At 34.9% G+C, this 72,089-nt stretch overlaps 2 protein-coding genes and 1 non-coding gene across 3 annotated transcripts; 1 reads left to right on the top strand and 2 right to left on the bottom strand.

The window, feature by feature from the left end:
* Positions 1-32,425: 32,425 nt before the first annotated feature.
* TRNAL-UAA (transfer RNA leucine (anticodon UAA)) lies at positions 32,426-32,508 on the bottom strand. Its single transcript has one exon. It is a non-coding gene; the product is annotated as a tRNA-Leu (tRNA).
* A 347-nt stretch (positions 32,509-32,855) lies between these two features.
* Positions 32,856-38,443, bottom strand: LOC115711539 (flavin-containing monooxygenase FMO GS-OX-like 9). Its single transcript, XM_030639891.2, has 7 exons — positions 37,624-38,443; positions 37,311-37,381; positions 37,009-37,167; positions 36,827-36,909; positions 34,434-34,569; positions 34,010-34,183; positions 32,856-33,402 (listed from the first exon to the last, which is right to left on the bottom strand). Exons 1-7 carry the CDS (start codon positions 38,225-38,227, stop codon positions 33,193-33,195), a joined length of 1,437 nt encoding a protein of 478 aa, XP_030495751.2. The 5' UTR covers positions 38,228-38,443; the 3' UTR covers positions 32,856-33,192.
* Positions 38,444-41,977: 3,534 nt separating this feature from the next.
* On the top strand, positions 41,978-45,245 carry LOC133036222 (uncharacterized). The gene is made up of 4 exons (XM_061112737.1): positions 41,978-42,303; positions 42,371-44,270; positions 44,673-44,937; positions 45,028-45,245. Exons 1-4 carry the CDS (start codon positions 41,978-41,980, stop codon positions 45,243-45,245), a joined length of 2,709 nt encoding a protein of 902 aa, XP_060968720.1.
* Positions 45,246-72,089: the final 26,844 nt, after the last annotated feature.

Below are 72,089 nucleotides of genomic sequence, written 5' to 3'. Positions count from 1 at the left end.
TTACTATTTATTTTTCTATTATTTTAATGCCAAATAATTCTAACCTAAACCTAGGTGGTTACCTATAAATAGATAGTGATGGCTCTCATTCACACTTAACTTTGTCAGATGAAAACTGAGCCTCTTTCTATTTACCCTAGCTGCCACTTCTTCTTCTCTTTTCCTCTTCAATTTTTCGAACCTTGAGTGAATGAGTAGTGCCCACACACATCAAGTGGTATCTTAATCATAGTGTGTAAGACTGTAGGAGATTCCAAACAACAAGAAGGAGAATCAACATCAAAGGAAGGAGAGAAAGAGATCCAGGTTCAGATCTTGGTGATGCTCTGCTATAGAAAGGAATCAAGGGCTAGAGATCTGAACAGAAGGAGTCATTATATTCCGCTTCACCCAATGTAAGGTTTACTAAACTTTATATGTGTTTATTCCATTGTTTTAGAATTCATATTAGGATGTTAATGAAACATACTTGTTAGTAAATCTAGATCCTGGTAAAATATTTCCAATAACTGGCCTCAGAGCCATGGTAATGATTTACTTTCATGAAATATGAATTAAAACGATGTTATGTGTTGATTTGGATGGTTTCATGTGGTTTATGTGCTTATTTGATGATAGTTTAGATATCGCAATATATGTTACTGAAATATTTTTTATTTCGATCTAGAATTATTTTTGCTGGAAAGTAGACGAAAAATTAATAAATTTAGGTTTCTACAGAACCTAAATTTGGATTTTTTATGAATTAGATATGATTTTTTGAAGTTGAATGAAAATATCAGGATTTGAAACACATACGCGCGCGCACAGGGTCTGGGACGCTCGGACAGCACCCATTCAGACAAGGCGCTAACCGAGTTTACTCGGACACGGCCCCTGTCTGAAGGGCAGCTCGCACATGTGTCCCTCGGTCAAATGAGGCTGCTTGCAGCCTCTGTCCTCGACCAAAACCTTGCTTCAGCGCGCGCGCGGGTATTTGTTTTCTTCATAACTTTTGATTCAAAAATCATTTTTCATTGAAACAAAAGCCAATTTTTGGTAGAATTTTGTGTAGAATCTGAATTTTCAATTAAAAATCTAATTTTCAGAATAAAATTAATTTTTATTAATTTTTTAATTAATTAAAATTAGTTTATGATATTAATAGGCTTTGATTTTTGAAAATTTGATTTCTCACAAAGGAGCCTTATGGTTAATTTTGAAATTTTAGATTATTTTATTTATTTTAATTATAAGATCAGATATTATTTTTTTTATTAAATTTGAATGATCTTACTTTGATATTAAAATATTATCTTTTAAAATAATCTTGTTCAAATTTCAAAGTTTGCTAACCATATCATATTTTTTTTCAAATTTGTTATTTTTGAAATATATTTTATTAATTAAAATTATAAGATTAGGATATGTTAGGTTTAACATTTTATCTTATTAGATATATTTTTTTATTAAAATTATATTTTGGCAAAAATAATATGAAGATTTGAAAAATTGGTTTGTTTAGTTTGAATAGATATTTTAGGGTTTCAAACCATAATTTTTTCAAACTTATTATCATTTTTTTTTGAAAATATTCTAACCATATAAAATATCTTATTTTTCAATTAGTTTATTTATGTAATATTTAAATTTATTAAATTATAAGACTTAGAATATAATAATGAAATATCTAAATTTAAAATTCAAGATATTTTATTATATTATCTTATTAGAAATTTTAAATAAATTTAAATTTTGAATAAACTTGATATTTGAAAAATTGGTTAGATATTTTTGATTTTTTTTTTAGAATTTAAGAAATTTAGGAGTTTGTTGAATTTTGAATTTTTTCAAATATTCTCTAACAACCTAAATTTGAATTCTAGTTAAAATATTTATTTTAAAATTTAATTTTTATTTTAAATTTTAAAATTGAGATATTTTAGCTTACTTTCCAGATATTCCAGATCAGTTATTTGTTTGTATTGTTTGTTTATATATTAATATACAAATTTTTTTTACAAACCTATTATTTATTTGATCTAAATTGCTATGATTAACTTGTTGACAGATCCAATGATCTGATTTTAATCATAGTCCGATTGTCAATAGATCTTATAAATAATTTGTAACAGGTAATTTTTGCTATTTCTTTCATCTGTGTAAACCTAGTAACATGATAGGGCTCATCCAAATCATTTGACCTGTGTGAGCCTATATGTTTGCTATTGGGCTTAGATGCATATAGGAAGCCCATTTAAGTTTTACTAAGTAAATGGATTAGGTTGCTAAAATAAATTTTGACATAAGTAAATTTATTTAGGCCCAATTAAATTTGGGCTTATTCAATGAATAACAATTGTTTATTTAAAGGTTAAATTCCTCTCTTTTGGGCCTTGTGTGAGAGTTTGGGGCCAATAGAAGTGGGTACGACATACTGAACCCAGCTCCCCCTCACATGAACTACCCCAATTGTGAAGACCCATTTGCCTTATTTAAATAATTGTATTAGGTTAATTATTTTAGTCTAACCTAATTAAAATTGAATTAGCAACATAATTAACTTTTAAAATATAAGAAATTTATTTTTCATTTAATATTTTAAAGTTAATTTTAGAAAAACACTTAGTTAAATATATATATTCTAGATAGTTATTTCTAGAACTAGTTATTTTTTCTAATATTTAATTAGGAAAATATCATAGATTGTGAAATTAATTGTTTAATAATTAATTTTGGTACAATCTAAGTTAAGTATATTTTTCCTAGTATTAAATTAGAATTAATAATTAAGTCTTCTCTATACTTAATTATTTATTTCTTGAATTTAATACATTTAATTAAATTGAAAATTTAAATATTTAAGTTGATTTTCATCATGATACTTAAATATTATTATTTTCATGTTATTTAATTAAAATTGAAAATTATTGTAAGTTTGAAATCTTATTTCATAATAACTTAAATTTGAATAATTTTCAAAATATATTTATTTTATTTTATTAATCTTTTTCCCACAATTTCGAAATTGCATTTCTTAAATGCAAAAATTTCGAATTTTATTTGAAAAATAGATTAAAGTTGAAAATTATTTATTTTAATTTTGGACCAACTTAAATCAATGATTTTTTTTTTTCATTTAATGATTAATTAAAATAAATGAAGTAAAATATATTTAATTAGAAAATGAATTTATTAGTCAATGAAAGTCTAGATAGACATTATCTGTTTTGCTTGAAGTATTTTTCTAGTGTATTTAATGAAATAGAAAATTAATATTTAAGTTTAGTTTCATGATGATACTTAAATATTTGAAATTTTTCTTTAATATTTAATTAAATAGGAAAATTATATTTTTTGTTGTAAATTAATTTTATTAATTAATTTTGGGCCAACATAAAATTAGAATATTTTTTCCAGGATTTATTTTAACAAGCATTTTCGAAAATTGTATTCTTACATACTTCAATTTTTCGAAATGCAATATATATTTATAGAAAATTAAATTTGAGTTGTAAATTAATTTAAATTAATTTTGAAACAACTTAAATTGAATAATTTTTCTAAATATTTATTAGAAATTATTACTAAGATGGAAATAATTCATGTTATTTTCATATCCATCTAAGTAAAATTTATAAATATTAAATTAAATTTATATTTAGAATTTTTCATTCTAAATTAGAAATTTTAATTAAATAAATATATTGATTAAAATAAATATTAGAAGAAAATACAGTTTAAATAATGAGCTTTATTATTAGGACATTCGATCTCCATTGTTGGTTTTACATAGCTTTTGTTTTAGTGAGTAATCCTCCCTAATGGAGGACCGTTCATTAGCAAGTTAGCACCGTTTAATCTCAAAAGATAAGTATATTTGTAAGTGTTTTATATGGTATTGATCACCCTAATGGTGGCGACTGTATTTGACTTACAAAATATGAAACAATGGTGGAAGCTCATAAGATAGAATAGCCTTGACTCTCGCCTAAACGGGACAACACTGGATTCCAATCTTGATCGAATAAAAGGTTGCTAGAATGTTTATCATTTTAGATGAGCTGACAACTCTATTCAATGGATAGTAGCTTTGACTCTCGCCTAAACGGGACACTTATATCAGTTTGTTGAAAATCTTGGAAATTATTTAGGATTGTATGTTTTAGTATTTTCACTTGTCATTCCTACTTGCTATGTGTTTAATAATTTCTGAATTGTGTATGAATTTATATTGAACCATGTTATTTTCTGTTATTAAATTGTAGTTTAATTTCGAATCTTCATTGTTGGTCTAACTTGGTTTGTTTTTCTAATGAGATAAATCCCTAATGAATTTTCACCATTAGACAAACATAATAGTGTTAGATCTCGAAATATAAATATTGTAAGTGCAACATCTAGCTATTCATTAATTGATGACACCTTAGATTAGTATTTACAATATGAAACAAGAAGATTGTATAAATAAGATTACTTTGACTCTCGCTAATCGGAGCATCGTTGGATTCTTATTTAAATACGAAATTATCCTAATTCCTCTTAGCTTATTCATTTCGAATTAGCTCAATAACATATCATTGGATGAATGGTCTATAAATCATTTCATGTCATTCTATTTTCTCTTAAGAAATTTAATGACGCATATGATTATATTCCCGAAATTCTATCCCAAAATGATATAAATCTTCAATCTTAAAAATCTCCTACTTGTATGGGCAAATCAAACTTAGAGTTAAATTCGTAGTGGTGGTCCAAGAAAGAATTACTCATTATACAGTTACACTTTCACAAGTGTTTAATAACCATTTTCTATCAATGGATTCAAACTGAATGTCAATATGAATATGAGTTTAACATTCTGTGACCAGGATCCACTTGCACTATTCTAAGAACTCTTTGACGTAACTACCTAAGTCATCAAAAGACACAACCATATTTTCTAAATCTATGGCATTTGTATCTTGTTCATAGTGGTTTTGACAAGATCAATCTCTGCAAAGAGTTAATATGCCTATATCCAGTGAAAGTAAGTTCATCTCATTCCAGATGGATGTACATTCAGGGGTGGATATGAGTTTTTCGTTGTATTCTTAAAACGATCACTTTAGATTATACCTTATGCAAAGAAATTTGAAATGTTTGAAAAATTTCATGAATTTCTAGCAATGGTGAAAATGTTGGGTTTTATGCCCTAAATAAAACTCATTTCATATAATCAGATTTACTTATTAATAAAGATCAGAAATAACATTTTTATGTTGCATGGTTCCCTTAATCAATTGCTTGTCTATTTGATTTATAAATTCATCCGAACCCCTTTTCACATACTTGATCATGTTTATTGTGTTGTCAACACAGTGGAAAATAAACATGACTATGTGAATAAAGTATTCCTAGATTTACCAGAACACTGGGTTTGACTGATATGACAATCTACAACAGAGTTTACTTACATTTGGAGAAATGTTATGTTCTTTCCAGAACATAGGTTAAAGTAAAGCTCAGGTTGGATGCATGGAGTATGCATTGGAATGGACCGATATTGAACTTTGAATTAGATTTTGAAACTTACCGTAAATATCTATTCAATTCAATATCATAAGTTGATCCTAGATCACATGATCGAAATCCTGATATGGTTAGGCTCAATTTCAAGAGTATTATTCGTGTTCTTTGATTTGTTAGTTAAGCCTAATTTTTAGTCTGGGCAATACATACATTTTGGGAACACGGTAGTGCAATTGAGTGGGAGCGCTAACATAAATATGGAATCTATAGCTTCTATTTGGCAAATAGAAGTAAAGGATGATTTCCTTCGAGCTTAACCAAACGAAGATAAATGGTGGAGATCTCATTTCACTTAGGTGAAATATCATTTATACAGGGTTAAGTGTTTTAAGGATAAAATACATTGTAGGGTGTTACGGTAATTTAATCCCTGTACAGTGTAAATCATCTATATAGAGGATCATTGATCACATTAGGGTTATAACAATGGATAACTAATGACGTGTCTATATCGTGGAACATATAGAGCGTTTCTATATGACTGAGAGTGCAATTCCAAGTTCTAAGTGTGGATTCAATGAGGAATTAATAAGTTAGGGAATTTACTTGGTAAATTCGGTTCGACTTATTGGAAGCTCGGTTATATAGACCCATGGTCCCCATACTAGTTGAGGCCATACTGCTTGTAAGACTCAGTTAATTGATTTTAATTAATCAATTATAATTCTAAAAGTTAGACTATGTCTACTTTATGAATTCTCACAGTTTAAGGATGAAATCGTAAATAAAAGGGTTTCTAAGTTTAATTATTAATTAAGAGACTTTGTATGTCTAATTAATAATTATTTTAAATGACAATATTATTTAATAATCTATTTTAGTTATTAAATAATTAGTTTTGGCATTTAAATGATTAGAATTGGAAAAATGACATTTTTGGAGAAATAGAAATAAAATTGAGGAAACTGCAAAATCCAAGTGAGGCCCATATTCCCTCTATGGCCGAGCACTCCCTTTGTGTTTCCCAATTATTATTTTTATTTTTTAGTTGTCATGTAATTGCTAATCAAAGCCTAGCTATAATAGGAAAGTGGTGAATCACACTAAATAAGGCAGTTAATCAATTACACAGTAAAAGAGGAAACTGTTTATTTGGAAAGTTGTGCTCTCCCTTCTCCCTATATAAAGCAACCTTTGTGTCTCTTCTCTTGCATGCTATCAGCCACGAAATTAAGAGAGAAAAGAGAGAGAATTTTCGAAATCCTTGTGAGATGAGTAGTGCCCACACACATCAAGTGGTATCTCAATCATAGTATGGAAGACTATGGAATTTCTGCATCAAAGAAGGAGAAAAGAAGATCCAGGTTCAGATCTTGGTGATGCTCTGCTACAGAAAGGAATCAAGGGCTAGAGATCTGAACGGAAGGAGTCATATTATTCCGCTGCACCCACTGTATGGTTTTCTAACTTTATATGTGTTTATTTTCATTGTTTTAGAATTCATATTAGGTTGTTAATCCAACATACTTGTTAGTAAATCTAGATCCTGGTAAAATAATTTCCAACAGAAAAACCATTAACGTAAGTGGTTAAAGATCTTGCGAACTGATAGGGGTGGAGAAATAGTTAGTAGATATGCAGTTCAAAGATTATTAAATTGATTTTTGAATTATATCCAAACTTACCTCCCCAGAAATTTTGATTTGCATATTGATGATTAGTTACTAGTCGTTGCCTAAATTCTTCTATGGTAATACAATTTTAGAATGATGCAATGGTTGGGTACTTAGTGTAAATCATTACTAGATTCATGGATGACCTAATCACAATCTTAAGAAAAGCTAGAACTGTTAACCATGGTTTGTTAGCTATTCTAAGTGATTAGGGGTTGACCATCCCATAGTCATTAGATTAGAAAGTGTTTGTTTAAACAAATACCATTTTTCTAAGAAAATGACTAAGTCTGAATATAAAGTAGCAAATAAAAGAGATATTTTTTTTCTTGATTCCATAAGTGTTCTATTCGATACAAGATGATCCCACTGCCTCTGTTGTCTTGACACAACCGAAGATGTAACACCCTAACTACCTTAGGCGTATTACGTGATTTTTAAACGTACTGTGCAGCTCGTTGCTAATCAACGAGGTTTATGGAAAAACGTGATTAATTAAAATTTTTCTTTTTAATTAAACTTATAAACCATATTACAAAAGACTCGGGATCCCGATTTATAAAATCATTTACAAAAGTTTTAACTGTTTAACTATTACATCAAAATAAAAGTCGTCTAACGACCAGTTACAAAAATTCAGCCTTGCTGTCCCGAGGATCGTACGCTCCAGGCCTAACCGCCCCGACATGTACAATCTCATAAGCTCGCTCACGGTCCATCAGCTATAGCCTTGCCTTTACCTACACATGAACATAAACTGTGAGTCGACAGACTCAGTAAGAAAAGCATAATAATATCATACATAATACTAACTGCCGTGTCCAACACGATACTGAGTCCCGCTACTGCCATGTCCAACATGGTACTGAGCCACTACTGCCATGTCCAACATGGTACTGAGTTTTGAACGTTCATAGGGACGGTACTATTGACAAGTATCCTCCTGATCGGTCGAACCGGTCATACTCCGGCTGCTGGTCATACTCCAGCCTGTACCGACGGGATAGGTCAATAGTACTGAACCACCAACCAAATGTCAGCCTGATCGGTCGAACCGGTCATACTCCGGCTGCTGGTCATACTCCAGCCTGTACCGACGTGACAGGGTTGGATGGTTCGAAGCCTAAATACATAACTAATGTAATCTAGCAGGCTTCCTACATGCACGCTAAACATGTAATCTACATATGCATACTGTTATACTAATCTTACCTGGATTCCGATTTCAGGTGTGCCGGTCAACCTGACTGGAACTGGAGCTGAGCGGCGGATTACTGGCTCCTAAACCATAAAAATCACAACGCTATAAGTGACACGCTAAATCACTTCCCGGGGACTAAAACTTGGAACTAAAAGTTTCCCTATCGATAAAAAGCATGGCAATACCCCTAAAAACATAAAAACGAGGAAAACTAGGGTCCCTGAATTTTCCCCAACCGGTAGACCGGTTGCCCAACCGGAATTCCGGTTCTGGAAAATTCAGAACCCTCATCCGGAATTCCGGATGCACAACCGGAATTCCGGTTCCTCGCAGGCAGCCAACCAAATTTTTCATAACTCGACCAATTCAACCCCGATTGGTCCCAAACTTTACAGACCTGTTCTAAACTATCCCTAGAACATATCCAAGGCATCAAAACCACCCAGAAACCTCAAACATGAAAAATGCCATTGGAGCTCAAGCTTGAGTTCTAAACTCAAACTTGAGCAAAAACACCTAAACATGCATTTCACTAGCTTAATTCAACTTAATCAAGCTTATCTAAGCCTCTGAAAAACAATTAAAAACAACAGCAACATCACAGAACAGATTCACAATAATTCATGTTGAAAAATCAAACTTTTGCATAATAAACCTCTAGCATGCTCAACCTAGGAATCATACTTCACAAGAGCTTAATTACCAACTAAAAATCATGCTTTAAACCACAGAAAACATCAACAAAATACAGCTGCAATAACTTCAAATAGTCATGCATGCATCATCATTATCATCATTTTTTTTCCAACAAATTAAAGAGAAAAAGTTAGAGATTACATACCACAAACAAGAATTCACAAATATAGGTTGAATCAAGCTTGAAAAACCCAGCCTTTGAATCCCAAAACCCAGCCGAAAATGAGAAGGAAAAAGAGAGGTTTTGAAGGCTTTTCTTTGAAATTTTTTCTTTCTTTTCTTTACTTAATGATTTTTTGATAAAAAGAGAAAATAACATATAACACATACACTATTCATTTCAGCCAAATAAACACTTAAATAATTATTTATTTTCCATTTCATAAAATCACAAAAGACAAAATACTAATGGGGCAAAAAGACCATTTTGCCCCTCCACCATAAAATCACATAAATCATACTAAAGGGGTATTTTTGGGACATTTTAAATTCCCGGCCAATCCCGACATTCCCAATGTCTAAAACCCGTCCCCAAATTACTAACATACTAAGTTGTGATTTCTACTGAGCCAAACGCCGAGTTCCAAAATACCGGACACCGGAAATGCAAAATATGCAACTACTGAATAACATAACCATGCATTTCTGAATTCCATAAATAACAGTAATAAATTATTTAAATAGCTATAAATAATTTTGTAATTAAACATAAACAACTGATAATTTCCAAATTAACTAAGCGGGCTTTACAACTATTCCCCCCTTAAAAGGATTTCGTCCCCGAAATCTAACCTGAATAACTCTGGATATTGAGCTCTCATATCTGACTCTAGCTCCCAGGTGGCTTCTTCCACCTTACTGTTTCTCCAGAGAACCTTGACCAATGCTATGGCCTTATTCCGAAGGACCTTATCCTTTCTATCCAGGATCTGCACTGGTTGTTCCTCATATGACATGTCTGGCTGAAGCTGAAGACTCTCATAACTGAGTATATGAGAGGGGTCTGAAACGTATTTTCTCAACATTGAGACATGGAATACGTTGTGCACTGCTGATAAGGCTGGAGGCAATGCTAACCGATATGCCACTTGATCTAACTTCTCGAGAATCTCAAAAGGTCCTGTAAATCTAGGGCATAACTTGCCTCTTTTCCCGAAACGTTTAATCCCCTTCATCGGAGATACCCGCAAAAATACATGTTCCCCTACTTGGAACTCAACATCTCTGCGTTTCGGATCTGCGTAACTCTTCTGTCTCGCTTCCGTGAGGCAAGCATTCTAGCTTTTATCTTTTCTATTGCCTCATTGGTCCGCTGAACTGACTCTGGACCTAGGTATTTCCTCTCCCCTGTCTCATCCCAGTGGATAGGGGATCTACATTTCCTACCGTACAACAGTTCATAGGGAGCCATCCCTATCGTACTCTGATAATTGTTGTTGTACGAAAATTCTATTAACGGTAGATATTTACTCCATGAACCCTCAAAGTCCATAACACAGGCTCTCAACATATCCTCCAATATCTGAATTGTCCTTTCGGACTGACCATCTGTCTGAGGATGGAATGCTGTACTGAATTTTAGCTTTGTACCCATTGCCCGTTGCAAACTTTGCCAAAATTTGGAGGTGAATTTCGGATCCCTGTCCGAAACTATAGACTTCGGTACCCCGTGAAGTCTCACTATCTCTTTGACGTACAGTTCTGCCAACTGATCCACTGAAAATGTTGTTCTAACCGGCAGAAAATGAGCAGATTTCGTAAATCGATCCACCACTACCCAGATGGAATCGTACATACCCGTGGTCCTAGGTAACCCGACCACAAAATCCATCGTAATATCCTCCCATTTCCATTCGGGTAGGGTTAGAGGCTGCAACAACCCTGCTGGTCTCTGATCTTCAGCCTTAATCTGCTGACACGTGAGGCATCTCGATACGAATTCTACCAAATTCTTCTTCATACCGCTCCACCAGAAGTACGGTTTCAAATCTTGGTACATTTTGGTGGTGCCGGGATGCAGAGAATATGGGGTAGAATGAGCCTCCTCAAAAATCTCATTTCTAAGTTCCACACTGCTCGGGACACAAACCCTGGCTTTATACAAAAGCATCCCACTATCTGACACTGAAAAGTCCTTGGCTTGACCAGCCAATACCTCATCTCGAATTTTCACTAACTCCGGATGTTTGTCATATCCGAGCGACTTTTATTCTTTCTAATAGATCAGATTGCAGCGTCAAGTTGTGAAGCTGACCTACCACAAACTCAATGCTGGATCTAACCATATCCTCAGCTAGCCGAGGTGAGATCTGAACCATGCTAGCTACTTGCCTGGGACCCTTTCTGCTCAGGGCATCGGCCACTACATTGGCTTTTCCGGGATGATAGAGGATCTCACAATAGTAATCCTTCACTAATTCCAACCAACGCCTTTGTCTCATGTTCAAATCTTTCTGAGTAAAGAAATACTTGAGACTTTTATGGTCGGTATAGATCTCACACTTCTCCCCGTAAAGGTAATGCCGCCAAATCTTCAGTGCAAACACCACTGCGGCCAATTCTAAATCATGAGTCGGGTATCGCTGTTCATAATCCTTTAACTGACGGGAGGCATAAGCGATAACCCGATCGGCTTGCATCAATACACACCCCAAACCCTGTTTGGATGCGTCACAGTAGACTACGAACTTCTCCTTGTCCGAAGGCAAAGCTAGTACCGGAGCAGTAATCAACCTTTGTTTCAGCTCCTGAAAACTAGCTTCGCATTTATCTGACCAGATAAACCGCTGATTCTTCTTTGTAAGCTCGGTTAGGGGCATTGAGATTTTGGAGAACCCCTCCACGAACCTACGGTAGTACCCAGCTAATCCCAAGAAGCTTCTGATCTCTGTCACTGTCTTCGGTCTCGGCCAATCCCTGACGGATTCAATCTTCCCGGTATCCACCTTGATCCCATCTTTACTCACAATGTGCCCTAGGAAGGACACCTGAGACAACCAGAACTCACATTTCTTGAACTTGGGGTAGAGCTTATGTTCTCGAAGTCGTTGCAGTACCATCTGAAGATGTAACTCATGCTCCTCTTCTGATTGAGAGTACACGAGGATGTCGTCGATAAACACAATCACACAGATATCGAGGAAATCCTTGAATACTCTATTCATCAGGTCCATGAATGCTGCAGGAGCATTGGTTAGTCCGAATGACATAACCAGGAACTCGTAATGTCCATACCTAGTGCGGAAAGCCGTCTTTGGAATGTCCTCCTCTCGGATTCTCAACTGATGATAACCCGAACGGAGATCAATCTTAGAAAAGACCGTCTTTCCCTGAAGCTGATCGAACAAGTCATCGATTCTAGGTAATGGATATTTATTCTTCACCGTCAGCTTGTTCAATTCTTTGTAGTCGATGCACATCCTCATAGATCCATCCTTCTTCTTGACGAACAAAACCGGGGCTCCCCAGGGTGACACACTGGGCCGAATGAACCCTATGTCAAGCAACCCTTGGAGCTGAATCTTTAATTCCTTAAGTTCAGCTGGAGCCATCCTATACGGGGCTTTGGAAACCGGATCCACCCCTGGTGCCAAGTCAATCACGAAATCAATCTCCCGCTGAGGTGGTAATCCTGGAAGTTCTTCGGGAAAAACGTCCAAAAATTCCCGAACCACTCTGATGTCCTCTGGCCGAATGGTGTCTGGCCGAGTGGTGTCCACCACCACGGCCAGAAACCCTAAGCACCCGCCATGCAACAAATCTCTCGCTGACATAGCCAAGATCACCGGGATCCGAGATCCCTGAACCGAACCCACAAATACAAACGGTTCTTCACTTTCCGGTTGGAAGACCACCATATTCCTTTTACAATCAATGCTCGCCGAATATTTAGATAGGAAATCCATTCCTAAAATAATATCAAATTCGACTAAGCTCATCTCTATCAGATCAGCGCTTAACTCTCTACCATCTATCCTGATCGGCATAGACCTAATCCACCTATTGGAGATAACCAATTCTCCGCCAGGTAACAGGGTTCCAAACCCTGATTCATATCTATCAAAGGGTCTACCCAATTTACTAAAGATTCTGGCCGCCACATAAGAATGTGTAGCCCCAGAATCAAACAGCACTGAATAAAGCGAGTTGTTAATAAAAAGCTGACCTGTAACAACTGATGGGCTGGCATCTGCATCAGCCTGCGTGATAGCGAACACCCTGGCTGGAGTGGGTATCGCTGGAGCTCTCGGTGCATCTGGTCGGAGCTGGGGACATTCCCTCTTGAAGTGTCCGGGCATGCCACAATGAAAGCATCCTTGACCTTTGTACTCACCCCGATGGTGCCTCTTGCAGCTAGGGCACTCGGGGTAGGAGAATCGGGTCTCAGTACCACCGGGACGACTCCCTCTGTTCTGGTTCCCCCGGAACCTCTTGTTCTGACTCGAGCCGCCGGAAGCAGTGGGTGCCCTCTTCCTCTGATCAATGGCCGAACCACTACTCCCCCTGCTATAGCCTGATGCAGGAGCGGTAGGAGCTCCGCCACTCACCGGAGTACTGGCTGATTCAGACATACACCCCACTGCGCCCTCAGCTCGCAGTGCCTTCTCCACCATCTGAGCATAGGTGGTGCTGTCGTCGGTGGTAATCATCAGGTCATGCCTGATCTTGGGATTCAACCCGTCCAGATATTTCTCCTTCTTGCTGAAGTCGGTCGGCACTATTCCCGAGGCTAACCTCGCCAACCGATCAAACTGAGTAGTATACTCAGTGACGCTCATGTTCTCCCGCTGGGTCAGGTGAACGAACTCTTTCCTCTTGGCGCTTCTAACCGCCTCGTTGTAGTATTTCGCATTAAAGAGTTCCTGGAACCTTTCCCAGGTCATGGTGGTGACATCATGGATCTGAGACACCATGTCCCACCATACCAAAGCGTCCTCCTGGAACTGAAACGTGGCGCACACCACTCTGTCGTTACCGGTGACACCCATGAAGTTCAAAATCTTGGTGATCACCATCAGCCACTGCTCGGCTTTCATTACATCTGGACCTCCCAGGAATACCGGAGGTGCTTGCTTCCGGAACCGCTCATACAATGGTTCCAATCTATGGGCCGCCACCACTATCTCGGCCTGGGCAAAGAGGCGTGTGCCACTGGAACTATGGGCACAGGAACTGCAGGAGCACCCTGTTGTCTCAACCTCTGAATCTCGAGGTCTTGTTCTTCGATCCGGGCTTGCATCTCTGCAAACCGTAACTCCCAGTTCGGGGCTCCCTGATCGGCTGGGGGAGCCTGGGCAGCCTGTGGCGGGTTTTCATCACCCCGGCCACGAGCCCTGCCTCGGGGACCTCTACCACGGCCCCTAGCAGGTGGGGGAAACTGAGCTCCCTGTCCTTGGTTCGACCCTACGGAGTTGCCCTGACTCCTGGTAGTCCGCCTGGCGTCCATCTAGTTAGAACCGCCTGCGAAACCAAGAGTTGGCATATCAGGTCGTATTCAAGGCGAGCTTACTAATGCCGCTTAATTTGGAAATTAGAAACGAAACATGCGCCTATTCTACTATCAGGCTACTAACATGCTTCCTAACAGGCTTTTCTTTTTCATAACTGAATAAAATAAACTACTAAAGCAATAAAGGCTTACTGAACCGTGAACCGAGCTAACTGCTGATGATGATTGTACATGTCGTGACGATCTTCGGAAGACAACACAGCGGCTACGATACCAAATTGTAACACCCTAACTACCTTAGGCGTATTACGTGATTTTTAAACGTACTGTGCAGCTCGTTGCTAATCAACGAGGTTTATGGAAAAACGTGATTAATTAAAATTTTGCTTTTTAATTAAACTTATAAACCATATTACAAAAGACTCGGGATCCCGATTTATAAAATCATTTACAAAAGTTTTAACTGTTTAACTATTACATCAAAATAAAAGTCGTCTAACGACCAGTTACAAAAATTCAGCCTTGCTGTCCCGAGGATCGTACGCTCCAGGCCTAACCGCCCCGACATGTACAATCTCATAAGCTCGCTCACGGTCCATCAGCTATAGCCTTGCCTTTACCTACACATGAACATAAACCGTGAGTCGACGTACTCGCAAGAAAAGCATAATAATATCATACATAATACTAACCGCCGTGTCCAACACGATACCGAGTCCCGCCATCGCCATGTCCAACATGGTACCGAGCCACTACCGCCATGTCCAACATGGTACCGAGTTTTGAACGTTCATAGGGACGGTACTATTGACAAGTATCCTCCGATCGGTCGAACCGGTCATACTCCGCCGCCGGTCATACTCCAGCTCGTACCGACGGGATAGGTCAATAACCTTGAACCACCAACCAAATGTCACTGATCGGTCGAACCGGTCATACTCCGCCGTTGGTCATACTCCACCGTACCGACGTGACAGGGTTGGATGGTTCGAAGCCTAAATACATAAATAATGTAATCTAGCAGGCTTCCTACATGCACGCTAAACATGTAATCTACATATGCATACCGTTATACTAATCTTACCCGGATTCCGATTTCGGGTGTCTGGCCAACTCCGACCGGAACCGGAGGCCGAGCGAGCGGACATCGGCTCCTAAACCATAAAAATCACAACGCTATAAGTGACACGCTAAATCACTTCCCGGGGACTAAAACTTGGAACTAAAAGTTTCCCTATCGATAAAAAGCATGGCAATACCCCTAAAAACATAAAAACGAGGAAAACTAGGGTCCCTGAATTTTCCCCAACCGCAGAGACCGGTTGCCCAACCGAATTCCGGTTCGGAAAATTCAGAACCCTCATCCGAATTCGGATGCACAACCGAACCCGGTTCCTCGCAGTACCAACCAAATTTTTCATAACTCGACCAATTCAACCCCGATTGGTCCCAAACTTTACAGACCTGTTCTAAACTATCCCTAGAACATATCCAAGGCATCAAAACCACCCAGAAACCTCAAACATGAAAAATGCCATTGGAGCTCAAGCTTGAGTTCTAAACTCAAACTTGAGCAAAAACACCTAAACATGCATTTCACTAGCTTAATTCAACTTAATCAAGCTTATCTAAGCCTCTGAAAAACAATTAAAAACAACAGCAACATCACAGAACAGATTCACAATAATTCATGTTGAAAAATCAAACTTTTGCATAATAAACCTCTAGCATGCTCAACCTAGGAATCATACTTCACAAGAGCTTAATTACCAACTAAAAATCATGCTTTAAACCACAGAAAACATCAACAAAATACAGCTGCAATAACTTCAAATAGTCATGCATGCATCATCATTATCATCATTTTTTTTTTCCAACAAATTAAAGAGAAAAAGTTAGAGATTACATACCACAAACAAGAATTCACAAATATAGGTTGAATCAAGCTTGAAAAACCCAGCCTTTGAATCCCAAAACCCAGCCGAAAATGAGAAGGAAAAAGAGAGGTTTTGAAGGCTTTTCTTTGAAATTTTTTCTTTCTTTTCTTTACTTAATGATTTTTTGATAAAAAGAGAAAATAACATATAACACATACACTATTCATTTCAGCCAAATAAACACTTAAATAATTATTTATTTTCCATTTCATAAAATCACAAAAGACAAAATACTAATGGGGCAAAAAGACCATTTTGCCCCTCCACCATAAAATCACATAAATCATACTAAAGGGGTATTTTTGGGACATTTTAAATTCCCGGCCAATCCCGACATTCCCAATGTCTAAAACCCGTCCCCAAATTACTAACATACTAAGTTGTGATTTCTACTGAGCCAAACGCCGAGTTCCAAAATACCGGACACCGGAAATGCAAAATATGCAACTACTGAATAACATAACCATGCATTTCTGAATTCCATAAATAACAGTAATAAATTATTTAAATAGCTATAAATAATTTCGTAATTAAACATAAACAACTGATAATTTCCAAATTAACTAAGCGGGCTTTACAGAAGAGGTCAATACCATTTAGTTTTCTTAGACATAATTCACGGTACCTTGTCGTAGTGGGAGGGTTTCTAGGAACTCACCTTCTGATGACCTGGAAGACACTAGTGATTCAAATCCATTGTGAGTTTAAACAAGTAATGGATTGTCAAGATAAGAAACTAAGAAGAAAAGCCAATAGAACTATGGTTTGATCCATTCACATGGAATAACCTAAAGTTTTCTATTACAAGGACAAGAAAGGAAATTTTCGTTAATAAGTCTATTCAATGGACTTAACAAAACTTCCTGTTCCTAGTATTATAGGTTTGAGTTTACCTAAACCTATGGCTAGTTGTATACCTGGTAATTACTTACTCTAATGCAAGCAACTTACTTTAGTAAGATGCTGAAGCATTTTCTTTTTAATGGCAATCAATAGAAGCTTCTCGACTTCTAGGCATAGATTTAATTTATCAAAGGAAAAGTCTCAACTATTCCAGAAAAGATAAAGCCATGAAATAATTTCTTATATCAACAATGAGAGGTCTCAGATATGCTTTAGTATGCCTTAGACCAGACACCTGCTGTTGAGTGGGAGTAATGAGTAGGTATCAGATTAATCCAGGAGAGGAACATTGGAAGACAATCGAGTAAATCTGAAGATTAAGAAGAGGAACTATATGTTACTAGATAAAGGTGTGTTTAAAACTCTTAGACTACACCACATCAGATTTGGAGACTTGCCTTTGTGCTACAAAGTCTACTGATAAGATGGTGATTACTCTGGGGGTGGAGTAGTGATTTTGGAGAAGTGTAAAAACCTATCTGAAGTCTCTTAGTCTACCAGAGAGAGACTGAATGTTAAAGTTGCAGGAAAGGTACTTATTTAGTCTAAGGAAAGTTCTATACATTTGTGGCACCGTTCCAACTTGTCTTAACTACTAGTGTGATTTCCTGTTTAACCAAAAAGTAGTTGCCAAAAGTATAGAATCCAGTATCCCAAAAGAGTAGACATATAGAGAGGAAGAGTAATGGTGGAGAAAAGGTTGGGGTTAATACAACCTGTCAGATCCTATTACGAGGAGTATACTACTACTACACTTGATTTGTATATCAAGGTATTGAGATTATTGGAAATGCACATTTTGTTTTATATTAGTGCAAGTGGGAGTTTGTTGGGTTTTATGCCCTAAATAAAACTCATTTCAATATAATTAGATTTACTTATAAATAAAGATCAGAATTAACTTTTTATGTTGCATGGTTCACATGATTTATTTCATTATTATATATACATAATATATGAATTCTATTTAAGTCCAGAACATATGAATTTGTTAATGATTATAGTGTTGTCAGCACAGTGGAATGTAATCTTAATTATATGTTAGAAAGTTTATTCCCTGATTTGTCAGAACACTGGACTTAGACTGACATGGTATAATCAGCGATATGTATTCTTACACCTTGGATAAGTGTTATGTCCTTTCCAGGGCATTGGCAAAGTTTACCAGTATCGGATGTTTGGAGTATACATTGGAAGGGACCGATATTGAACTTTGATTAGATATATTAAATTTACCGTAATATCTATTCAATTTAATATCACCCGTTGATCCTAGATCAAATGATCTTAATCCTGATATGTTTAGGTTCGATCTCAAGAGTGTGATACATGTTCTTTGATTTGTTATTTAAGCCTACTTTTGGGTCAGGGTGATACGTACATTTTGGGAACATGATAGTATAATTGTGTGGGAGCGCTAACATAAATATGGAATTTATAGCTTCTATCTGACAAATAGAAAGTAAAGGATGATTTCCTTCGAGCTTGACCAAACGAAAATAAATGGTGGAGTACTCATTTCACTTAGCTGAAACATCATTTATACGGGGTTAAGTGTTTTAAGGATAAAATACATTGTAGGGTGTTACGGTAATCTAATCCCTTTACAGTGTAGATCATCTATATAGAGGATCATTGATCAAATTAGGATTATAACAATGGATAACTAATGACGTGTCTATATGGTGGAACTGTTGGGTTTTATGCCCTAAATAAAACTCATTTCAGTATAATCAGATTTACTTATTAATAAAGATCAGAAATAACATTTAATGTTGCATGGTTCACATGATTTATTTCATGATTATATATATAATGTATGAATTCTATTTAAGTCCAGAACATATGAATTCGTTAATGATTATAGTGGTTTCAGCACAGTGGAATATAATCTTAATTATATGTTCGAAAGTTTATTCCCTGATTTGTCAGTTCACTGGATTTACACTGACATGATAATCCGCGATAGGTATTCTTACACCTTGGATAAGTATTATGTTTTTACCAGGACATAGGAAAAGTTTACCAGCATCGGATGTATGGAGTATACATCGGAAGGGACCGATATTGAACTTTGATTAGATATATTAAAATTTACCGTAATATCTACTCAATTCAATATCACCCGTTGATCCTAGATCAAATGATCTTAATCCTGATATGTTTAGGTTCGATCTCAAGAGTATTATACATGTTCTTTGATTTGTTAGTTAAGCCTGTTAGGTTTTATGCCCTAGATAAAACTCCATCTCAATGTAATCTATTTTATTCAACATCAATAAAGAAACAGAAGTATTTTTCATTCATTTGTGTATGTTTTGGCTCACTTTATCAATTGCTTGTCTAATTGATTTATAAATTCATCTTAAACCCTTTTCACATACTTGATCATGTTTATTGTGCTGTCATCACATTGGAAAGTAAACATGACTATGTGAATAAAGTTTCCTAGATTTATCAGACATAGGGTTTTACTGATCTGATAATCTACAACAAGAGTTTACTTGTATTTGGAGAAATACTATGTTCTTTCCAGAACATTGGTTAAAGTAAAGCTCAGGTTGGATGCATGGAGTATGCATCGGAAGGGACCGATATTGAACTTTGATTTAGATTTAATTAAACTTACCGTAAAATCTATTCAAGTCAATATCGCCAAGTTGATCCTAGATCAAATGATCTTAATCCTGTTATGATTAGGCTCAATCTTGAAAGGCTATTCGTGTTCTTTGATTTGTTAGTTAAGCCTACTTTTAGGTCAGGGTGATACGTACATTTTGGGAACACGGTAGTGCAATTGAGTGGGAGCGCTAGCATAAACATGGAATCTATAGCTTCTATCTGGCGAATAGTAAGCAAAGGATGATCTCCTTCGAGCTTGACCAAACGAAAATAAATGGTGGAGATCTCATTTCACATAAGCTGAAATATCATTTATACGGGGTCAAGTGTTTTAAGGATAAAATACATAGTAGGGTGTCACGGTAACTTAATCCCTTTACTGTGTAGATCATTCATATAGAGGATCATTGATCACATTAGGATTATAACAATGGATAACTAATGATGTGTCTATATGGTGGAACATATAGATCATTCTATATACTGAGAGTGCAATTCTAAGTTCTATGCGTGGATTCAACAAAGAATTAATAAGTTAGTGAATTTTAGTGCTAAATTCTTGATCTACTTATTGGAAGCTCGGTTATATAGACCCATGGTCCCCCCACTAGTTGAGATAATATTGTTTGTAAGACTCATGTAATTGGTTTTGATTAATCAATTATAATTCACGAATTAGACTATGTCTATTTGTGAAATTTTCACTAAGTAAGGGCGAAATTGTGAAGAAAGAGTTAATAGGGGCATATTTGTTAATTATGATACTTTGTATGGTTCAATTAATAAATATGAAAAATGACAATATTATTTAATAATTATTTATAGTTATTAAATAGTTAGAATTGGCATTTAAATGATTGAATTAGGAAATTGGCATTTTTGAGAAAATCAGATACAAAAGGTGTTAAAATTGCAAAATTGCAAAAAGCAAGGCCCAGTCCACTAAGCCATGGCCGGCCACCTTCATAGGTATTTTAAGTTGATTTTTTCATTATTTTAATGCCATATAATTCAAATCTAACCCTAGTAGAATGCTATAAATAGATAGTGAAGGCTTCAGGAAAATTACACTTTCTGAATCAGAAAAACCTGAGCCTCCACTCTCTCTTCTCTAGCCGCCACTCTCTCTCTTGCTTCTTCCTTTGAATTTCGAAATTACCTTAGTGATTAGAGTAGTGCCCACACACATCAAGCAATACCTCAATCATAGTGAGGAAGATCGTGAAGAAAGATCATCAACAAAGGAGATTCAGCATCAAGGATTCAGAGAAAGAGATCCAGGTTCAGATCTTGATAATACTCTGCTACAGAAAGGATTCAAGGGTTAGAGATCTAAACGGAAGGAGTCATTTAATTCCGCTGCACCCAATGTAAGGTTTCTTAAACTTTATATGTGTTTAATTTATCGTTTTAGAAAGTTCTTATTTAGGATGTTAATAAACATACTTGTGAGTAGATCTAAGATCCTGATAAAATAATTTCCAACAACTGGCCTCAGAGCCATGGTAATTGATTTACTTGCAAGAAATTTGGACTTTAAAACGATTGTTTGTATGTTTTTTGGATGGTATCATGTTGTATTGAGTGTTATTTGATGATTGATTGATGTTTGTAAAATTTTCGTAAAACATAATTGCGATTTTATCTCTGGAATTATTTTTATTGGATAGTATGGAAAAAATTAAGCAAGTTAGCCTTTTACAGAACTTAATTTGGATTTTATTTGAATTAGTTATGATTTTTTGAAGATTTGAAAAAATTGGGGTTGTGCTGATATTTTCCTGCGATCGCAAATCTGTCCGTACAGTTCACAATTTTTTTGTTTTTCTTCGATTTTTCATGCTTTTTCATGGAATTAACTTCCGATTTTTGGTATAGTTTTGTATTTATACTATTACTATTCCTAATTCAATTCTAATTATCATTTTGAATTAATTTAATATTTTTTAAATTTAATTCAAGATATTAGTGTAATTTGAATTTGAATAGAATTAGTATCTATCTTCTTGCTTAAAATATCTATCTTATTTTAAAATTTGATTATATCTTATCTTATTTTAAATTTAAAATAAGATATTTATAATCATGTAATTTTTAAATGATATAAGATATTTTGCTAATTTTTTTTTAAAATTTTGTTATTTTATTTATTTAAATTACATTTAAAATTTGAAAAAGATATATATTCATCTTTTCTAATTTTTTATTTAATTTTTTTTTTTTTATAAAATAACATTTAAAATTTAAAAGTAGTTAGCAAATTTTTGAAATGATATTTAGGTTGGTTGAAACCTAATTTTTCAAAAATTGTAGGTTTAATTTTTAAATTTTTATTTAAAATTTCGAATTTTTTCAAATTTTTTTTTAAATTTTTCGAAATTTTTTTATTTTTATTTATTTAATTAATTATTTTCGAAATTAAATATTTAATTTAAAATTAAATAAATCCTACATCCAACTATCCAACTAACCTTGTTGCAGGAGAATGTGTTTTAACTTGTTTGTAAGTTTTCAAAACCTATTATTACTTGATTGCAAATAGCCATGGTTACTTTTTGCCAGATCTAATGATCTGATGGCTCCCTTGGTCAAGATAATAATTTGTAACAGGTATAATTTACAATCTTCTTTCATCTGTGTATGACCTAGCAACATGATAAGACCCATCCAAAGTGTGCATGTGTGAGCCTATGTGTTTAATTATAGATGCATATAGGTTAATGTTGCTAAAATAAATTATCATAGTTCTTGATAGAATTTATTTAGGCCCATTTAGTTTTTGGGCCTATTCAATTAATAACAGTTGTTCTTATTAAGGTTAAATTCCTCTCTTTTGGGCCTTGTGTGAGAGTTGGGAGCCATAGAAGTGGGTACGACATACTGAACCCAGCACCCCCTCACATGAACCACCCCAATTGTGAAGGCCCATTTGCCTGATTTGAATGACTGTACTAGGTTAATTACACTAGTTTAACCTAATTAAAATTGATTAGCAACATAATTAATTTCATTTCTTTTGAAATTAATTTAGAAAATCATAGTTTAAAGAATTTTATATTCTAAGCTAAACTATATGTATTTTCTTGTATTTAATTAAATATAGAATTATAACCATCTAGATTCTTTCTGGAGCTTAATTTAAATTTTTCATTAAATATTCTTATTTAAGTTGATATTTAGTTATCTACAACTAACCAACTTAAATCTGAATATCTTTTGAATTTAAAATTTCAAAATTAAGTTGAGGAATTTTAGGCATTGGTTATTAAGATTCTTTAGATATTTTTAGGTTAATATCTTTTCAAATATTAACTTAAAATGGAATATCTTCAAATTAAGTGGTTACAACTTAATTTCAAATTTAATTAAATCTGATTTGAAAGATATTTAAGTTGATTTTTTTTAGATTCTTCTAAAACAACTTAAACAAGATATTTTCAAATTTGTTCCATTTTATATTCAATTTTTTTTTTGAATTTAATTAATAATTGAAAATTAATTAAAGTTGATTTTTTATTTAAATCAATTTTGATTTGTAATTTTTCATTATTAAATTATGGAACTTGTTCGATATTTATTTGAATTTATTTTTCAAATTTAAATAATAATTGAAAATTAATTAAAGTTGATTTTTTATTTAAACCAACTTTAGTTTGTAATTTTTCATTATTATAATATCGAATTAAATGATTATACAAAATACATATAATATTTTTTAATAAATAATGAGCTTATAATCAAGAGACATTCGATCTCCATTGTGGGTTTTACACCGCGTTTGTTTTAGTGAGTAATCCTCCCTAATGGAGGAACGTTCATTAGCAATTTCGCACCGTTTAACCTCGCATGATAAGTAATTTGTAAGTGTTTTGTATGGTATAGATCACCCTAATGGTGGCGACCATACTTGACTTGCAAGTCATGAAACAATGGTGGAAGCTCATAAGATAGAATTGCCTTGACTCTCGCCTAAACGGGACAACGCTGAATTCCAATCTTGATCAAATAAAAGGTTGCTAGAATGGTTATCATTTTAGATGAGCTGACAACTCTATTCAATGGATGATGCTTTGACTCTCGCCTAAACGGGACACTGTATCAGTTTGTTGAAATACCTTGGAAAATAAACTATGTTAGATTTAGTATTTTCTATAACATATGTCATTACTTGTTATTTTCTAAATTGTGTATGAATTTATGAGCCAAAACCTTACTTCTGTTTTATTGATGTGTTGTAGTGTCATTATGAATAACCCTCACCCCGATCCTCTCTTAGTTACTATCTTAGCAAAAGAACTCTATAGTGTGAAAATGCATCCTGGTAGTTGCATTAACTCGCACCTGTTGATGATGAATCTGAAGTTCCAAAAGGCAAATCTACTAGGAATTGATTTATCAAGAGAACAATGGGTCCAACTTATCCTTAATAGTCTTCCTCCGGAGTATAATGAATTTGTTATCTCTTACATGATCAACAATTCTAACTCCTCCGACATGGACAAGCTCGAAGCAGAATTACGAGCCCATGAACGAAACTTGATTGCAATGGGTCCCCCTGGGTTTGCAATCAATAATCGAAGGAAAAGGACTAGGTATGAAGGATCTAGCAAAACTGCTTCTTCAAGTACAATTATCAAACATAATCTTCTATGTTCGAATTGTAATGGAAAGGGTCATCATGAAGAACGATGTCCCAGGCTTCTAAACAATTTAAACGAAGGTAATGCTTTTGTCTTTGAATCATGTGTTTTAGAGAACGACAAATCCATCTGGATTGTTGATTCTGGGTCTACTAACCATGTATGTTCTTCACTGCAGTTGCTTGAAACTTGGGAAAATCTGCTTCCAGGAGAGTTACAGCTTAAAGTTGGGAATGACGAATTAATATCGGTCAAAGCTAGAGGAAAAGCCCGCATCAAGTTTCAACAAAGATTTTTAATTTTAGAAAATGTTTTATTTATTCCAAACTTTAGTAGAAACTTGATTAGTGTCTCATGTTTGCAAACACAATCTTATATATTGAATTTTTCGAGTACAAATTGTTCAATTTCTCGTAATGGATTTCAAATATGTGTTGCTATAATGGAACAAGGGCTTTATGTTTTAAGACCGAGTACTCAAATCTCACTAAATAGTGAACTTTTCAGTGTAGCTAGATCTAGAAACCTAAAAAGAAAAGAGATTGATAATGATGATCAAACTTATCTATGGCATTTACGTTTAGGTCATATAGGCTTTGATAGACTCAATAGGCTCACCAAAGACGGTCCATTGAAAAATGTCGTCTTAGGTGAACCGGCCAAGATGCGAGTCCTGCCTAGAAGTAAAAATGACTAAACGTTCTTTCTCTGCAAAGGGAGAGCGTGCCAAAATCCCTCTAGGGTTAGTGCATTCCGATGTCTGCGGACCTTTGAATGTCAAAGCCCGAGGTGGTTATGAGTATTTTGTCACTTTCATTGACGATTTCTCTAGATATAGTTTTCTTTACCTAATGCAAAAGAAATCTGAAACGTTTGAAAAGTTTCAGGAGTTTCATGCTTTGGCCCAAAACCAATTAGGTAAATCATTAAAGATCTTGCGAACTGATAGGGGTGGAGAATATATGGATATGCAGTTCAAAGATCATTTAATTGAACTTGGAATTGAATCCAAATACACTGCCCCAGCTACTCCACAACGAAATGGAGTTGCAGAAAGAAGAAATCGCACTCTTTTGGAAATGGTTAGGTCTATGCTGAGTTATTCAACTCTGTCTACGTCCTTCTGGGGATATGCTATACAAATGGCAAATGACATTCTAAATGTTGTTCCATCTAAAGCAGTCCCTAAGACACCCGTCGAACTTTGGAATGGTCAAACACCTAGTTTACGCCATTACAGAATTTGGGGGTGCCCTGCTCATGTCTTAAGAAAGAAAGAAGGCAAACTTGAATCACGTACCGAAGTATGCATGGTTGTTGGAAATTCTAAAGAGACTAGGGGTGGACTATTTTATAGTCACAAGGATAATAAAGTGTTTGTTTCTACAGATGCTACTTTCCTTAAAGAGAACTATATTAAAGACTACAAACCGAAAAGTAAAGTTGTTCTAGAGGAATTGCTATCAGATATAAGTCCTTCCAATGTTCCGTCCTCTTCCACTCGTGAAGAAGACGATCCCACTCCCTCGCCTGAACAACCGAGAAATCTACTACTAAAGTTTTCGTTCAGAAGACAACCGTACCTCGTCGTAGTGGGAGGGTTTCAACAAAACCTGCTCGTTATGGCTTGGATGGTGAAATCAATATGGTCGTAGGTGACGGTATTGATGACGATCCATTAACCTATAAACAGGCAATGGCTAGTCCGCAACGGAAACGATGGTCAGCCGGCATGGATTCAGAAATGGATTCCATGAAAAAGAACAAAGTCTGGGAATATGTAGACGCACCTGACGACTATCATCCGATAGGATGCAAGTGGGTTTACAAGAAGAAAAGAGGAGCTGGAGGCGAAGTCGAAACTTTTAAAGCTAGACTTGTAGCCAAGGGTTATACCCAAAGAGAAGGCGTGGACTATGAGGAAACTTTTAGTCCTGTTGCCATGCTCAAATCCATCCGAATTCTTCTCTCCATAGCTGCTGCTTTCGATTATGAAATCTGGCAAATGGATGTCAAGACTGCCTTCCTTAATGGGGTACTTGAAGAAACCATCTATATGGAGCAACCAGAAGGTTATGTTCTTCCTGGGCAGGAAAAGAAAGTTTGCAAGTTAAACAGGTCTATCTATGGACTTAAGCAAGCTTCTCGCTCATGGAACAAGAGGTTTGATGAAATCATCAAGACCTACGGCTTTCTTCAGAATGAAGATGAACCTTGTGTTTACCAACTCAAGGAAGACCAAATAGTAGTATTCCTGGTCCTTTATGTTGATGACATTTTGATCATTGGAAACAATGTCAAGAAAATGACTCACATTAAGGAATGGCTCAACACTCAATTCGATATGAAAGATTTGGGTGAAGCAGCCTATGTTCTTGGTATTCAGATTATCAGAAACCGGAAGAACAGATCTCTTGCTCTCTCTCAAACAACCTACATAGACAAAGTCTTAGAGAGATTCTCCATGAACAACACCAATGGGGCAAACATGCCTTCTAGATATGGTATTCGTCTATCTAAGGAACAGTCACCGACTGATCCTCAAGAGATAGAGGACATGGCGAAAATTCCCTATGCCTCTGCAGTTGGAAGTCTAATGTATGCAATGTTATGCACTAGACCTGACATCTGTTATGCTGTTGGAATCGTGAGCAGGTATCAGTCTAATCCAGGACAAGAACATTGGAATGCAGTTAAGTATATTCTGAAATACTTAAAGAGTACAAGGAATCTTATGTTAGTCTACAAGGGTGGTGCTTTAAATCCCATAGGCTACACTGATTCAGATTTCTAGGCAAGTCTTGAAGACAGGAAATCTACATCTGGGATGGTGTTTACTCTTGGGGGTGGAGCAGTGGTTTGGAGAAGTGCTAAACAAACCGCGATATCGGACTCAACTATGGAAGCTGAATACATAGCAAGAAATGAAGCCGCTGCTAAAGAACTTGTCTGGCTAAGAAAGTTCTTCACCAGCATAGGAGTTGTTCCTGGAATGGAAAAGCCTCTGGTACTACTCTGTGATAACAATGGAGCAATAGCAAACAGTAAAGAACCTCGAAGCCACAAGAGAAGCAAACACATTGAAAGGAAGTATCACATTATCAGAGAATACGTGGCAAGAGGGGATGTACTAGTTGAGAAAGTTGACACAGAGGACAACCTGGCTGATCCATTTACCAAAGTCTTGGCCGTGACAGCCTTTGAAAAGCACCGTCAGAATTTAGGATTAATTGATATGTACTAATTAGTTTTATATTAGTGCAAGTGGGAGTTTGTTAGGTTTTATGCCCTAAATAAAACTCCATCTCAATGTAATCTATTTTATTCAACATCAATAAAGAAACAGAAGTATTTTTCATTCATTTGTGTATGTTTTGGCTCACTTTATCAATTGCTTGTCTAATTGATTTATAAATTCATCTTAAACCCTTTTCACATACTTGATCATGTTTATTGTGCTGTCATCACATTGGAAAGTAAACATGACTATGTGAATAAAGTTTCCTAGATTTATCAGACACAGGGTTTTACTGATATGATAATCCACAACAAAAGTTTACTTGTATATGGAGAAATACTATGTTCTTTCCAGAACATTGGTTAAAGTAAAGCTCAGGTTGGATGCATTGAGTATGCATCGGAAGGGACCGATATTGAACTTTGATTTAGATTTAATTAAACTTACCGTAAAATCTATTCAAGTCAATATCGCCAAGTTGATCCTAGATCAAATGATCTTAATCCTGTTATGATTAGGCTCAATCTTGAAAGGCTATTCGTGTTCTTTGATTTGTTAGTTAAGCCTACTTTTAGGTCAGGGTGATACGTACATTTTGGGAACACGGTAGTGCAATTGAGTGGGAGCGCTAGCATAAACATGGAATCTATAGCTTCTATCTGGCGAATAGTAAGCAAAGGATGATCTCCTTCGAGCTTGACCAAACGAAAATAAATGGTGGAGATCTCATTTCACATAAGCTGAAATATCATTTATACGGGGTCAAGTGTTTTAAGGATAAAATACATAGTAGGGTGTCACGGTAACTTAATGCCTTTACTGTGTAGATCATTCATATAGAGGATCATTGATCACATTAGGATTATAACAATGGATAACTAATGATGTGTCTATATGGTGGAACATATAGAGCATTCTATATACTGAGAGTGCAATTCTAAGTTCTATGCGTGGATTCAACAAAGAATTAATAAGTTAGTGAATTTTAGTGCTAAATTCTTGATCTACTTATTGGAAGCTCGGTTATATAGACCCATGGTCCCCCCACTAGTTGAGATAATATTGTTTGTAAGACTCATGTAATTGGTTTTGATTAATCAATTATAATTCACGAATTAGACTATGTCTATTTGTGAAATTTTCACTAAGTAAGGGCGAAATTGTGAAGAAAGAGTTAATAGGGGCAGATTTGTTAATTATGATACTTTGTATGGTTCAATTAATAAATATGAAAAATGACAATATTATTTAATAATTATTTATAGTTATTAAATAGTTAGAATTGGCATTTAAATGATTGAATTAGGAAATTGGCATTTTTGAGAAAATCAAATACAAAAGGTGTTAAAATTGCAAAATTGCAAAAAGCAAGGCCCAGTCCACTAAGCCATGGTCGGCCACCTTTATAGGTATTTTAAGTTGATTTTTTCATTATTTTAATGCCATATAATTCAAATCTAACCCTAGTGGAATGCTATAAATAGATAGTGAAGGCTTCAGGAAAATTACACTTTCTGAATCAGAAAAACCTGAGCCTCCACTCTCTCTTCTCTAGCCGCCACTCTCTCTCTTGCTTCTTCCTTTGAATTTCGAAATTACCTTAGTGATTAGAGTAGTGCCCACACACATCAAGCAATACCTCAATCATAGTGAGGAAGATCGTGAAGAAAGATCATCAACAAAGGAGATTCAGCATCAAGGATTCAGAGAAAGAGATCCAGGTTCAGATCTTGATAATACTCTGCTACAGAAAGGATTCAAGGGTTAGAGATCTGAACGGAAGGAGTCATTTAATTCCGCTGCACCCAATGTAAGGTTTCTTAAACTTTATATGTGTTTAATTTATCGTTTTAGAAAGTTCTTATTTAGGATGTTAATAAACATACTTGTGAGTAGATCTAAGATCCTGGTAAAATAATTTCCAACAAAGCCTACTTTTGGATCAGGGTGATACGTACATTTTGGGAACATGATAGTATAATTGAGTGGGAGCGCTAACATAAATAGGGAATCTATAACTTCTATAGGAATTTAGAAGTGAAACGATGATATCCTTCGAGCTTGGCTAAACAGAGATAAATGGTGGAGATCTCATTTCACTTTGCTGAAATATCATTTATACGGAGCTAAGTGTTTTAAGGGTAAAATACATTGAAGGTGTAACGGTAACTTAGTGCCTATTCAATGTAGATCATCTATTAGAGGATCATTGATCAAATTAGGATTATAACAATGGATAACTAATGACGTATCTATATCGTGGAGCATATAGAGCGTTCTGTTGGGTTTTATGCCCTAAATAAAACTCTTTACAATCTGATTAGTTATCAATCTAAGAAATTTGAAGTGATTGATGTTTGCATGAATTTTACATGCTAATGGTTTAATATGTTTATTACATTCACACACACAAAATCAGTTAAATCCAGATCATATGTTTATTCACAATTATAGTATCGTCAACACAGTGGAATGTGATTGTGATCATATGAATCAAAAGACTTGGTCCATGTTTCATCAGTGTTATTGGATTTACACTAATGTGATGATCAGCGATGATGTATACTTACACTTGGAGTAAGTGTTATGTTCTTTCCAGGACATTAGTAAAGTATACTAGTTTCGAATGTATGGAGTATACATTGGACTGGACCGATATTGCAACTAAGTTAAGATATTACAAACTTACCGTTATATATATATCTTTCCAAGTCAATATCAGTAGTTGATCTTAAGATTAAAAGAATCTAATCCTCATATGCTTAGGTTCAACTCAGGAGTGCTATTCATGTTCTTTGATTTATTAGTTAAGCCTACTTTTAGGTCAGGGTGATACGTATATTTTGGGAACATGATGGTATGATTGAGTGGGAGTGCTGAACATAAATATGGAATCTATAGCTTCTACTGGTGTATAGAAGTCAAGTGATGATTCCCATCGAGCTTGGCAAATAGAAGTAAATGGATGAGCTCTTGTTTAACTGACTAATTATTAGATCACTAAACACCATTTACAGGTAGCTAAGTGTTTTAAGGGGAAAAATACATTGAGGGGTGAGAACGGTAAAGAAATCCCATCTCGATGTAGATCATCTATATAGAGGATCTTTAAATCACAATAAGATTATAACAATGGTTAAATGAGATAGCATATTGATATCGTGAAACATATAATATGCTCTATATAAGTCTGAGAGTGCAATTCTAAGTTCTAAGAGTGGATTCAACAAAGAATTAATAAGTAGGAATTTACTTGGTAAATTTGGTTCACTTATTGGAAGCTCAGCATATAGATTCATGGTCCCCATTCTAGTTGAGAACATTCTGCTTGTAAGACTCATTAATTGATTCGTGATTGATCAATTATTATTCTAAAGTTAGACTATGTCTAATTTTATGAATTTTCACTAAGTAGGGGTGAAATTGTAAAGAAAAGAGATTCTAGGTTTATTTATTTATTAATGGACTTTATATGTCTAGTTAATAATTAAATTAAATGACAATATTATTTAATAATCTATTTTAGTTATTAAATAGTTAGTTTTGGCATTTAAAAGGTTAGAATTGGAAAATTGGCGTTTTTGAGAAAATAGAAATAAAATTTGATAAACTGCAAAATTAAGTGGGGCCCACTAACACACCATGGCCGGCCACTATTTGTGGAGTTTCAAATTGATTTTTTCATTATTTTAATGCCAAATAATTTCTAACCTAAACCTAGTAGTTGCCTATAAATAGAAAGTGATGGCTCAGTCAAATTACATGCTTTCATTAGTTTTCTGACTGAAATTTCTCTCTTCAGAAAAAACTGAGCCTTCCCCACTTTCTATACCTGGCTGAAACCCTCTCTTCTCTTTTCCCTTCATCAATTTCGTCCCTAGTGAAAGAGTAAGTGCCCACACACAGCAAGCAGTAACTCAATCATAGATTGGAAGACTGTGAAGGATCAAACTTGAAGAAGAAAGACATTCGGGCTCAGATCTTGATTATACTCTGCTACAGAAAGGATACAAGGGTTAGAGATCTGAGCGGAAGGAGACATTAATTTCGCTGCATCAATGTAAGGTTTTCTTAACTTTATATGTGTTTAATTTATCGTTTTAGAAAGTTCATATTTAGGGTGTTTAAACAACATACTTGTGAGTAGATCTAAGATCCTGGTAAAATAAATTCCAACACGTTCTACATACTGAGAGTGCAATTCTAAGTTCTATGCGTAGATTCAACGAAGAATTAATAAGTCAATGAATTTAAGATATAAATTCTTGATCTGCTTATTGGAAGCTCGGATATATAGACCCATGGTCCCCATACTAGTTGAGACCATACTGCTTGTAAGACTCATTTAATTGATTTTGATTAATCAATTATAATGTGTGTAAGACATCACTAAGTTGAGAATACCTAAGCCTCCCACACATTTCAGTTGGCATATACTATCCCAAGACTTCAAAGCTAAAAAAATTCTCAAGCCACCAATACTTCATCAAAAGACCATCTAAACTTCTGCAAATAGTGACAGAAATTTTATTCGTTGACATAACATAGATTGGCAAAGCAGAAGATTATGTGGGATTGCTGGCTATGGGGTTCGAACCCATGCGCACTTATGTGCAGAAGATCTTAAGTCTTCCCCCTTAACCTCTCGGGCAAACCAGCTACTATGTTAAATCTTACCAACTATTCATAATTGTCTTAATAATTAATAAATGAAATATAATAATATAATTGCTGTTATCATTAACAGTTGGACAAGAACTGAATCTTAAATACGCTAATTTTCATATAGTAAAAGATAGATCACATTACCCACTAGTATATTGTCACCAATTGACTCATTATTTTATGTAAATTGAAACCACATTATGAATTTATAGGTGTTTATTTATGAGATTAGGGTACTTGGATAAAATAAATAATTTATAATATATATAACCAATTTATAATATTTCGGTACTTGGATATTAGCTCACATACATAAAATTTAAATCATTCCATGGACTACATTTAATCAAATCTCAAACACATCACAGTAGATTTATTTTAATTTCTTATAACAAACATATAGAGGTTTGGCCCTTTTTAGATATAGGAAACTTGGACCTTTTTTCTTTTTCTTTCTTCGTCGTTCTTGAAGAGAATAAGCAAATGCTAAATGTATTGCCTTCTAGCTTTTGCTGCAATATTCTATTTAAGCCAATGGTCCTAATATATAGTCTACTAACAAACCCATAGCCCAAAATCCAACTTCCTTGAGAAAGGTACAAAAAGTAGGAAAATGTTTTCTTGAAGCAAAAATAGTATTCATAATAATTAACCAAATAAAAAATCACTATAACATCTTCAGAGAGCAAGAAGTTGAGGGTGATCTGCAAGAAACTGAGTGAAATGTGGACTTTGAAAAGCCTCCTTAAGCAGCTCTTGATCTTGATCATATGAATCCCTGTAAGTCTCTAAGTTGGATTGATAATTTTGTAAGGATGATATGCATAGCTGTTTTTTCCATTCTTCTAAGTGTGGAAATCCAACATAGTCTCCATATCTGTCACAATACTGCAAATAAAAGGATTTTCCAGCTTAGAATGCAAGCTATATATCATTCAATTCACTTTAATTATAAACTAGTATATATATTTTTATATATATATATATTCATACTCGTGATTACTATTTCAATTATAATCATCAAATTAGTCCAGAACAAAGTTAATCGAGTCACACAACCTCTACTGCACTCTTAAGTATTTAAAGAAAAAATTGTTCATGGTGTTAATTAATTTGGTGGGGTCTACTTGTTTCATTTTAATAAATATGATGTTTTCATTTCTTGCAATATATATAATTGTCTAACATTTTGATTATAAATAATATATTAATTTAGACCATAAAGCAGAAAATGCTAGATAACAAAAGTATTTTTTCAAGGTCGAATAGATTTGTGAAAATAACATTCAAATGCTTCCTACGTTTTTTTGGGGTCAATTAATAATAAGATCACTAGAAGAAGTGAAGTCAAGCATATGTGACAAAGTGTTGATATCAACGGTGCATTAATTGTACTAATAAAAATTAATTAATTATATATAATAGTAGTTGTATTCTACACTCAACAAAAAACAAAGGTAGTGAGGTGATGTGGTGATGTAATATAAAGATATACCTCAAAATCTGCAATATCATGAGTATTTGGCTTTGGAATACCAGCAAGTTCCCTTGAGCGATAAAATTCCTCGATGGATTGCATCATATCATCCCATGATGGCAATCTTCTTTTTCCAGACAACAGTTGTGCTATCCATTTCGCTTGAGATTCAAAGAAAGGAAAACCAATTATCTGCATACATATAAAAACACTACAATTAGTAATTACTATTAAATGATACTACGTATTCAAATTAACTCAACATTCATTTTTGTTTGTTTTTACATTTAGGTCCTCAACTTCTATTTTTATACAATTGAATATTCCTATCCTTAAACAATAGTTGTAGCCCTTAATAAGTCACAAAATTTGAACATATTAGAGTTCTTTGGGGAAATAAACCTCATAAGGAGAGAGGCAGATAGAGAAGGAAAGGTTGTACCTTTTTAGGAATGCCTATAAAGGAGAGAGAAGGAGCAAGTGAGGGAGGGAAGGTATGCTCAAAAAGAGGACCCACTCTCTCATCATCCAAACTAACTATTCCTTTGGTGTCAAGAAATGGGAATGTGTAGGAATATCTGCAAAAGTATATACAAATATGTATAATTATATTGACCAAAAGACAAACCCCACTTGCTTTAATCAATTTTTTTTGGGTATGATTTTGTCGATAGATTGAAGGACAAGCTCTGATCAGTCTTGTTTAATCAATTAAGGGTGGACCACGCAATATCTTCCCCAACCCCTCCCTGTCTAAGAACATGATAAACCAATCACACCAAACAAAGCTTCAACCCTTTTCGTAGTATAATATAATCTTTCTTTACGTTTACTTGTTAACTAATCAAATTATATTAAAAAAAATATATATAGAACTAATTGCATGATAACGAGACAAATGAGAAGACTAGTTTAAGAAGAATAAAAATATTTATTAAAAATGCCATACAAATTCAAACAAAAAAATATTTCTCTTTTTTTGTTTGGAAAAAATTAATAATTACCTTTTAATAATTTTTTTTTAGATACAGTAGTAACAGTACATATTTTTTGTGGGGCATGCAAAATTAGCTTTAGAAATTAAATTAATAAATATTTATTTTTTAAAATAATTAATAAAATGGCTAAATTAATAAATTAACTAATAAAAATACATTGCTACATATTAATTTTTTTTAAAAAAAGTTATAATAATTAAATTACGTTATATAATTTTTTACTATTTTATATTAGTACATTGTAACAAAAATAAATAAATATGTTAGATCATTAAAAATATAAAATAATATTTCATATATGGTATCACTAAAAATTAATCTGTATAGTAATAAAATTATTTACAACAAATAAATTATAAAAATACTAAATTAATACTGAAAAAATATATATCATATTAACAAAATTATATATACTACTATTAAAATATGTATACATACCAAAAAACTTATACATAATCATTATATATAATAAAATATACTATACTATACACAATAAAAATTATATACCATATAACAAAACAGGTATACCTACAATAAAAATAAAATAAAATAATATAATATACTATTATTAAAAAAATTATATATACTATATTAACAAAATTATATAGAGCCATAAAATAATTATATCATACTTATAAAATTAAACATCACACCTTTATATATAATAAAATAAAAACTAAATATGCATAATCTAAAATAAAATGATATACTATGCAATTAAACTTATATACCATATAACAAAAGACACATACATTACAATAATATATATATAATAAATAAAAATAAAAATATATAACATGCTAATAAAATATATATCATGTCAACAAAAGTAGAATAAAAAATAGAACTTAAATATTATTATAAAAAAAATGATATATTGTATAATTATACATATACCATTCACCTAAATATATATACTAACAACAATAATAATAAAAAAATATATTAGTAATATATATACTATGTATTCTGATCAAATTATATGCTACACAATTAAAATATATACTATGACAACAAAATTATATACTACTATCCTATATAATATATTAGAAATTAATTAAATAATATGAAAATAAATAATATATCATTTAATTAAAATATGTAAAAATAATTATTAAATATATGTAGCATGCCAATGAAATTATATACATATATTAAAATATTTGCGGTATTGTACTAATAAAATTATATACTACTATTATACATAGCTAAATAAAAAATAAATATTATCTAAGAATAATAATATACCATACAATAAAATAAAAATATAACGTACAACAAAATTTATATACCAACAACACACAACAACTCATAAAAAATTAAAAAAATTGATGTAATTTTAATATAATTCTTTTTAACAAAACTAATATACATATACCATAATATTTAAGTAATTTGTTTCTAATTAAAAAAAAATATTAAAAGAAAATTATTGATTTTTCATATGGTAAAAGACAATAATAAAAAGTTCATTTCTCTACAAATTTTAAAATAAATTTTTTTATTTATATAGTACTATAATTTGAGTTATTTACTATAATTTTCTTTTTTTTTATTTTTTATTTTTTATTAACGGCCACATAAAATTACTTGTCATTACATATTTACAAATTGACAGTTTTTTTTTCTTTTCTTTTCTTTTTTTTTTTTTTTTTTCCGCTATCGAATCACAACAAATTAAAATTTTTGTCGGAACTTTTCAATAATAACGTAAATATTATAATATTTTTTTTAAATTACAATTTTTCACTAAGATTTTTCTTTATAGTATCTTATTCCATTTGATGAAAAATATCTAGTCACCAAATATTGATGAAATTATAAATTAAAATTTTACCCTGTGCAGTATATGATTGTGTCAGCTATGGCCCAAGAGCCATCTACAAATAAGACCTTGCCATCTTCTTCAATGGACTCTATCTGCAATAGAAGTACTAATTATTGTTAATTACTACCAATTTTTATAATAAGAAGATATTATTAAAATATTTAAAGTATTGGTAGTTAATTATATATAACCTGTTGACGAAGATGCAAGTTCTGATGTTTGGCTATGACTTTTGAGAAGCCCTCAGTTATGTCCATCGATCTAGAACTGAGATACACTTCCTTAGCCACTTCCACAAGCTCCATTGATAAATCTTGCCCACTTAGTGAGCTTCCAACAATCACCACAACCTGCACATCTTATTAATTATTAATGGTTACATCTATATATATATATATATCATATATTCAAAAGCTTTAAAATATATATCACAATATATATATCTATATATATATAGAAATTAGAAGCATTAAGTGAAATTAATTAAAATTACCTCATTACGAAATGGATCAGGAACCCTGTAGAAATGGCTATGCATTTGTTTTCTCTTCCATGAATCCATCCCTTCATAAAAGAAAAAATAATTATTGTACAAATGCCTATTATTAAGTCGCATATATAAACTGTATAAATCTTTTTGTGGGGAGGGCTCAAAAATCACTTTAATTTCTTTTACTTTCTCGAGCCCCACTAATTTTAAAGAAAAAGAAGAGAAAAAAGAAGAAAGAAAAAAGAAAAAAAGAGAGAAAGAGATCATTATATGTAACTAATATATAGTTTATGAGGATATTAATTTGAGTAATCACCTTTGATAGAAGGAAACTTGGGAAAAGAGTAATGACCACTAGCAACAATCACAGCATCGAAAATTTCTTCAACCAAAATATTATTAATATTATTATTATTCTTTTGCCAATTTTCTTTACTCCTGACAACCCATTTGATAGAGTGATCTTTCCCAACGACACCGTTTTGATCGTAATTACCAAGCATCCCAACATACTCAACCCGAGTATTGAACCTTATCATATCCCTCAACCCAAACCACTCACAAAAGTCTCTCAAATACAAGTAAACCTCTGTATGACCAGGAAATCTCCTAGAGTCACGACCTTTTTTGGTGGAGAAAGGAAAATCAGTGTACCCCATGATTTCTCTAGGGGACATTATCCTTAGAGAAGAGTACATACTTGAATGAACCTCTAAGAAACCATCAGTAATGTCCTTTCCCATAGGATCAACTCCATCTACATTGGGGTCATACAGCCATTGGCCTCCAACGTCGTGATTTTGCTCAATCACCACCGTGCTATGGCCTTCTCTCCTTAGCTCCCTGGCGGCCACCAGCCCCGATGGGCCTGCCCCTACCACGCACACCCGCTTCGATAAGCTTGTTGATAATAACACCATCTTCTACTGTCGATCTCAGCCGTTGATGATCGAGAGATCTATATTGGAAATAGATTAATTGTTTGGTTGGTGAAGTTAATAATAATTTTTTGTTTTGTTTTGTAGAGACTGACGACGGCCGGGAAAAGAAAGGAGAAATAGTTTGGTTATGTTGTTGTATTGGTTGTGAAGGATTTATGGGTGTCAAATGCATTATTTATAAATTATATAGATGTTGTCACTATAGAATGTTACGCAATGATTTTAAGATATAATGCATTATTATTATTATTATTAGAAATTTTTACACCAAAAATTTAATTTGCACAATTTATTACAGATTTACCCCTATACGCTTACATCAACATTTTTACTTATCCTCTTTCTTTTATTACAATTATACCACTTACACATCATTTCCATGCACAGACACGTGTGCCATCCCCGTCATACATCAATCAACTTCCACTCTCTCCCCTCTCTTTTTTCCTTTTCTTTTCGTTTGATTTTTGATTTTCTTTCAGTTTTTTTTTTTGTTTGGAAGATCAATAACCTCCATTGTTGAAGCATAACTACCCACTATTCATCACGATTTTTTCCCTCTCATTTTTTGTTCTTCCAAAAATTTTCAACTCCCACTCAACCCACGATTCCTCACGTTTTTTTCCCTCTCAGTTTATTTTTGTTTCCAATTTCTTTTTAAAATGGCTATCGACCGTTCATCCTCATCTCCTTCCCCAGTTCAGAAAAAAATTTGAAAATGGGCTTGAAATCTCTAGCTAACAAAGCAAAGGGTAAACGTTCGATTGTTGAAGAGGAGGATTCTGATTTTGCTCCTTCTTTAACCAAGCATGGGAGGCCACATGCTAAGAAGAAATCGAAGCTCAGTGTGGAAGAGCAAATGGTTGAAGAAATTTTTGGTAAAAAAGCTAGTGTTGCTGCCGAAGTTCGAACAGAGGTTGGTTTTCAGTTTCATTTTCGTTTCCCCAAGTTTTAGGTTAGGTGTTGATTATCTGGAGGATAAACTTGGTTTTATCATTTGGCTATCTGCGACATGTTTATAAATGACTCGGTAAAGTTTCCATTTTCCAAAATAGTTTATGATAGTTGGTTTTCAGTTGCTTTTTAAATGTTTTTAAGTTTAGATACTGTATTAAAGTTTTTAAACTGTTGTTCAACCTTTTGATTTGTGTTTCTGTCATATTTTTGTTTCAGCATAAAAACACCATATTCTATTACCTTAGGAAAAAAGGTAAATATTCTTCCGATGTGACATTAAATTTTGCGACAACTGATTGTCTCTTTGATGATTCCATCCAAGCTTTGTACCACAAGTTTAACAAAGCCAAGTCAATGAAGACTAAGATGTCGTACATTCATGCTGCCCACCCATTAACGCATTACATTCGAGGTTTGCGAATTCCGTGTTCTAAGCCTTGGTATGAAGCCGATCATGTGTTATTCATCATCAATCTAAGGAGGGAAAGTCATTGGGTGTTTGGTCGTCTTGACTTGAATGAAGGGATTCTGTTTCTGTATAATTCTTTGAGGACTGCGAAAATGAATGCTGCAGCTAGGAATGCCGTGAAGGCTTATTCTGTGTTGCTCCCTTTGTTTTTTGATCTACTTGGTTTCTGGAAGAATAGGTCACACGCTCCTGCTTTAGGTTTTGACCCTACAGCTCCTCTAAGAATTGTGGAGATTAGTGGTCTGCCGTCTCAGTAGAAAAAGTGAGTTGTTTCTTTTAATTTATTTTATGTTGTTTTTTAGTTGCTAAACTGTTTTTCCTTTCTCTGTTTTTACAGTGATTGTGGAGCATATGTGGCTGCATTTGCCGAGTTCTTCATCCATGGAAAAGATGTTCCTGCGGATTTTGACATCGAAGTTTATCGTACTCGACTTGCTGCACTTTTCTTCTCATATGGCCAAAGGAAAATTGATGAAAGCATTGATAGCGAGGATGAGAAGCAAAACAAGTCTTCTAAGGCTTCTAAATTGAAAAAGTAGGATCTTTTAATTTGGTGACTATTTGGTGTTATTGGTTGAATCTATTATCAGACAATAGTTAGTGTTATTGGTTGAATCTAGGTATTATATTTGGTTTTATACTCTGGATCTGGTTTTAAACTTTTAGGATATTTGACATTAATCCTTATAACATGTTTATTCTATATGTTTGTATCAGCAGAAGTTGTATGTTTTTCTCATTGTTCAAGTTTTTATATACACACTACAACAATTTAACTCTTTAGCAGCGGACCTATTAGCGGCGGACCCCCTCCGCCGCTAATAACAGGGGTATTAGCGGCGGAGAGTGGGGTCCGCCGCTAATGTTGGCCGTTTTTTTTTTGAAAACATATTAGCGGCGGGCAGTCCGCCGCAACTGCTCCGCCGCTAATACTAGTAGCGGCGGACCCCGCCGCTAATAGTCCGCCTCTAAAAAATGGGCGGGATAATTCCTGCTCATTCAATTCAAACTATTTATAATATAATTTTGGTGAGTGTATATGCCAAATAAATATATTTTGTAAAGTTTATATACATATTTTATTGTTGTATTTTTTTTTTACTTTTTTAATTTATTTTGTGGAATTGAAAGTATTTATTTTTGTTATTTTTGTTGTTATATTATAATTTTTATTTGATTTAGTTAATTTTATCGGGTATGTTAAATATGTAGTATTATCATAATAAAATGAAGATAGTTAAAAAATTATTTGGTTTAATTTTAGGTGTTAAGTTTTGTAATTCTTTATTTTTTAAATAAAGAAAAATGAAAATAATTGAAAAAATTAAAAAAGTATAATATAACATAAAAATTTGAATATTAAAAATTAAAAAGTTAAATAAAAAAGTATTTTTTTAATTTTAATAAAAATTGTAATTAAATTATTAAACTTTTATGTAAGTTTTTTTAAAAAAACATGTAATGGAATTTTATGTTTATATAATTTTATTATTATAAAAAATTGAGAATATTAATAGAATTAAAAAATTATAATTTAATATAGATTTATTTTATAAAGATAAACTTTTAATTTTATAAACTAAATAAAAAAATTAGTTTAAATTTTAATAAATTATATAAATTTTAAATAATATATTTTGTTTAAAATAAATAATTCATAATGAAGAATTTATTTATTTTGTAATTTAAATATAATTGGCAATTAAATGAATAAACTTCTTTTAAAGTTTATTACAATTAAATTGTTAATATTATTCTTTTACTTAAAAGTTGAAATAACATGTGTGTAATTTAAAAGACTTTCATAATACTATAAATTATTAAACTTTTAATATTACATTTGTGGTTTATATTGTAGATAGGAAAAATAGATAAGTTTATTAACTTTTAATAAGTTGTTTAAAAAAATAAATATTTAAATCTAGAAACTATGGTTAGGATTTTTTTTTATATAAATTAATAAATAACATAAAAATTAAAATGTTATTAAAGAGTAATTTGTTCATTTTTTAAATTTAAGTTTCAATTATAATTTAATAAATAAATTTTTTATTTAAATGTGTCTAATTCATAAAATATTCATAAAATTTTATTAATGTTGAAAAGAATATCTCAATGCTTTGGTATACTTATAAATATATACCATAGCTTTGTTATATTTCATAACACTTAACAAATCATTCAAATTTTTAATACTTTATTTGTCGCCTAAATTGTAGATGGCGACAATCGATAAGTCTTGGACCAAAATCAGAAATCGTGGTTGCCATGAATTTTGGAATGGTCTACAAGCCTTTTTAGCAATGACATCAGAACATAAGGATTGTGATGGAAGAATTCGATGTCCTTGTGTGAGATGTATAAATAGTAGGTTTGAAAAAATAGATAGGGTTAGAGCACACGTATTTGATCAAGGTTTCATGCAAGGATATGAGAAGTGGATTTATCACGGCGAGCCTGAGGATGTTGTCGATGATGTAGCAGTTGGCGATGTTGAATCAGAGGATGAAATGATTCCTATTCTAGAAGATTTCTTTCCCCCAACAACAGAGGATGTACAAGGAGAAGATGAACAACCAACCACAAACCCTCATTTTGATGACTTATTTGAGGAAATTGAAGCTGAATTGTATCCCGGTTGTGATTGGATTTCGTCTCTCAACTTTTTTAGCAAAGCTATTGCATTTAAAAGTTAGAGGAAAAATTCCTAATAACATCTTTGAAGAATTGTTGAAGCTTTTAAAGTTTGCATTTCCAAAGGAAAATAATATTCCAGCAACTTACTACGAGGCAAAAAAGAGATTGAAGAAATTAGGCTTGGGTTATGACTCTATCCATGTCTGTTTGTATAATTGTTGCCTATTTTATAAGGAGAATGCATCCAAGGAGGCTTGTCCAGTTTGCGGAACTAGTCGTTGGGTTACTTCCGAGAACGGCAAAGGAAAAAAAGTTCCTTGCAAAGTCATGCGATACTTTCCGTTGACACCTCGACTTAAAAGATTATATAGTTCGAGGATTACAGCGAAGAGCATGATATGGCATCATACTGGAAAATCAAAAGATGATGGGGTGTTGCGACACCCGGTCGATGGTCTAGCTTGGAAAGACTTTAATGCAAAACATCCCGAGTTTGCAAGGGACCCAAGAAATGTTCGACTTGGGTTAGCTGCTGATGGATTTAATCCATTTGGCAACATGAGTCTTGCATACAACATGTGGCCAGTGGTGTTGGCTAATTATAATCTACCACCTTGGTTATGTATGAAAGATAATTATTTTTTGCTATCTACCCTAATTCCTGGTGCAAAATCTCCGGGTAAAGACATGGATATATTTTTAAGACCGTTGGTGGATGAATTAAAGGAGTTGTGGAATAATGGGGTACCAACGAGAGATAGTTCGACCAACTCGATGTTCACCATGCGTGCTGCGCTTTTGTGGACAGTGAATGATTTTCCTGCTCGTAGTAGCTTGTCTGGGTGGAGTGGTCAAGGTTATAAAGCTTGCCCTACTTGTAATGAAGACACGACGTCCATTCGAGTGATCGGGAAGACATCATATGTTGGTCATAGAAGGTTCTTGCCAAGTAACCATGCAATGAGAAGGGATACTCGATTTTATGGTAAAGTTGAAAGAAGACCTCCTCCAAGACGATTTACTTGTGAAGAGATATTATCACAAGTTAATACTCTCGAACCCCAAATTCCCGGACATCATGAAAATTTTGGTGGCGTGAAACGTAGAAGAGTTGCAGAAACTTGTAATTGGAGGAAAAAAAGTATTTTCTACGAGTTGGAGTATTGGAGCACGAATATTTTAAAACACAACCTTGATGTCATGCATGTTGAGAAGAATGTGTGTGATAGTCTCCTAGGAACCATCTTGGATAATGATAAATCAAAGGACACAACCAATGCGCGACATGATTTAAAGAAGATGGGTATTAGGGAATCATTGTGGATTTATGAAGATGGGAATGGCAGGCTAATAAAACCGCATGCTCCTTATGTTTTGACTCGTGAGAAAAGACAACTATTTTGTCAGTTTGTTAAAGGAATCAAGTTTCCCGATGGCTTCTGTTCAAATTTAAAGAGCAAAGTTTCTCCAGATGAGTCAAACATTATTGGGTTAAAATCCCACGATTGTCATGTCATTATGCAGCGAGTACTAGCGATTGGTGTCCGTAAATTTCTACCTCGTGACACTGCAACAACTATTAAGCTGTGTAATTTTTCTCGACAATTATGCTCGAGAACTCTAAATGTAAAAGATATGGAGGATGCTCAAAATAATTTAATTTTGTCATTATGCAAGATGGAATTGATTTTTCCTCCAGCTTTTTTTGACATAATGATACATTTGGTATTACATTTTCCTGAAGAAGCGATACTGGGTGGCCCAGTCTTTATGAGATGGATGTATCATTTTGAAAGGTACATGAAAAAATTGAAGAATTATGTGGGAAACAAGGCACGTCCTGAAGGGTCAATTGCAGAAGGTTATGTTGCTGATGAGGCAGTAACCTTTTGTTCAATGTACTTTAAAGAGTGTGAAACAAGATTTAATCGGCTTGATCGAAATGAAGACGCGCCTTCTGTGTGTCGCTATCTCTCAGTTTTTAATTCTCAATCTCGTCCTTTGACTAGCGGAATTATCAAGCCTCTTGATCATATCGGTCGTGAAAAAGCTGAGTGGTAAATTCTTCAAAATTCTCCTGAAATCCAAGCTTACTTAGAGTAAGTTTGTTACATTTTTATAAATTATTTTATTAAATTTTTAGTTTTTATTCTCTATCTCCCTCTATCGTACCTTGACATTATCATACTTCACAGTGAACATTTGGACAAGATCAGGCATGAATATCCTAATGGTAATCACGATGTCTTGCATAGGCAAACTTTTCGTCCGTAGTTTCATAAGAAGGTATAATGACAAAATTGTAAAGTTTTAATTCAACCATTTATATTCCTCTCATATTAATACATTTTATGTATTTAGATATATGAGTTGCACAAGCTTGGAACTTTACAAAATGGTGATGAGTTACTCGCTCTAGCTTCTGGCTCCGATTACATAGATACATTTTACGAAGGTTGTGTAGTGAATGGTGTTCAGTTTATTGCGTCGAAGCGAGACCAAAAGCGGAAGACACAAAATAGTGGTGTTACTGTTGCTGGAACTGAAGGGTTTAATTACTACGGCACACTTGAAGATGTAATCACTGTATCTTATACTGGTGCATATACAGTGACATTGTTTGAATGTAAATGATATAACACTAATCCATTAAGAAAGAAGACAATCACTGAAAATAATATAACCAGTATAAATACTCGTGGCTATTGGTATCAAGATGAACCGTACATCCTTGCTAACCAGGCGAAGCAAGTTTTCTATCTTGAAGATCCACTCAGAGGTCGCGATTGGAAGGTTGTTGAAGATATTAGCCATCGACAAATTTGGGACATTAATGACAATGAAGATGAGACTGATGTTGATGTTGTTAGTGATTCTAACTCTTCCAATTTTGTGTTGACGGTTGATCTTGGAGAGTTGATTAGTGGATTTTGAGATAGAGAATAATGAACTTGATGAAAATTATGTTGCTGAAGAAGTAGATGATTTACTAGTTGAACATGTGGATGATGAAAATGTAAACTTGGTGAATGATGGAAATGATAGTGATTCGTCGGTGTAACTTTTATTTTATAAACATTTGTTACTAAAACTTTTTACAATTAAATGACTTTTTAATTTCTTTCGCATTAACATTTGTGTGAACTTTCAATTATGTGTTTCACATTTTGTGAATTTTTACATTTTTTTTCGTCTTCAAAGTAAAGTACAATGTTAGCTACGTTAGCGACATACCATGGTGTGGATGGTCATGGCAGGGATCCCCCTGATCCTTCTAGGGTACCGTCGTCCTGCGAATCAGGTTTTCATATTTTTTCAGATCTAACATTGTTCTGAATATAAATAGTGAATGTATGATTTACTAATAAAATTATTTTTCTCTCGAATAAATATAGTTCCACCTCCGGTCAGAAAGGGTCATGGGATTGCAGCAAACGCTAACCGCGAAAAAAAAAGGAGAGAAGCTGGTAAGCCCTTAGCGGTGGAGGTAGATCTTGAAACTGGCAAAGTTGTTGGCACTGAAGCAAGCAATTATTTTCTATTTCTTGCCAACAAGTAAGCATGTTGTGCCCGGGTGGTCATCTAAATTTTTCTGATGTACCCCAACAATATAAGGATCAAGTGCTCAATCGAATAAGAGTAAGTGATTTTTAATTATTAATAGTTGTAATAATTTTATGTCCTCATTTGTAAATTAATATAATTTTAAATTATTTTATTACACAGTACTATTTTGATATCGATGGGAATCCCCACTGAGACCTACTTATGGGGACTTTATATTCGGTGATGGTGGAGCGGTATAGTGAGCGAAAGACACTCAGACACAAGCATTTTAAACAACATTACAAAAAACCAGAAGATTGGGAGACAGTTCTCAAATTCCTCCCTGACTACTTGAATATCGAGACTTGGAAACCGGTTTGCGAATTGTTCGTTAGCGAGGCTTTTTTGAATCTTTCAACTAAAAATAAATCGAATCGGCAACTAATGAAATATCCAACAACGCAAGGCACAAAATCGTTGGCTTCCATACACCACGGAATGGTATGTATTAATTCTTTAATTGTTAATAATATTTTTTTCTTATAATAAACTAATTTAATTGTTTATGTTCGTATAGGAGGGTCCTCCTGGAGAGCATGTAGTTGAAGCATGGAAGGAGATCCATGTGAAAAAGCCGTCTGGCACTTTCGTTAATGAATTAGCTGCAAAAGATTATGTAAGTGAATAAAATGATTTATTATTAAAATTTATATTTTATATTAATTATATATTCTAATAATTTTAATTTAAATAGGAGGAACTAATCAAGAAGCTAGATAGGAAAAGACTTGAACGGCAATCCCAGAGCGATACTGGTACTGAATCTGAATCTGATACTGGTTATTAGTTTGACGTTTTGGAAACAGTTCTAGGCCAAAGATCTGACTATCAAAGAGGCGTGGGTGAAAGGCTCAAGGGCAAAGGAAAGAAACCAATCCCTCAAACTCAATCGATGGTGCCTCCCCCACCAACTACTGAAATGATGAGCACTGTGGCAGAAATTTTCTCAGCTATGCGTGCCACTTGGGGGGGTAATTTGACGACTGAACAACGTGCTCATATATTTAACCCGCGATTTGAGAATTTTATTCAAACGTATAGTCAGTCGCAGTCGCCTGGTGGTTCGTCTTCTCAGAGTTATGCCGCTCCTCCGGAACAGCAACAACAACAACAACAACAACCTCCTCAACCACAACAGCCGTCTTCGCAACAACAATTCCAAAGTTTGTCACAGCAGCAATTTGAAATTTTTTTGCAGCAGCAACCCCATCTTTTCCTCATCAGCAACAACAGTCTGGTCCGCCATTGGGAAATCAGTTCTTATACCGAACACCATCAGAGTCTCCTCCGCTCGGCTCAAACTTTGCTGATTTTGGATTATTTGGGAGTTCATCGCAGAAGAACCAATTTTATTCAACTCCCATTTTCAACCAAGCTGAGCTTGGTAATTTAACACTGGGTTTATCATCAGACCAAGCATATGTGCCTTCTCCGCCACGGGCTTCGGGGACTCGTAACGAAAATAATTCGGATCAAGACTTTATAATTGGAGACCTGAATAAAGATGTTAATGAATAATTTATTTATGTTTTGTAATAATTTAGTTTAGTTTTGAGACAATATTTTATTAGGATTAATATGTTAAAGTTAATTATTGGAGACATTTTTAAATTATCAATAAATTTTATTAAATTGTTATAATTATATTAATTAGATTTTATTTATTAAATATTTATATAAGTAATTATTATTTATATATAAGATTAATATATAAATAAATTTTTATAAATATTTATTATTTTTTTTTTATTATGACGGGTATTAGCGGCGGAGCATTAGCGGCGGGACCCCGCCGCTAATGCCCTTTGTCAGTCTCGAAACACGAAACTGACAAAGGGCATTAGCGGCGGGGTCCCGCCGCTAATGCTCCGCCGCTATTAATCGTATTAGCGGCGGACCCCTTTTTTGGCCGCTAATACTATTAATAGCGGCCAAGCATTAGCGGCGGGACAATAGCGGCCGAAGTCCGCCGCTAATGCCCTTTAGCGGCCAGAAAGGACACCAATAGCCGTGAAGGAGTCCGCCGCTAATGGTGTTGAATGTTGTACTAACAGTCGCACAACTATATAGAAACTATTTTCCAACTATATACAACCAATGTACTTGTATTTTAAAATTGACAATCAATGTATTTTATTCCCTGTTTTTCCATTGCTCATTTTTCCTTTAATTACTTATGTTTTATCAATTCTTATCTGACTTTTTTTTAAAACTGTAATAAAGAAGTTAATTTTGTACTAAATATTTAAGAAGTGTCAAAACTGTAACAAAACGATTTTGCAACTATTACCAAACTGTTTAAAATTTTTAAAAAATAAAATCCCATGTGTATAGAATATAACACAGCAACCTGTTTGAATTCTCACACAGAATTAAACAATTCAAATAATTCATCTGTATCTATTTTATTGCTTGATTGTTGCATGTCTTTCGGTTGTGCCCGTGTTGACCACATTTGCTGCACCTGTTATGTTTTTTTGTATCCCATTCAGATAAAAACCTTCGTTTCCTTGGTCTTCCAGATCTTATTTTTTGGTTTGGTGGCAGAACAATGGTATCTTTTATGTTTTGTGGCACATCCCATGTTGTGTGATTGTGTACCGGATATGTTGAGCCGCTGTATGTTTCAAGCCATATTCTTGTCGTGTAATAACCTGAACAGTAGTTGTAAATATTCAAGTTCATCTCTTTTATAACAGCAAGCGCATGAGCACACAGTAACTCGTCAAGTTGGAATCGGTTGCAACTGCATGTTTTCTCCTTGAGGTTGATGACCCATGATCTGGTTAGTTCTACGACTTCGAACATGGTCTCGTTTATTGGCTTTACCTGCGAATTAAGTCAATTTATAAAATTGTTATTATGTATTCAAAACAGAAAATAAACTATTAAGAAACCGTAATGCAACTTAAAAATTTAAGAGATTTTAAATTTTATGTCAATGATTCCACAAAGTTGCTGACTAATTTCTTCGATGCTGTAGGTGTTAAAAATATTGTTGTTTTCTGTGCTTTTTTCCTGTTTGTGTATGTCCATTGTTGTATCAAAGCTCTCAATGACTCCATCAGTGTTGTGATTGGTAGCTCTCTAGCTGCTAAGTTTGCTGCATTTAGAGATTCAGCAATGTTTGAAGTCATAGTTGAATACTTGTTGTTTCTGCAGTGGTATCTTGACCATTTATGGTATCCAACTTGTTGTAAATATGGTCTGACACGGATGTCCAAGCTGTCCAACTCGCTCATATGGTATTCAAATTTCCTCTCTGTGTATGCTCTAGCTGCAGCGAAGAATGGTTTATCCAACTTGCTTGCATTCTTCTTGAAGGTTGCTTTTAGGTTGCTTAACAGGTGGTATACACAATAGCAATGCATGATTTCTAGAAATACATGAGGAGCTGCCTTAATTATGCTCTCATGTCTATCTGAGATCAAGCACTGTTCCTCTCTAATCCCATATGTTCCTCTTACTTTTGTGAAAAACCATTGCCACGAGTTGTTGTTTTCGGAATCCACAACAGAAAAAGCTAGTGGAAAAATATGCCCATTTCCGTCTTGTGTACAAGCACAGAGCAATGTACCTCCATATGTTGATTTAAGGAAAGTTCTGTCAACAACTATTATAGGTTTGCACTTCTTCCATCCTTTTATTGAAGCATCCAGTGCGACAAACAAGTACTTGAAGCTGTTGTCTTCCTCTGTTTGCATGTGCACTATTGTTTCGGGATTAGTTTTTTGCAACATGTGCAAAAAACTTGGCAGCAGCTTGTATGATTAGTTGGCTTTTCCTCGTAATTCTTCTTGAGCGTGCTCTTTGCTTCTCCATGCTTTCATGTAGTTCATTCTCACCCCATACTTGTGTTTCATTTCTCCTCTGATATCTTGTGGCGTTTGAGTTGTTTTTATGTTGGTAAACCGTGGCTTGATGTAGTTTCCAATCAATTTCGGTGTAGCTTGTCTTTTGTCGGAAAATCTTATGTTTAGATCACAAGTGTGTATCACCTTCCTGTCATACTTTTGAATGATGAATGACTTTGTTGGCCCATTTCTGGATGTCGTTAGTGCCCACTTGCATTTTGGATCCAAAAAACAAATTTTGTATGTTCTTGCACATGATTTTCACTCTCAATTGGAAGTTGTTCCTAATTGCATAGAAACCAAGCACACTCTGGAGTGTTTCTTTATCTTTGTATATTTGTGCTTCTTCTATTTCAGGATGTTGCGGATCTGTGATTAGTAGTTCGTCATAATCTGTGATTTTTGGTTCCCTGTTTTTGTTGCTTTCCAGTTGCTCAACCATCTCCTCTGCCACAAGTTTTGCATAGTCCATGAAGTCTAAATTTTCTCCCCCATCTTCCGGGTCTGTAGCTTCAATTGTATGTTGTTGATTTGTTGAGTCTTCTGTTGTTGCTGCATTGTATTCGATCGGTTCGAAGGCGCTTGTATGTGTAATTAATGAATTGACATTTCCCAAGAATGATGCATTGATGGTTGTTGTTGGGTTGTTGATGACATTCACACACAATGGGTATGTTGTGAAGTGGGGTCCTTCAGTTTGAGTTGTATGTAGAAATGCAGGCTTTGATCATCCTTTATCCTCAATGGTTGGTATCCTTCCTTCACTTGATATTTCAGTTGCAAAACAGTATTTTCTTGGTTGCATTCCAGGACATCTTTGAGCTTCTGTTGTAATTCTTCATAGTTACAATTGGCTGAAATGAAATGTCCACTGGCTTCATAATTTTCATAATTCATTCGATCATCAAATTGTCCATTGCAGAAGACTAGGAATGGAATGTCTTTCTTTCCTGTGATTTTGAAATGGTTATTATTGCAAGGCAACAATTTTAAAACTGGTTTGATTCTGTTACGAAATAGAGTACAAACTTACTTCTATTTTTGTCCCTTTGTTCAAGCATTGTATTTCCTGTCCTGATTCCTGCTTTCACCATTTTTATTTTATTTTTTTGCTGTTAATAAACTATAAGGAAACTAAAATAAAACTATTAAGAAACGTCAAAAAATATTTCAGAAACTAACCATTTATCAAAGTGTTTTCTCCTTTCTCTTTTCCAAAATAAATTCCTGCAAAAATTGTAATTAAACTATTATAAAATGATTATGCAACTGTAAATCAACTTAAAAACCACAACTCTTTACTCAAATTAACATAGTTGTTTCTCATTGTGACTTTTCATCATGTTTATTTGAATCAGATCAATTTCCAACTATTATAAAACTAATTTGCCACCATTTCCATAAATCGTACCTTGTATATCTGCTAGTTTTTGGTACACGTCAAGTGACACTCCTTCATAATTTGTAAACCATTTTAAAACGATATTACAACTGTAAGGCAATGCAAAAAATTAAAAACACCCTTATTTGTAACATGTGGTTCCTTAATCAGAATCAGATCTTATTTTTTTTGTTTTTAAGAATCTGAAATGCCTGTTGTACACCAGTGAATCAACCAGAATCCAACTGTATATGACGTATATTCATTGTTGAATTTTTTTTCATATCATACCTTTTTTGGATTCGAGGGGGAGCTCCAGATCTGTTTAATACAGATTTACATTGCTTCAATCTGGATTTTCGAGGCTGGATTGAGTGATTTTGAACGATAAAAACCGATATCAAATGTTTAATTTCAGTTTCTTCACGGTTTTTTTGGTTTTTTTTTTGTAATTTTCTATTTAGATCATTGGAGTTCTTCTTTTCCAAATCAAATTTCGCCGGAATTTATGGTTGTTCTACGCTCGATCTGGTTTCATTGTGGTTGCGTAGCAGATTGGATCGATGGAGGTTTCTTCATCGTCTCTGTTCGTGATGTGCGACTGAAGGTATAGGCCAGGTGGTATTTTTGTAATTTTGTTAATGTGGGCTGTATAAATGTTGATTAGGCCGACCCATAGTAATATTGTAATATTTTACCCTTTTTTTGGAATTTTCCTGTTTTTTTCCCTTATTATTATTATTATTATTATTATTATTATTATTATTATTATTATTATTATTCTTCTTCTTCTTCTTATTCTATGGGGGTAAAGTCTCCAACCAAAAGCTAGCTTCATCCAACTCTAGAGAAAATGTTGTCAAACTGTGAGCAACCATATTAGCTGTGCGTTTGACATGAGTAACATTTACTCCAAAAAGAAAAGGAAAGAAGACAAGATACATCAACAATTAAATCTTTAAAAGAAAAGATTATTGTTGACGGTGTATAGCATTGGCAACCAACAAAGCATCTGTCTCAATATGAGAAACAACAATTTGCATATCAAGGGCCCATGCCAAACTATGAAACATTACTTTAGCTTCAATCTCATAAAATGTGAAATTTCCTATAATCGACGTTGCAAGAGCAGCAACAACCTGACCTTTATCATCTCTGATCACTTTCCAACTCCTATGCAATTTTGACAAGCATTCAAAGTTTCATCTACATTCAGTTTAAGCGCACCAATTGGCGGGGGCTTCCATGGAACCTGATCTGGCAATGTCAGTGAGAGCCTTAGGGTTGCACTGTGCATTGGATGGTACTTTATGCAAGCTGTTCAAAAAATTTGCAGATAGTTTTCTCCGAAAATGACTACTATTGAGGGTAGTTTTGATGGACATCCATACAACCCTGTTTCTTTTGGTCCATATTGCACATAGAAGACAAAAGACATGTTCCATTTTAGCTTTAGTAAGTATTGAAGAGAGATGAACTATAAAATCTCCTTTATGCATAACTGAAGCCTTAGCCCAATCTAACATTATTTGGGAATGCCGCCATACCGAACGAACATATTTACATCCAAAAAGTGCATGTTCAATAGATTCCCAAGCTCTCATACAGATCGAGCAAGTAGATTCGTCATCATTTTCCTTCTTACCAGCAAAGTAGCTATAGGAAGAGCATCCTAGAGGACTCTCCAAGCGAAAAAAATTTATTTTTAGTGGATGGTGAGGACTGATCTAGTTCTGTCAAAGATGACGTAGAATGTGTTGTAATTATTTTACCAGGATCTAGATTTACTAACAAGTATGTTTCATTAACATCCTAATATGAATTTCTAAAACAATGAAATAAACACATAAGGATTTAAGAAAACTTTACATTGGGTGCAGCGGAATATAATGACTCCTTCCGTGAAGATCTCTAGCCCTTGATTCCTTTCTGTAGCAAAACATTATCAAGATCTGAACCTGGATCTCTTTCTCTCCTTCCTTGAGCTCGATTCTCCTTCTTGTTGATTGAATTCTTCACAGTCTTCCACACTATGATTGAGAAACCACTTGATGTGTGTGGGCACTCACTCTATCACTCAAGGTATGAAAATTTGAAGAAGAAAAGAGAGGGTATAGGTTCGGCTATAGGTAGGAGGCTCAATTTTCTGAAGACAAGAAATTTCATCAATCTTTTAAGTGTGAGCCATCACTATCTATTTATAGGCAATCACCTAGGTTTAGGTTAGATTTAATTAGCATTAAAATATTAGAAAAATAAATGGTAAAATCTACACTAAGTGGCCGACCATGGATATTGGATTGGGCCCCACTTTGTAAGTTTGCCATTTTGTCATTTTTCCATCTCATTTTCTCAAAAACGCCAATTTTCCAATTTAACCACTTAAATGCCAATTCCAATTATTTAATAACTAAAAAGTAATTATTAAATAATATTGTCATTTAATATATTTATTAATTAGACTTAATAAAGTCTCTTAATTAACAAATAAACCCTAGAATCTATTTTCTTCACATTTAAGCCCTTGCTTAGTGAAAATTCATAAACTAGACATAGTCTAATTTTAGAATTATAATTGATTAACTAAAATCATTAAATCAGTCTTACAAGCAGTATGGTCTTAACTAGTATGGGGACCATGGGCCTATATAACCGAGCTTCTAATAAGCAGACCAAGAATTTACAAAGTAAATTCACTATCTTATTAATTCCTTGTTGCATCCACGCATAGAACTTGGAATTGCACTCTCAATCATAAAGAACGCTCTATATGTTCCACGATATAGATACACTAGTAATTATCCATTGTTATAATCCCAATAGTCAATGATCCTCTATAGATGATCTACATTGCATAGGGATAAAATTACCGTTACACCCTTTCAATGTATTTTATCCTTAAAACACTTGCCACCTATAAATGATATTTTAGTGAAATAAAATAATCACTAAAATGAGATCTCAATCATTTATCTCTATTCAGCAAGCTCGAAGGAAATCATCATTTCACTTCTAAATACCTATAGAAGCTATAGATTCCATATGTATGTTTAGCGCTCCCATTCAATTGTACTATAGTGTTCCCAAAATGTACGTATCACCCTGACCAAAAAGTAGGCTTAAGTAACAAATCAAAGAACACAAATAACACTCTTGAGATCGAACCTAATCATGTCATGATTAAGATCATTTGATCTAGGATCAACTAGGTGATATTGAATTGAATAGATATTACGGTAAATTTATCATATCTAATCAAAGTTCAATATCGGTCCCTTCCAATGTATACTCCATACATCCGATACTGGTAAACTTTGTCAATGCCCTATAAAGAACATAACACTTATCTAAGGTGTAAGTATACCTATCGCTAATTATCATGCCAGTCTAAATCCAGTGTACTGACAAATTAGGGAATTAAACTTTTGAACATATAATCATGATTATATTCCACTGTGCTGACAACACTATAATCATGAACAAATATATATGTTCTGGACCTAATAGAATTTATAATCATGAAATAAATCATGGGAACCATGCAACAAAAAAAAAAATTATTTCTGATCTTTATTAATTAGTAAATCTGATTATTTTGAAATAGGTTTTATTTAGGGCACAAAACAAAACAGAATGGTAACATGATTTTACTGTGTAGATGCCCGAATGGTGATGGTGCTAGATAATAATGTAAGCACTAGGAAAAAAACTCAATGGAATAGTGAGGATTTGGTCAACATCTAATGGTGAAAAATATTGGGTAAGTAACCCAACAGTCCATTACTTTTCATCAGTGATAAAATTAGCTACTACCCTATCTGGAGGCCCCATAAAACGAATCAGGACAAATTCATTGTGACTTGGGATCCAAGGATCAAAACCACATCCAACCCGTCTACCTTCACCAATCTTCCATCTTAAACCAGCCGATAAAAGCTCTCATCCCCACATAATTCCTTGTCAAGTCATAGAAGGTGAATGGCCATGATGTGCTTCCAAGAATGAATTATTTTGGAAGTATCAACTTTTGAGAACTTTGCTAAAAAGAGATCTAGGATTTTCTAATAATCTTCACGCTTGTTTGGGGAGAAGAGCTTGATTAAAATTCACAAAACATCGAAAGCCCATACCTCGATCTCCTATCATTTAACAAAGAAATTTCCAATTTTTTTGATGTATTTTTGACCCTTTTTCATCTGTTCCCACCAAAATTTTGACATCATGGACTCAAGTTGGTTGTAAATTATATATATTACGTAGTCGAAAACAACTCATGGCATACATAGGAATCAATTGAACCACCACTTTAAGAAGCACTTCTTTGCCTCATTTTGGAAAAACATTTCACTCCATGTGGGCATAAGCCTCTAAATTTTCTCTTTAATACCATTGAATAAAAGTTTCTTATCTTATCTTGAGTAAGCAGGCAGGCCTAGATACGTTTCATGAGACTCGCAAATGGACATAGAAAGTTGTCGATGAAAATAAACTTGTGCAGCTAAAGTGGTATTAAGGGAGAAAGACAAAACAAATTAATCAGCATTTATCATTTGGCCTGAAGCTCGGTGATAAATATCCAATACTCTCTTGATAGCTTGACAAGAGCTCTCATTTGCTTCACAGAAAAGCAAACTGTCATCAACAAATAACAAATGGGAAATTGGTTCAGCACGTCTTGTAAGCTTAAAAACATTGAGATTTCCCGACATATCCTCAAGATGTAATAGTCAAGATAAGCCTTCTAAACATATAAAAAATAAGTAAGGTGATAGAGGATAATCTTTGCGAAGACCTTTGGTTGGTATGATAGATCCAGCGAATTCCCCATTCAATGGAAACTATTTGTGGTAAGGTAGGCCATAACAAGAGATATCCAATTCTCATAAAAACCCATTGTTCTCATAACTTCATGAATAAATCTCCATTCAACAAGGTCGAAGGCCTTACTCATATCTAGTTTCAAAGCCGATATTCCGTTCCTGCTTGAAGTTTTGAGTTTAATGGCATGGACCGATTCAAAAGCTTCTAAATTATTATCGATGATTAAACAGTTTGGCAAGAAAGCACTCTGAGCTTCTAAGATGATGTTTGGAAGAACATATTTTAGCCTTGCTATAGCACATTAGTGATAAGCTTGAATAGTACATTACAAAGGCTAATCGATCTGTAGAGCTTCATACATTGGGGCTTCTTAATTTTTGAATAAGGGTGATGATAGATGATAGTCTTGTTCAACGCTGTCGGGTCAACTCCATCATTTAATACACTTAGTACGACTTTAGTGACTAGATTTCCAACAATATTCTAATGTTTTTGAAAAACCATGGCAGACATGCCATCAATCCTAGGGCTTTTGTTAGGTCCTATGTGTACAAAGCATTCTCAACCTCAGCTACAACAAAAGGCTTGAGGAGCTCATTGTTCATTTCTAGTGTAATTGATGTGGGAATGCATTGAAAATGGAGGCAAAATAGTCTTGAATAATAGCAGCAATTCCATGTTGTGATGCAACTTTAGTCCTTATTTTAGAAATGAGAAATTTTATCCTGTTATTTGTTCCCCATTATGATGCTTTGCCATGAAAATTTTTTGTATTCTTATCCCTAAGAGCCAACCAATCTACTCTTGATCTCTATTGCTAATAAGTTTCTTCTTGTTCTAAAAAATCATCCAAGATTGCCTCAGATTGCTTTAGCAATGTAGCTGCCTCATTAGTGTGAATGGCTGCATTATTCATATTAGCCATATTTGTTTGAGCTGCTGCAATCTTTTTTTTTTTCATTTTACAATATTTGCCAATATGCCATGATTGCAAGCTGTTAGCATAAGTCTCTAAATTGTTAAGAACACCAATAACATGATCCATAGTAGTTGACGTGATCCAGCAACCTTAAAATATATATACACTCTCAAGATTAGACATCCACAATTTCTCAACATAAAACCTACTGCGTATTTTCTCGTGTTGAACCACTGATGCAATAGTAGGAAAGGTTCCTGTGATTGCTCTGTGGTCCGAGTGATAATAATCATGGTGATGAACATGTGGAAGTTGAAAAGAATTCCCCCATTGTGAATTTACAAAACACTAGTCAAGACACTCCTTAAAAAGCCAATTCATGCAAATCACAATAACTAATAGAAGTACGAAAGGCTTTCATTTGAGCTTCATTTCTAAGTGGACCCACAAATTTATTGTCATGTGAGAGAATTTCATTACAGTCACCAATGGACAACCATGAAATCAAAGGAGCAACATCAGCAAGCCTTTCTAAGAGCAACTAAGAATCGACTCAATTTTGGGTTGTAGGTGCACCATAAAAAGCTATGAAGTGGAAAGTTGGTCCATCATCTGCAACCATAAAATAATCAAATTCGGTAGGCCTAAATGTTAGCAAAGTAACATCATATTGTCTTTCCATAAGAATAAAATTCTACTCATTCCCACCCTACCTGATTCAAGACCATGGTTAAAATTCAAAGATTGTCAAAAGCATGAAATTGAGTTACTATGAAGTCTAGTTTCCATAACGAAAAGTACTTAGGGTAGCTGCTATTGAACAAGCAGTCGAAGGTTCCTGAACGCTTTGGGGTTCCCTAATCTCCTTGCGTTCCAACTTAAGATTTCATGGCACTGTGTGGGATTACAAAGAAATCTTTGCAGAATCATTAATGAAACCTTTAGAATCCATAGAATCAGAGGTAACATTTAGGTTTCAACAAACTCTTTGTGACGAGGAAGGGGCAACTATTCTAGAGTTTTGATTTCGACAACTTTTGAGCATTTGTCTCATTGAAACTGGACCACTTTGTCATTTTGACAACTTATTTAGGGATAAGTTTTCCTTATAATCAATAACTGTTGGGGAGTTAGTTGACATAATTAGTGATGGGGTAGTCATTGATTGGCTTTTAATAGTACGAGTGAGTAAAATTTGAAGATGACATGATGAATAGAATGAAGTCATGGGAGGATAGGTAGCCATAGAATAGAAAGACAATCAACAGTCCCAATATCAAGTACATAAATGTTTGGGGATGAGTAATTTGTAAAGTTGATAAAGAGGGGTAAGTTGCTGTTGCTGGTGGATTCATTACAATGTTAGCAATTTTGTGGGATTGCTCATTTGGTTTAAACCAATAGAAAGAACACTGGTTTGATGAGTCCTAGATAGGGTAGACTTATTTTGGTTCGTATCAGTAGTGGTTTGGATGGTATGGTGAGGATTGATACTCAAAAACAAGTCTTGGTGAAAAGCAACAATATATTCAAGGGATTGGTGTGAGATAGTAAAGGATGTCACATTCAGATCTGGTATAGAAGTTGTTTGTTGTAACTGATGAGATGGTTGTGTTTAACTTGGGTTATGCATCAGCAAATCAGAAAAAGAAGAAATAGTTGGTCCAGGGGAGATCAGGCAGGTAGTTTCCCAAACAGTCAAAGCTTTTGGTTGAGGCTTGTAAATATTATAATGGAATTGATAAAGTAAGTTGTTTTTGGGCAAGGTGTGTGAGGAGCGACCATGCTTTCCCCTTTGAGAAATTTGTTCTATTCTTATCATATTCGGTGATTGGTAGTTTAGCACCTTTCATCCAAGGTCCACACAACATATCATCATCATCATTTCTATTGTCCATACGGTCCATGAAAGTAATTGTAATGACCGCTTTAGTAATTTGGATTACTAAAGGAAATTAGCACTAATTTTTGATATTTTTATAATTATTTATGAATTTAATTATCTGTGGGCCCCATTGTTAGAAATGGGCATTAGTGTTACAATTTCTCAATTCCGAAGATTTTATTAAACTCTAGGGGTATTATTTGACTTATATGTGAATTATGTAATTTTTGTAATTTTTACTCGGCGACAACAGAAAATGCGATGGATGGCTAGTTTGATCACATGGGTAAGTTTAGAACCTTAATTCTTAGTGGGATGTATATTGGAGAAAATAAAATACCGAGGTTAGGCAGGGTTATGGAGTTTGACCATTTTACCCCTAGTCTTAAAAATGCTTATGTTGTAAGTTAAGGGACATTTTAGTCTTTTTGTTAAATGGAGAGTTAGGTGGCTTCCTAGACATGTGACACCTAGCAACTAAAATATTTAGCAAGGTTAATTCAATTAACCTTAGTTTTATTTTAGGGAAAATATAGAGAAATTAAGAAAAGTCAAGAGAAACTCTTTCTCTTCGAGCAGCACCAAACCAAGGAGGAACCAACTGATCTTTAGTTGTTTTTCTGGAAATTCAGTAGAGATTCAAGGGTTCTTGAAGCCAAGGTAAGCCCTAGTAACACCCTCCTTTAGTTTTTGAATTTTATGGTTGGTTGAGTATGTGATTTTATTAATTGGTAGCTATTAGGGTTAGAAATACTTAGCGTTTGGTTTTTATGATCATTTTAGGTTGATTAAAGGTTCTAGTAGCTGGTTTTACCACCTTGTGTTGAATTTATGCAAGTTTGAGCTTTGAACTCAAAGCTTTGATCTTTAATGGCATGTTGAGTTTCATTGAGCTTTTTTGTGAACTACTGGTTGGAATTTATTGTGCATACCCTAATTAGGCACTCTGGAAGGTTTGGTTGCATTTTGTTGAGTTTTGAGCAAGAAATGGGGTTTTTGGGTGAACTAGTGTAAATCGGCTAGCCAGTTTTACCAGTACGCCGGTTTTGGTAGGGTCCCCGAATGCTCCATTTTCTCAATTCTTGTCCATTTCAGTGCCTTAGTCGGGTGTTTCCCTATTTCCTGAGTTAGAGTAATCCCTAGAGAGTATAACAGAACCTAGAGTGGTGGGTTCGGGTTTCCCAGATTAGGGTTTTGATGATGTGATTTACCTGGTTTCATTATGTGATTAGGGCATCCATCTAGCACGAGACTTTCCGTTCAGGTCGGCCAGCACACTTGAATCTGGAACGAAGGCAAGAACTGTATATATAATGTGTAATATGGAAATGCAAATGTATGTATATGTTTAGTGTATATGCATGATTATATGTTATGATTCATACACCACCAACACTTGTACGGTTGCAGTACAGAGTGGATTGGTAAGGTGTATGATGTCTGAAAATACATCGTGGTGTTACCAGCACTTGTACGGGAAGGTACAAGGTGTCTGTAGTACAACACTTAACAGTACTCAAGGTGCGGTCCATACCCTAACTAGACTAGTACGAAGGTATATTGAGTGCATGTGGTACATGGTACATGGTCGTATCCTAGTTAGAACGTTCTTACTCATCTATTAAGCCTTGTAAATAGGTGTATGGGCGCCTAGATGCAAGTCGGTACTTATGTGATATGTTTTATGCTTTTCTTACTGAGTTTGTCGACTCACAGATCTGCTTCCTTGTGTAGGTAAAGGAAAGGCGAAAGCTAAACAGGAGTGAGCCTGGCTAGTATGGGATTGTACATGTCGTGGCAACATGACCTGGAGTGTTCGGTCTCGGGACATCTGGGGTTATATTTTGTTGTCGCTGTGCGACCTCGATATTGTATTTTGGCATGTTTTGTATAAAAGTTTAGAAACGGGATCCCGATGTTTGTAAATAACTATGTAAATTATAAAGTTTAATATTTATTATAAAATTTTTAATTTGACACGTTTTCTGAGAAAAATCTTTGATTAGCATAGATAGCACTAAAATTAAAAAAACACTGTAGCGTGCGTAAGCATTAGGGCATTACAATTTTCGTATCAGAGCCGCCAGGTTTGTCTACCGAAGTTTGCCAAGACATGTACAATCCTCATCAGAGAAAGCTCGGCTTACAGTTCAGTAAGCCTGGTCTTGTTCAGTTTTATATGTGATTATTAAAGTATGTTAGGAAGCATATTAGATTATAATTATTTGTTTTAAGTGTGTTCCCTTTAAGTCCATAAGAGCGGTATTAAGTTTTATGATCGTTGTCTAACCTGCCTGGCTTATGGGTTCGCAGGTTAAGTCCTATTAAATGGACGCCCAACAAAATACAAGAAGTTAGGGTAATATGGTTTAGACTGAGGCGGTGAGGGAAATCAAATTCCCCAGAATCCTCGTGGTCGCGGCCGTGGCTGTGACAGAGTTCAGGGTGGTCGTCCTGTATATCCACCACAAGCTCCTCCGAATCGGGAGCCGAGGTTTGCGGAAATGCAAGATCGAATCTGCAAACAAGAAGAAGAAATTCTGAGATTAAGGCTGCAGGATCCTCCTACCGTGCCTTCGCAACAAGCTCAGGCCGTTGTAGCTCCAGCGGTGCCAGCGGAACAACCTGTTGCTGGTAACCGTATGGAGCCGTTATACAAAAGATTTTTAAGCAAGCGCCTTTGGTGTTTCTGGGAAGTCCTGATGTGATGAAGGCTGAGCAGTGGCTCACAGTGATTGAGCGAATTCTGAATTTTATGTGTGTGTTTGGTAATGATCGGGTGACATGCACTACATTTCAGTTCCAGTAAGATGCCCTGGTGTGGTGGGAATTGGTGTTCCTCACTTGGGATGTCACTGTTATGACCTGGGAAGAATTCTAGGAATTATTCAACGCCAAGTATTATAATGAAGTTGTCCGCAGTGCTAAGCGGAAGGAGTTCACTGAATTATTACAAGCTGAGGGGATGTCAGTTACTGAATACACCACAAAGTTTGATCGTTTGGCTAAACTCACCGTGGGTATCGTGCCAGCAAATTTCAGTAAGAAAGAAAATTACCTGGCCGGTTTGAATGTGAAGATTTGACATGATCTGGCGATCACTACAAATGAAGCAACCACTTATGCGGAAATGGTAGAAAAAGCTCTTAGAGCTGAGGGTGAGGTTAAATTCCTTCAAGAGCCCCAAGTGACTCTTAATGTTGGTGGAACCCCCACTTTTCCTACGCCTACCTATGGTAGGGATGGTGGTGATTCCACCACTGATCAGAAGAGGAAAGTTACTCCTGCATCTGGTGGCTTGGGGTAGAGTAAGTGGTTCCATGGGAACCAAGGCAGAGGTGGACGCCAGGGTTACTCTTACCCTGAGTGCCCACGTTGTAAGAAACATCATCCGTGAGAGTGCAACTGGAAGACATGCTTTTAGTGCGGCATGGTGGGGCATTTCAAGAAATATTTCCCTCAGGCAAAGAAATAAGAACAGAAGTCAGAGGCAAAACCTGTACCTGCTCGGGTGTTTGCTATCATCCAAGCTGATGCCGCAGCCAGTCCTTCCGTGGTGGCAGGTGAGCTTCCTGTCAACAACTCTTCTTATACTGTATTATTTGATTCAGGAGCTACACGCTCATATGTGGCTACACGGGTAATTGATCTTTTGGGTAGGCCTTGTGATATTCTTGAAAGAGGGTTTGGAACCAAAATGCCTGGCGGGGAGTTGATTATCTCCAATAGGCGCATTAGGTCTATGCCAGTTAGGATCGAGGATAGAGAGTTGAGTGCTGACCTTATAGAACTGGAATTAACGGAGTTTGACATCATACTTGGGATGGATTTTTTGTCCAAGTATTCGGCCAGTATAGACTAAGCGGAAAAATGGTGACTTTTCAGCCAGAAGGTAAAGATCCATTTGTTTATGTTGGATCAGTTCAGGGGTCTCGAATCCCGGTTATTTCTGTGATGAGGGCTAGGGATCTACTACACAGTGGATGTGTAGGATTTTTAGCAGTGGTGGTTGACTCGAACAGACCCAAAACATTTGGGCCTGAGGTAGTCAGGGTGTTTAAAGACTTTCTCGACGTTTTTCCCGAGGAGTTGTTGGGATTACCGCTGCAATGAGAAATTGACTTTGTGATTGATCTGGCACCTGGAGCCGAACCTCTTTCTAAAGCTCCATATAGAATGGCTCCAGCAGAACTCAAGGAACTTAAGCTACAGCTTCAGGGGATGCTTGATATTGAGTTTACCCGACCCAGTGTATCGCCCTAGGAACTCCAATTCTGTTTATGAAAAACAAAGATAGTTCCCTCAGAATGTGTATTGACTATCGGGAACTAAACAAGTTGACGATCAAGAATAAGTACTCGTTACCCTGAATTGATGATTTGTTCGATCAACTTTAGTGAAAGACAGCATTTTTGAAGATCGACCTACGATCCGGTTATCATCAACTCAGAATACAGGAAGAAGATATACCAAAGACTGCGTTTCGAACCAGATATGGGCACTACGAGTTTCTCGTAATGTCATTCGGATTGACTAATGCTCCTGCAGCCTTTATGGATCTCATAAATAGGATATTCAAGGATTTTCTCGATAAGTGCATCATAGTTTTTATCGATGACATCCTTGTATACTCTCAATCAGAAGAGGAGCATGAGCATCATCTTCGAATGGTATTGTAGCAACTTAGGGATCACAAGTTGTATGCAAAATTCAAAAAATATGAATTTTGGTTATCTGAGGTATCTTTTCTAGGACATATTGTCGAGAAGAATGGGATTATGGTTGCTCCAAGCAAGATCGAGTCAGTGAAGAATTGGCCGAGGCCAAAAGCAGTGATAGAGGTTTGAAGTTTTCTCGGTTTAGCAAGGTATTATAGATGTTTTGTCGAGGGATTCTGTAATACCCGGAATTAAGAAAAAGGATTAGCAAAACCCTAATTAGATAATTATGAATAATTGAGAAATTATATTATCACATAGTTCAATATATGTGAAATTTTATGAAATTTAACATGTTAAAGACCCCGTTGGTGAGCTAGGGGCATTTTGGTAATTATGACCCGAGAAGGGTAAATTGTTGAGATCAATTTAATTACGTTCTTAATAGAACTATATTATTATATAGTGCGCATGTGTTGTCTTTTCAGGTGTGTTCTGGCAGGTTGGCGTGGTATAGTCACACCCAAGAATTTCGGGCCGAACCGGGTTCGGGCCCGAAATGTAAATTGAATTGATTATTTGGCATTTTATTTGACATGTGATAATCTGAAATTTATTTGGCAATATTTGATTGAGAAATAACATTTATGCCCTTGAAAATGTTTATGCTTGTTTTATAGCCCTAAGGGCAAAATGGTCATTTGACCATAAGTGATTTACTTGATCTAAAAGTGATTTTTTGAAGAAAAATCAAAGGAAATTCTAGTTTTCTCTTTCTCTCACCCGAACCCTCTCTTTCCCTATAACTCTTTTGATTTTCAAAGTAATTGTTGAGAAATTGCTTGAAGTTGGGTGTGGATTGAAGCTTTGGAATTGTGGATTCTTGAGCTTGGAGTTAGGTAATTTCTTGCTGAGTTTATGTAGAAATGGTTGGTGATTCTCTTGCTGAATTTTATGTTGGAAAAGCTTGAAAAAAAAAAGATGAATTGGTCTTATAATTGCATGTTGTGTTCTTGAGATTTATTTGAGCATGTTGTTGAATAAACCTTTGTATGTTTGATGCTTAGTATTGTAATTGAACTTTGGCTGAGATTTTGTCGTATGTTTTTAGCTTGGATTCATGTGTTTCTAGGGTGTTTAAATGCTGGAAAATAGTTTGGGTTGTTGAGAATGAAGCTCAATGTTCCTGAGTTTGAGTATTGCAAGTTAAGCATGAGTTTGAGTGTCATGCAATCTGAAATCTTGGGTTTATTGGTGGAAATTGATGTTTGAAACATGAGTTTTATTTCCTTGTTAATTGCTAGCATCAATATTTGGTTAATTTGTGGTTTGGTTGTGAAATTGGAATGAAAAGATTAGGTTTTGGGCTGAAAATTCGAAGAAGGGCTGCTGGTTTTCTGGGTTCTGCACCCAGATGCCACGGCATGCTCTGGAGCATGCCGCGGCCCGCTCCTTTGAGTGGACCTGGGAATTTGTCCCAGGTGTCGCGACATGGTCTGGGGCATGCCGCGGCCCGCCCTCGTGTTTTTGGGCAGTTTTGAGTTGATTTTCAAAAGATCGTAACTTTTGATTCCGAACTCCAATTTGGGAGTTCTTTATATCGTTGGAAAGCTCGTTCCGAGCTCTGTATGATTATCTGAATTTCAAATGCCATGCTTAAATTTTATTGAGTTAAAAGTTAGGGGTTAACCCTAAGGGTGAATTATCCCGGATTTGTGTGACTAGGATTACCGACACCTGATCAGGAGCACCCGCGAATTTAGAATCTCCTTCTATTGCTGGACATCAGGTAAAACAGTAATGTGCACGTAGAGTATGCGCAATGGCGCTTATGTTGAATATGATATATGTGAGTTATTGTAAATGGGATTAGGGTTATTACCCTAACAGGAACGGTTTGTTAGCTTAGGGTTATTACCCTAGTGAAATATGTGTATAAATGCCATGCCATGTTAATTGAAATAAAATTTATGGATTATGCGCTCAAGGCATAATCAGGTTGGACTCGAGATGATCCACTTCTAAGGCCTTAATGTATTTAGACGTGTGAGAGCAACACGTGGGTCTACGTCACGTAGATTTAATTAGATGTGTGAGCGCAACACATAGGTCTACGCCACGGAGACATAAATGGGGATGTTGATATAGTGATCAGGTCTGTGCTATACAGACATATGTAAATGAGCATATTATATTTGTTATGGTTTATACTGTCTTGCTGGGCTTGGCTCACGGGTGCTTTACTGTGCAGGAAAGGGTAAGGCATTAGCTGATCAGCCATGAGTTTTAGGAGCAGGACGAAGAATGTACATGTTCACGCTACTTCAGACCAAGCGGGTTATGGGTCTAACAGTGTTGACTTTTGTATTCTGTTTTGCCACTTAGGTTGGCTAGTAAGAAAGAACTTGTAATAAGTTTGTAATATTTTTGGGATCCCAACTATTTTGAAAAGTTTAAATATATTACAAGTTTATTTTCAGTCTATTTAATATAAAAGTTTAAATTCTGCGCTATTTTAATTAGTAATTCCGATTAGGGGATTAGGGTTTCATAAACATTTTGGGTAGCGTGCCTAATTATTTAGGGCATTACGATTTGGTATCAGAGCGCCAAGGTTTTTAAACTTCCTGTAGACCGGCCGAACATGTGCATTCGTCGTCAGAGATAAGCTCGACTCATGGTGTAGTAAGTATTGAGAGTAAATACTTGATTGTATGTGTGATCATCTGTTTACCGCTTTCCATTTTAGGCAGTATGCAAGCATCTAGAGTATGTATGTGTTATGTGATGCCATGCTATAAATGTTAATTGTTTATGTAAATATGTATGAGGTAAATAGATGAGTTAGGGTTTAAGGCAATAAGTGCGTAAGTGTGGTATTGGTGCTTAACTCGCTGGGGTTGTTGATTACAGGGGTACTAGTAATGAACCCTCCGCAATCATCCAGACCACAGGGCGAGCAAGTAGAGCCCAGGGCTACTCGAACCAATCCACCAGCACCGCCTCTACCTCCGCAAAATCTGGGGGATAATGCGGGGGCTGATAATGCTAATCCTCCTGCTGACTGGCAGCAGATGTTTAATGAAATGAGGAGTGTCATACTTCGTCAAGAAGAAGAGTTGCAACGTTTGAGGCAACAAGTTGTCCTAGCTAATCAAGGGTTACCACCAGCTCCTGTGCTAGTGGTGGGTAACCAAGGGTATGTTATGCCGCACCAGGACTCTGTGTTCGAGCGGTTTGTGAAGCTGCAACCTCCGATTTTTCTGGGAGGTATTGACATTATTAAGGCTGATCAGTTGATGAGCACTGTTACCCGTATCCTTGATAATATGGGGGTGATGAGAACTGAGAGGGTATATTGTGCGGCCTTTATGTTTCAAGATCATGCCCGCGTCTGGTGGGACATAGTGAATCAAACCCGGGATATCAGTGTGATGACATGGGATGAGTTTAAGAAACTTTTTGAGGAAAAGTTCTATAATGTGGTTGTACGGACTTCACACCAGGAGGACTTTGTGAAGTTGACTCAAGGGAAGATGTGTTGGAAATTATTTTACCAGGATCTTAGATCTACTCACAAGTATGTTTATTAACACCCTAAATATGAACTTTCTAAAACGATGAAATAAACACATATAAAGTTTAGGAAACCTTACATTGGGTGCAGCAAAATATAATGACTCCTTCCGTTCAGATATCTAGCCCTTGATTCCTTTCTGTAGCAGAGCAATATCAATATCTGAACCTGGATCTCTTTCTCTGAATCTTTGATGCTGAAACCTCCTTCTTGCTGAAAGTCTTTCTTCACGATCTTCCTCACTATGATTGAGGTATCACTTGCTTATGTGGGTACTACTCATACACTAAGAATTTCGAAATTTAAGGAAGAAGAAAGAGAGAGTGGGTTCGGCCAAAGATAGGGAGAGAGAAGGCTCAGGTTTTCCTGAATTAGAAGTGTCAGAAGAAAAGTGTAATTTTCTTGAAGCCTTGACTATCTATTTATAGCATTCCACTAGGGTTAGGTATGAATTATTTGGCATTAAAATAATGAAAATATCAGAGGGAAAAACCCTACAAAAGTGGCCGGCCCTACACAGTGGATTTGGGCCTCACTTTTTACTATTTTGCAGTTTTATCTTTTCTACATCTGATTTTCTCAAAAACGGCAATTTTCTAATTCAACCATTTAAATGCCAATTCTAACTATTTAATAACTATAAATAATTATTAAATAATATTGTCATTTATCATATTTATTAATTGAACCATACAAAGTATCATAATTAACAAATATGCCCCTATAAACTCTTTCTTTACAATTTCGCCCATACTTAGTGAAAAATTCACAAATAGACATAGTCTAAATTGAGAGTTATAATTGATTAATCAAAACCAATTATATGAGTGTTACAAGCAATATTATCTCAACTAGTGCGGGGACCATGGGTCTATATAACCGAGCTTCCAATAAGTAGATCAAGAATATATTACTAAAATTCACTAACTTATTAATTCTTCGTTGAATCCACGCATAGAACATAGAATTGCACTCTCAGTATATAGAATGCTCTATATGTTCCACCATATAGACACATCATTTGTTATCCATTGTTATAATCCTAATGTGATCAATGATCCTCTATATGAATGATCTACACTGTAAAGGGATTAAATTACCGTTACACCCTACAATGTATTTTATCCTTAAAACACTTGACCCCGTATAAATGATATTTCAGCTTATGTGAAATGAGTACTCCACCATTTATGTTCGTTTGGTCAAGCTCAAAGGAGATCATCCTTTGCTTACTATTCGCCAGATAGAAGCTATAGATTCCATGTTTATGATAGCGCTCCCACTCAATTGCACTACCGTGTTCCCAAAATGTACGTATCACCCTGACCTAAAAGTAGGCTTAACTAACAAATCAAAGAACACGAATAGCCTTTCAAGATTGAGCCTAAATAACAGGATTAAGAACATTTGATCTAGGATCAACTAGGCGATATTGACTTGAATAGATATTACGGTAAGTTTAATAAATCTAAGTCAAAGTTCAATATCGGTACCTTCCGATGCATACTCCATGCATCCAACCTGAGCTTAACTTTAACCAATGCTCTGGAAAGAACATAACACTTCTCCAAATGCAAGTAAACTCTGTTGTATATTATCATATCAGTAAAACCCTATGTCTGATAAATCTAGGAAACTTTATTCACATAGTCATGTTTACTTTCCAATGTGTTGACGGCACAATAAACAGGATCAAGTATGTGAAAAGGGTTTCAGATGAATTTATACATTATGTAAATATAATCATGAAATAAATCATGTGAACCATGCAACATTAAATGTTATTTCTGATCTATATTAATAAGTAAATCTGATTATATTGAAATGAGTTTTATTTAGGGCATAAAACCCAACAAGATGTCGGTGGCCGAATATACTCTGGAATTTGACCGGTTATCTAAATTTGCTGGTGATTTGGTGCCTACCGATTTTACCAGAAAACAAAAGTATGTTCGAGGACTGAATGATACAATCAGTCGAGACTTGAAAATTGCCACATCCCATGACACTCTGTATAAGAGAGTGGTAGACTTGGCCTTAATTGCTGAAGAGGCCGAGCAGTAAGTGATGAAAGAGTAGGCTACAAAGGATGCCGCCATGGCATCAAACCCTCCTGCTGGTTGTAATGTCAGTAAGGGGATCGACAGTAGCAACCCTGAGCACAAGCGGAAGGCTGAGGCTTTCGGAGCTTTAGGAGGAAATAGAAAGTTTCAGGGAAACAGAGGTGGCCGTCAAGGTCGTAGGTCCTCATTCCGGTTATACCCCGAGTGCCCTAAATGTATGAAGCATCATCTTGGTGAGTGCCGAGCCAAGGCATGTTTCCAGTGTGGCGTGGTGGGCCACTTTATCAGAGACTGTCCCCAAGCTAAAAGAGAAGAGCCTAAGAAGAATGTTGCTCAGAACCCGGGAGTGGATCCAGTATCTAAGGCACCATACCGAATGGCTCCAGCTGAGTTGAAGGAATTGAAGATACAATTGCAAGAGTTACTAAATCTGGGATTCATTAGACCGAGCTACTCACCTTGGGGTGCTCCGGTTCTATTTGTGAAGAAGAAAGACGGAACCCTGCGAATGTGTATTGACTACCGAGAGTTGAACAAGCTTACCATTAAAAATAAGGATCCTTTACCTCGAATAGATGATCTGTTTGATCAATTGAAGGGGAAGATGGTCTTTTCCAATATTGATCTTCGCTCAGGCTTTCATCAGCTGAGAATTCGAGAGGAAGATATCCCAAAAACTGCATTCCGTACTCGGTATGGACACTATGAATTTCTTGTGATGTCTTTTGGACTCACTAATGCCCCGGCGACATTCATGGATTTGATGAACCGAGTGTTTAAGGATTATCTGGATAGGTTCGTGATTGTATTTATTGATGACATATTGGTGTACTCAGAGACGGAAGAAGAGCACGAGTTGCATCTCAGAGCGGTTTTACAAAGGTTACGGGATCACAAGCTTTATGCCAAGTTCAAAAAGTGTGAGTTCTGGTTATCTCGTGTCTCATTTTTGGGGCACATAGTGGATAAAGATGGGATCATGGTGGATCCGACCAAAATTGAAGCTGTTCGGGATTGGCCAGCACCGAAATCGGCTATTAAGGTTAGAAGTTTTCTGGGTTTGGCTGGTTATTATCGTCGGTTCGTTGAGGGTTTTTCAAAGATTGCTGTGCCGTTAACGGAGCTGACCCGGAAGAATCAGAAATTTGTTTGGACTGATCGGTGTGAGAAAAGTTTCCTGGAGTTAAAGCAACGCTTGATTACCGCTCCTGTAGTAACTCTTCCTTCAGATAAGGAAAAGTTTGTGGTATATTGTGATGCCTCGAGACAGGGTCTCGGCTGTGTGCTTATGCATGCTGGGAGGGTAATAGCTTATGCTTCTCGGCAGTTAAAGGAGTACGAGCAGAGGTACCCTACTCACGATTTAGAACTCGCAGCAGTGGTATTTGAGCTAAAGATTTGGCGGCATTACCTTTATGGCAAGAAATGTGAGATATACACTGATCATATAAGTCTGAAATATTTATTCACCCAGAAAGACTTGAATATGAGGCAGAGGCGTTGGCTAGAATTGGTGAAGGATTATGATTGTGAGATCCTTTATCACCCTGTTAAAGCCAACGTGGTTGCTGATGTTGGAATTATTTTACCAGGATCTTAGATCTACTCACAAGTATGTTTATTAACACCCTAAATATGAATTTTCTAAAATTATGAAATAAACACATATAAAGTTTAGGAAACCTGACATTGGGTGCAGCGGAATAATATGACTCCTTCCGTTCAGATATCTAGCCCTTGATTCCTTTCTGTAGCAGAGCATTATCAATATCTGAACCTGGATCTCTTTCTCTGAACCTTTGATGCTGAAACTCCTTCTTGCTGAAAGTCTTTCTTCACGATCTTCCTCACTATGGTTGAGGTATCACTTGCTGTGTGTGGGCACTACTCATACACTAAGAATTTTGAAATTTAAGAGGAAAGAAAGAGAGAGGGAGTGGTCCGCCAGATAGGGAGAGAGAAGGCTCAGGTTTTTCTCTGAATCAGAAGTGTAATTTTTAGGAGCCTTCACTATCTATTTATAGCATTCCACTAGGGTTAGGTTTGAATTATTTGGCATTAAAATAATGAAAATATCAGTTTAAATTGCCTACAAAAGTGCCGGCCATGCATAGTTGATTTGGGCCTCACTTTTTGCAATTTTGCACTTTTATCTTTTCTGCATTCGATTTTTTCAAAAATGCCAATTTTCTAATTCAACCATTTAAATGCCAATTCTAACTATTTAATAACTATAAATAATTATTAAATAATATTGTCATTTATCATATTTATTAATTGAACCATACAAAGTATCATAATTAACAAATATGCCCCTAAAACTCTTTCTTTACAATTTCGCCCTTACTTAGTGAAAATTTTACAAATAGACATAGTCTAAATTGAGAATTATAATTGATTAATCAAAATCAATTATATGAGTCTTACAAGCAATATTATCTCAACTAGTGCGGGGACCATGGGTCTATATAACCGAGCTTCCAATAAGTAGATCAAGAATTTAGCACTAAAATTCACTAACTTATTAATTCTTCGTTGAATCCACGCATAGAACTTAGAATTGCACTCTCAGTATATAGAATGCTCTATATGTTCCACCATATAGACGCATCATAAGTTATCCATTGTTATAATCCTAATGTGATTAATGATCCTCTATATGAATGATCTACACTGTAAAGGGGTTAGATTACCGTTACACCCTACAATGTATTTTATCCTTAAAACACTTGACCCCGTATAAATGATATTTCAGCTTATGTGAAATGAGTACTCCACCATTTATGTTCGTTTGGTCAAGCTCGAAGGAGATCATCCTTTGCTTACTATTCGCCAGATAGAAGCTATAGATTCCATGTTTATGCTAGCGCTCCCACTCAATTGCACTACCGTGTTCCCAAAATGTACGTATCACCCTGACCTAAAAGTAGGCTTAACTAACAAATCAAAGAACACGAATAGCCTTTCAAGATTGAGCCTAATCATAATAGGATTAAGAACATTTGATCTAGGAT

This window comes from Cannabis sativa, chromosome 3, assembly GCF_029168945.1.
Source record: "Cannabis sativa cultivar Pink pepper isolate KNU-18-1 chromosome 3, ASM2916894v1, whole genome shotgun sequence".
Classification (NCBI taxonomy): Eukaryota; Viridiplantae; Streptophyta; class Magnoliopsida; order Rosales; family Cannabaceae; genus Cannabis; species Cannabis sativa.
The sequence above is the reverse complement of the archived record's forward strand: the minus strand, read 5'-3'. Positions and strand labels throughout refer to the sequence as shown.

Coding starts and splice junctions, on each gene's coding strand:
- LOC115711539 (XM_030639891.2), bottom strand. CDS start 38,227: ATGGTGTTATTATCAACAAGCTTATCGAAGCGGGTGTGCGTGGTAGGG. Junction 37,168..37,310: donor CTGATCCATTTCGTAATGAG/GTAATTTTAATT, acceptor TAAGATGTGCAG/GTTGTGGTGATTGTTGGAAG. Junction 34,570..36,826: donor ACAATCATATACTGCACAGG/GTAAAATTTTAA, acceptor ATACTTTTGCAG/ATATTCCTACACATTCCCAT.
- LOC133036222 (XM_061112737.1), top strand. CDS start 41,978: ATGACATCAGAACATAAGGATTGTGATGGAAGAATTCGATGTCCTTGT. Junction 42,304..42,370: donor GAGGAAATTGAAGCTGAATT/GTATCCCGGTTG, acceptor TTTAAAAGTTAG/AGGAAAAATTCCTAATAACA. Junction 44,938..45,027: donor TACAGTGACATTGTTTGAAT/GTAAATGATATA, acceptor ATTGGTATCAAG/ATGAACCGTACATCCTTGCT.